The following is a 72089-nucleotide window of genomic DNA, read 5'->3' as shown; positions in this document are numbered from 1 at the left end:
CTAGAAAATGAAAGCCTTGTAAGAAACGTACCACTCACTCCAAGAAATGTAAGAAAACGTGGTGATGGATTCATAAACGACTATTGGAAGCCCAAGGCTACTATCAAGGAAATGATCAAATCTGGGTGCCAAAACGTAGATTGTGTTCTTACTTGTCACCTGACCCATGTGAGCCCAATCTCATAGCTCCAAAACAAAACGATCATAGAAAGAAAAAAATCATTGAATTCTACACAACCGCTCGAGAGCTAGTTTGGGTACCGAAAAAAGAACAATTTGTTCCATCTAGCTCAGGAAGGGGGGAGTCCCATGAAGCTTCTAGCTCCTCATGTAATGCATGCATAGAGGTAAAAGCTTCTCCATTGCCTCCACCTACAATAGTGGACCTCCATGAAGCCACAAAGGAATCCACACCTCCTAGTGTTCAAGAATCACCTGATGAACCACTTCAAGTTCGATCCTGGGAGAGTACCTTACCACCCTTGCAACTGGACGAGGCACCTAAGGTAATAGAAAACTACTGGCAAAAATCCCCACCTATTACCAACTGGAACAATTGGTTTCAAAGGGTGACAAGCTCATTTCAAACGGTATGATCTACCCAAGGAAGGGGGAAGTGTTTGCTGACATTCATCATTCACTCACTCCCCTCTCAACCTTCCTCCCTGACCTCTCAATATCCCAATCTTAGGGAAGGTACATATAAAGCCTTATACTCACAAAAAACAAAAATAATAAAGAGCAAGAGCAATTAGCAAACGAGTATGCACAATAAAAGTCAAAACATTGACCCAGACCTACACATTCACATCCGGTACACTGAAACAGAAACCTATGTCATCAAACACCTTTGATCCTTTGCACTCGAGTGATGGAGGGTAGGTAGGATTAATACGATAGGAGTGTTTCTGTTTTGGAGTTGAGTGATTATTAAAGTTCTTTTTTCCCACTGATGTGCCTCTTAGAGGTATTCTTGTGTTTCATAGTGTGTACAGGAACATGTTGCTGTTGTTAGGATTTGGACCTTCATGAAATCTTTCCCTCGTTCACACTTCAAATCAAGCGCGACCATCAACACAAACAGGTGTTTCTTGTCCATTAGCATTGCCCCTTATCTTTTTTGCATCTATGATTGTCTGCTTTGATTGTGATTGGTATAATATATTTAGTGCCTTTGTTTAGCACCAAACATTAAATTCAATGTAATTTTTTTTCATAATCACTTGTCTAGGCTTAAAAATTAAGCAGTCCGACTAAGCTAGTTTGACCAAGTTAGGTGTTAGAGATCTTCTCTTAATACCATGGGGAATGCCTTCCTAATAATCAATGGTTACTTAGGTTCTTAATCCGATTTAGGCAGCATTGTGTGAAATGTACTAGGGCTTTCTAGTGGGCTTGACCCTATTGACCTTTAGCTTAAGTATTATAAAGGGATTTTACTTGTGTGATGAGCCTGGGGAGGTGTATCAGTGTTATATGACCCCCCAAAGTTACAAAATTAAAATGCTGAAAATGAACAAACAAAAAATCAAAGTGCCACAATGTAAAATCTTAAACTGGAAGAGAAATCTCAGCTTGATTGGGTACTTCACTCACATGTATCGCCTATGGTACTAGACCCCTAGAGGTTCCCAGTGTGGGCGCTTTTCCTTGAAAAGCAAAAAACCCAAGGCATACAAAATAAGCACACACATCAAAATTGAATCATTGTGAAAAGACTTTGGGGGGTCAAAGAAAAGGTAATGAGTCAGGCGATGATTTCATGAGAAATTCATTTTATCGTAGCTTAACTACAAGGTCTTCTAGGTATAGCCTCTAGTCAGCCCTCGAACATGAAATACTTGGCTCTCGCGATTAAACAACTTAATTGACCAAGAAAATTAAGAAGCTTACCCATGGTATTAATAGTCGATCTCTAGTGCCTTCCGACCGTTAAATTAGCGACCCCAGACTTGTTTAATTTTACCTTTACATCTGTTTATGCATTTGATTATATTGCAATTTAATGTTTATTGCTGACAAATTGTTTAAAATTTTGTTACCAATCAATTTGTCTGCCTAAAACTGCATATGCTTTTTAATCGCTTATGAGAATGCAATTACTGTGCCAATGTTGTTTGATTTTGCAGTGACTGAAGAAGGCTAAGGACATTCATCTCAAATGCTATTCCACCTCGACGAACGAGCTTCAACTCAATAGCTTCCGAGGACGGAATCTACATCAAGAAGGGGGGCATGTTAACCCTCACGGCTCACGGACACCCTATCACCTATGACAGACGTTGTAACCTACAGTGGACATTGTATTATTTATTTGGTAGAGTCAGGTACCGGGCTTGTCGGTCCAATAGGAAAAGGGTAAGAGTGATCGCCGATGAAAGGCGCACTCTAACTGGAACATTCAAGGGATTAGTTGGCGAAGCATGGGCGCCCAAGTGTGAATGGGGCGAGCTCATATAAAAGTCAACTAAACCTAAAATTCACTCATTCTGTCATTTGTGCAATAGAAGAGTGCTCTTGCTCCATCTCCATCTTCTTCTTCTTCATCTCCTTGTGTGTGTGTGTGTATGCGTGAGAGAGAGGGAGAGAGAGAGAGAGTGTGCGATTGACCATTGCGACGACGGCACGGCGGCTCTTTCTTCTTCGCGGAAAGGAATCCTCCACGAAGCAAGTGTAGAGCGGTGAGTGACACACCATCGCCTTCTTTGAGCTTACTAGTTTAGGCTTGTTGTGTGCTTGGAGCCATTTGTGGCTCGCACACGGTGTATCAGCAAGTTCCTTGCATTGACACGTGCGACATATGCGCACAGGAGGAGAGGTCAGCTTGGCTTACGTGCCAACATAGGACAACCTTGCAGATCTTTTCACAAAGGAATTGTCTCATGAGAAGCTTGAAGCTTTCCGCAAAGCTTTGGGCTTGCTCCCATTTGTGGACTGATCATGTCCTCAAGGCATGACACTTGGGTGGATGCATGAATAGGTGGACCAAAAACCTTGTCCCAGACAGAGGTTTTATAACCGGTACATAAAACCATCTCTATTAGTTCAATTCGATATATTCTTTTGAACAGATTTTTAATTAAATATAGAATTTCCACAGCTTTTTGTTAAATATAGAAGACGGCTCTGTACCTCTTAACTATGCACGTCAGCCAGCTCTTTACACCATTACGTCTCTTTTTCAAATATAGAAGATGGCTCTGTAGCTCTTAACTATGCACTTCAGCCAACTCTTTGTCTTCCTGCTCTCTCGTTTTCCTGTCTCTCTCTAACTCTCTGTGTAGGAGCACAGATTGTTGTTTTACTTTGTAGGCCTATCACACATCTATTGCTGTCATATATTGCTCTTGATCTCTGTAGGCCTATCACCTCGCTCAATCTCTCCCTCTCTAGCATGGAGCAAGAATCTCACACTGTATGTGACTGTTCTCAGCCTCACTGTGAACTGTGTGCTAGGTATGCTGTTGATGTGATCAAGGAATATCATGCTAGGAGAAAGAGGGAGCAGTGTGCTAAGAACAAGCTTGAGCAGGTAGCACGTGAGGAAGATAATGATCAAAATGGTGCTGATGATGCAAAGCGTCAAACACTTTGCAATGACCTTGTTATGCTCTTCAATCGGCGTACAAAGGCCCTCGATGTTGCATCACGCTCAGATATTTTGTGCAAGGTTGTCAATCATCCTTCTCTTGGAGACCTTGAAATGCCCAGGGCACAAACAACCTTCGTTGAAGCCATACGCAACACAATAGATGCAATCAAATTACCCAAGAGCGGACAGGAGCTCTTTCTTAAAAGGTTCATCACCACAATGCTTATGAATGTTGAGTGTACATCTACCTCAAAAGTGAATGTTTCAGCTGCATCTAAGTTGCTAAATTTGCACAAGAGGAACTTCATAGCTGCAAAGAATCGGTTGAGGGCAGCAGGTGATGGCAATTTGCCAATATCTTTGTGTGCTCGACAGCCCATGGATCGTGGTTTCATAACACCTGATGAGAAAGAGTTGATCTTCTCTTTTTGGATGTCTAACACTCGTGTTTCACCCAATAAGAAGGATGTGTGCAGAAAGCGTATCGGAAGAAATTCATATGTCAAACATCCTGTGCATCTTCTTGAACAATCTCAGGTAATAACTTGCTTCACTATATCCATTTTTGTTTTCTAATATTTGCATTCATGACCTATATTCACTATAAATGGGTTGATAAGAGTAGATACGAAATCGGATATGAAGGAAGTTATATATGGAAATTAGGGGAATCTGTATTTGGTCCTAGACTAAGAGTAGATAAATATTGGATGTGAAGGAGAATACAAATGGAAACATACTTTTTATCATACGCGTATGTTTGTTGAAACATACGTTTGCAGACGCATACTTTCACACGCGTATGATATGTATAAACTGGCTAGGTAAAAAACTGGATAACATAACCAGTAAAAATCTTTTAACACCTATTTCTTACTGGTATACATAGTGGTTAAGTGTTCACATGTACTCGTCAAGTGTTCACATGTACTGTTTGTCATGTCAGATAGGTAAAAAACATATCTGTTTGAAAGGAAAATACTGGTTTACATATCCAGTAAATTTTTTTGTACACTTATTTCTCACTGGTATACATCGTGATTAAGTCCTCACATGTACTGGTTAGGTAAATAACATACCGGTTTTAAATGAAAAGACTGGTTTACATTAGCAGTCAGAACATTTGAACTGTTTGACACTTATATACCACTGGTACGTACCAAGGACATGTGTTCATTTTTTTTAACACATTTTTCTCACTGGTATACATCGTGGTTAAGTGCTTACATGTACTGGTTAGTAAATAACATAGTGGTTTTAAATGAAAAGACTGGTTTACATTAGCAATAAGAATATTTGAACAAGTTGACACTTATATACCACTGGTATGTACCAAGGACATGTGTTAATTTCTTTTAACACTAATTTCTCACTGGTATACATCGTGGTTAAGTGCTCACTTGTACTGGTTAGGTAAATAACATACCGGTTTTAAATAAAAAGACTAGTTTACATCAGCAGTAAGAACATTTGCACTGGCTGACACTTATATACCACTGGAACGTATGAAGGACATGTGTTCATTTTTTTAGCCCTTATTTTTCACTGGTACACATCATGGGTAAGTGCTCACATGTATTGGTTAGGTAAATAACATACTGGTTTTAAATGAAAAGACTAGGTTACATCAGCAGTAAGAACATTTGCATTGGTTGACACTTATATACCATTGGTACGTACCAATGACATGTGTTCATTTTCTTTAACACTTATTACTCACTGGTATACATCGTGGTTAAGTGCTCACTTGTACTGGTTAGGTAAATAACATACTGGTTTTAAATGAAAAGACTGGTTTACATCAGCAGTCAGAACATTTGAACTGGTTGACACTTATATACCACTGGTACGTACCAAGGACATGTGTTCATTTTTTAAAACCCTTATTTTTCACTGGTACACATCATGGGTAAGTTCTCACATGTACTGGTTAGGTAAATAACATACCGGTTTTAAATGAAAAAACTGGTTTACATCAGCAGTAAGAACATTTGAACTGGTTGACACTTATATACCATTGGTACGTACCAAGGGCATGTATTCATTCTTTTTAACACTTATTTATCACTGGTATACATCGTGGTTAAGTGCTCACTTGTACTGGTTAGGTAAATAACATAACGGTTATAAATGAAAAGACTGGTTTACATCAGCAGTAAGAACATTTGCACTGGTTGACACTTATATACCACTGGTACGTACCAAGGACATGTGTTCATATATATTGGTTTACCTAACCAATTAAGTGAAAAACATAGTGGTTTGAACTAAAAATATTGGTTTATAGTAATGTAACAGTTTTCCTCAAAACCTGCAGTTTTCTTCAATGTTCTTTAACCATATATGTCTTTCATTGTAGGTGGAGCTCTTTCTCAACTTCAAAGAACAATACCCTGAAATTGTAATAAGTCAGCGGGCGTTTGAGTACATGAAGCCATATTTTGTGCGGAAATTGAGAGACCGATATACTTGCTGCTGCATTTCGCATGTTTAAATGTCCTTCCTAAAGGATGCCATAAATCACATGCGAAGTTCTGTATTCGGTCTGCATGGAAAAGCTTGCCATTGTCAATGCAACATATGCAAAGACAATGGTGGATGCAAGGCACCAAAAAACCCTATCAAGAGTGTAACAGCCTTATTGGACTCTATACTGTGTCCTAAATCAGATACGTCCACCTTCCATGCCCTTGCCTGCTTGAGTGGTCAATGTAAAAGGTGTGGCCCGGATAAGTTAGACTTTTGTGCTACAGAGGCTGCATTTATTGCTAAAAAGATTGTGGTGAAGATTTTTGAGGACCTAGAAGTAGGAACTGCGCGTGACGGTCTGAAGAAGAAAAGGAAAGTCTTGTCGCATAAGGAAATATCATGCCAGGATCTCTTAGTCATGTTCAAAGACCATCTTAAGAAATACATAATGTATAATTTTGTGTATAGATGGCAAGCAGAACAATATAAGGAATGTATACAAAGCTTTCCAGAAGATGTTGTTGTGTAAGTTGTTGACTTTGCTGAAAATCATAATTTCAAAGAACAAAATGAGATTCAGTCCATGCAGTGGTATTCAAATCAAGTAACTATTTTTGTGCACATAACATATTTCCGAATTGCAGGTAACGACATTACCCTAGATCAGTATTATTTCTTTTGTATTAATTAAGCCTTCAATAATTTTTTATTTTTATATTATGCAGGTGACATCCACAAGACAATTCACTTCTTCATTTCAGATGACAAGCAACATGACACACATTTTGTTCAACACTGTTTTCTGAAACATGCGGAATGGCTAAAGCAATTTGGTCTAAACATAAAACGTCATTGGGTATGGTCTGATGGAGCAGCTTCACAATTCAAAGCAAGAAGACCATTCTATTTCCTTGCCAGGTATACCATGTTCTAACAAACATTATCTGAAGGTGGTTTTAATATAGAGACCTATAATAGTGGCATTAAAGTTGTAATAAAATTGCAGATACAGTGTTTTTACGGGATGGAAAATGTATTGGAACTTTTTTGGATCTGGACATGGTAAGGGAGAACACGACGGTGCGGGAGCAGTGATAAAAAGGTCTTTAACTCAATACCAATTGCAGCCAAACTGCCCAAAGATAGACTGTGCTACAGATGTTGTGGCATTATTGAGACGGACCTTGTCAGATGGTGCTACGGCCACCTATGCATCCCAGGCCCGTTATGTAAGCATGATTTTTTGGGTGATTGAATTGGGAGATGTCGAAAGGGGAAAAAATTGGGATGTGAAGGCTGTAAAAAATACCCGCTCAATGCACTCTGTTTCTGCATATTCAGAGCATAATACAACTGCTTTGAGAACACGTTCACTGTTTTGTTTCTGTAGTGCATGTAAACAGGAAAAGTGGAGGAGATGTGTGAGCAAGTCACATGTTCCTTTCTGGACATACCTTATTTTGGAGCCTATAGAAGAAGGGGAAGACGATGACGACGAAATAAATGAGGATGCAGCATATGAAGGACACTATGACACCCTCAATCAAGCTCTTATTGTTGGTGATAATTTTGCTCTTCCCGCACCAAATGACAATGAAGAAAAAGTGGATTTCTATATAGTGAAATGCATTGCATCTATTCAAGAGTTTCATTCAGATGCTGAAGATGATTGGGGCAATATCATTGGGTGAGGATCCTATGCTATCAAAGGATTTTACTATCGTATGATAAATGAGAAGACCTACGAGCTTTTGGACAAAAAGCCAGAGGTGTTCATATACTCACATCTTGTTCGGGCAATCAAAATCCCCATGATACCCCATCCCAGCAACTCAAAACTATATACAATATCACTTGATGTCAGTGAGTCTATCTACAATAGTATGCCTTTTGAGCTGTAACCATCTTAAGAAATGCATAATGCATAATATTGTGTATACCTACCTATTACTGTAAACTAAACTGTCTCCCTCTCCCTCTCTCTCTCTCTCTCTCTCTCTCTCTCTCTCTCTCTCTCTCTCTCTCTCTTTCTCTTTGTCACTTCTGAGTATCATTTCTGTATCATACCAGTCAATTCTCAGTATCATACCGATATCATACCAGTCAATTCCCAGTATCATACCGGTATGATACAGTATCATACCAGTCATTTCCCATTATCATACCCATGTCATACATTCCCTGTGTGTGTGTGTGTGTGTGTGTATGTGTGTGTGTGTGTGTCATTTCTCAGTATCATACCAGTCACTTCTCATTATAATAACGGTATCATACCAGTCAATTCCCAGTATCATACCGGTAAGATACAATATCATACCAGTCATTTCCCATTATCATACACATATCATACATTCCCTCTGTGTGTGTGTGTGTGTGTGTGTGTGTGTGTGTGATTTCTAAACATCATACCATTCATTTCTCAGTATCATACCGGTATGATACTGAGGAGTGACTGGTATGATACCGGTATTATACAAGTTCCTCTCTCTCTCTCTCTCTCTCTCTCTCTCTCTCTCTCTCTTCTCAGTATCATACCAGTCACTTCTCAGTATCGTACCGGTATCATACCAGTAACTCCTCAGTATCATACCGGCCTCATACCAGTCTGTGTGTGTGTGTGTGTGTGTGTGTGTGTGTGTGTGTGTGTGTGTGTGTGTGTGTGTGTGTGTGTGTAACGTCTTAGTATCATACCGGTCACTCCACAGTATCATACCGATATCATACCAATCCCTGTCCCTCTCTATGTCACTTCTAAGTATCATACCGGTCACTTCTCAGTATCATACCGGTATCATATTAGTCACTTCACAGTATCATACCGGTATCATACCAGTCACTTCTCAGTATAAGACTCTCTCTCTCTCTCTCTCTCTCTCTCTCTCTCTCTCTCTCTCTCTCTCTCTCTCGTGTCACTTCTCAATTTCATACCGGTCACTTCTCAGTATCATACCTGTATCATACCAGTCACTTGAAAGAATCATACCGGTATCATACATGTCACTTCTTTGTATCCGACTCTCTCTTTCTCTCTCTCTCTCTCACTCACTTCTCAGTATCATACCAGTCATGCCCAGTATAATACCGTTATCACACACACTCTCTCTCTCTCCTTTTATTTGCAATATACTTCAAATATAGAATACAACGTATTTCTGTGGAACTTGCTTGTAAATGTATTATACATGAATTCTGTTACATTGATTGAGCCTTTTGGCTGAGTAATTCTCCATTTACATCCATCGACAAAAAAATACATCGTGCCCACTTCACAGACTTTATGAAGCTTTCTTTTTATATAAAAAATCTGTTCCTTTCTTCTTGAAAAAGTCAATCCGCCATTTCCAATAAAAACGACGCACATAGGTGTCATCAAATTGTCCGTCTGCACAAATTATAGTCCTCTTTGTATACTCAATTCTATCCTTAGAGTACAACCAATGTGCCAGCCAGTTTATGACAGTGGTTGAAAGAAAACAGGCGCGCACTTCTTTAGACTGCTTTTCTAGCTTGGGAAAAACAAGAAATGACCCCAATGGATTAAACATTAGCTTATATCCAGAATCATCAAAGATAAGTGTGTCAGGTGGTAGGTCAGGAAAATTTTCGAGATTCTTGTGGAACATCGGTTTATCTGTCTCGCCCAATTTAAAAGGGGCCCTTGTGCACTGCGCTTGACTTACCACTCTATTGAATCTTTTGTGGTGGTCAGGGAACACTGTCGCTAGCGTGCGTTTGAGCTTCTCAAACTCGCAGCAGCTCCATATCCACACTTCGAACCATCTGAAACAAAAATTCAAAAACACTTATGCATCGGGCCTTACCCAAAACTGTGTATCCCCTTCAACAACATACCGCATTTCTGGCCAGTGGGGCAATTCTTCACCATATTTTCCATCAAATTTCTTGAGCAGTAATCCATTAAGGTCCAAAATGAGAACCCTACGCTGGACGCTCAACGGAGGTGGTGGCCTTGGCCATATCAGTGGGATTCTTTTAATTAGTCTATACCATAGAGGAAACACGAGCACTGCAGGAGACAACACGCAATTCCATATTGCACGAATGTCAGCCCTGCCATTCTGCTTGTCAGCCCTGGACCTATCTGCAAGGCGCCATTCTTCAACTGAAAACATATCTGCAGATGCAAAATTACACAAGACTCAAATTTAAATATGCAATTAGGACATATCTATAGATTGAAATCATACAATAAAAACACACAATGTTCAAAAATTAGGCACAAGATGAAAGAGACGTCAAATGGGAAAGAAAGTTATATTAATTTAAGAAGTGGTTACATAAAAAGAAACATGGGGGGGCAAGCTATAATCTTTTGCAGGCTCTGGGTTTAGGGTCAGAACTTGTGCCGGTATTCTGCATCTCCTTAGTGTCTTCTATGTCCATCTCCTCTTCTGGCTGCCCCTGGGTCTCTTCCTCTTCCTTGCTTTTTTGCTCCATTTTAGGCTTCTCATCTCCAATCTTCTTGATTTTTCTTCTTTTTGCCTTTCTTATATGCTGAGCAAGGGTCTCCTCGGGACTTCCCTCCAGCCTGACATCTACACGACCATCAGCTTTAGAAAGCTGTACAGCAAGAGATCACTTTTTAGAGCCATAATCAATGAAAAAACTTACTCTTGCCACGTTGGCCTCGTTTTCTCGGGGTCTTTGATCTTGTCACCCGCACGCCAATGTCTAGCAACACATCGTCTTCCTCATTCTGGGTTTTCTCTTCAGCACCAGTCGTACTGTGCTCCTTTACCTCAAAGTTTTGTTCTTCTTCTGTTGTTTCCGAAACAGGTTTCTCAGCATTACCAGGGACATTTTCATCAAGCAATACCTCCACAGGTGTCTTGTATGCAGGCGTCACTGCATCTTTCCCTGTGTCTTTATCGGCAGTAGTTCTGAAGCAGCTTGACTCTGAAAACACATCAGAGAAGACAAAAATCAACCACCTGATTACCCATTGAAACAATTTTCTCACCTGTTTTTGGGCATGGTTCAACTGGCTTCTTCTTTAGAAGGGATTGGTCTTCTGCAGAAATAACTCCGAGGCAATCCTTAAGCATGCACTTTCCTTTCTCAGCCAAGTGAGCATAGCAGAATGCATGGTATGCATGTGAACAAGGCAATAGAACAACATGGCTTGAGCGATTGTGATCATGAATTTTTACACCACAAGCATTGCACACATCAATGAGAACAACACTATGTCCAGGAGCTGAAACTTGTGTAGGCAAGACTATGGTTTCAGGTAGCATTGGTTGACTAATCATGCCTGTCACAAACGTGACATAGAGACCAAAGGTTTCCTTACGGTCCAAGCATTTGGATAATTCTTCCTGTAGGCAAGAGACCTCTGTTATCAGACAATGTCAGACAGGTATAAAATCGGAATGATTGCTTGAAAATCGATATAATGATGTTATCATACCGGTATCATTACATCCTGCTCGTATGATGTTATCCCACCGGTATAATGTTATTATACTGGATAGTATAACATCATACTGGTAGGATAACATCCGGTAACATCATACCGGTTGGATTTTATCATACCGGTCGGATCTAACCATACCGGTCGGATGTAACCATACCAGTAGGATGTTATCATACCGGTAGGATTATCTCCTAAATCCTACCGGTAAGATAACATCCTACCGGTAGGATGTAATCATACCGGTAGGATATAATCATACGAGTAGGATGTTATCATACCGGTAGGATTATCTCCTAAATATTACAGGTAAGATAACATCCTACCGGTAGGATGTAATCATACCGGTAGGATATAATCATACCGGTAGGGTGTAATCATACTGGTAGGGTATACTCCTACCAGTATACCAGTAGGATGTTATCATACCGGTAGGATTATCTCCTAAATCCTACCGGTAAGATAACATCCTACCGGTAGGATATAATCATACCGGTAGGATATAATCATACCGGTAGGGTGTAATCATACTGGTAGGGCATACTCCTACCGGTATGATAACATCCTACCGGTATTGTCATCTACCCTTACCGAATATGATATAATCCTACTGGTATGAAAAATCATACCATATGGTACTTTGCATGTATTAAACTACAATCAGATGGAGTTAAAAGCATACCTGTGCCTGTTGTAGTGTGGCTTTTGCTTGGTCAAATTTTTCTTGGAGGCTGTCAAGCAAGCCTGTTGGTACATTGGCATCATCTGGGAAGTGCATTCGGATGGTGTCAAGGGCACCCTCGCAACGGTGCACATCGGCAACAGATTTGACCACTGAATCCTTAGCCTTCTGACACTCGGCTGTTACATTGTCATGAGATTTTATAACCTCAACAAGAAGTTCTTGCAAGGAAGTGGATACTTCAACACTAAAGGCAGACTGAGTGGTCGCAAAAAGTCCACTTTCGATTGGTGTACTTCCGGATGGGGTATTTACTAAGAAGATGGCAGAATTACTTGGGGTACCTGTGGATACTTGGGAAGTCTCTAACTTCCATTGTTCTCTTTTCCTATCTAAGTGACCTTCATTGGTCACATTCTTCACCACCTCAGATGCAAACTCAGCCCACTTTACCGGACCTGTGCATACGAAATAAACATATCCGCGTGCAAACTTGACTCCCAGCAGATAGTTTGGTGGTTTGGATTGGTACACCTTCTTGTAGAGCTGGTAGAGTGCCTTGTAGTGATCCGGCCTTGCTGTTTTTATCGGCACTTTTTTCTCCTTCACTGGAAGACACGTGAAAACTTTCATCCAGTCGGATATGGGCACATCTGCATCTGTCAACTTCCTAATATCTTTCCCCTCAAGACTTAACCCATATTCCCTGTGAAAATCCTCCTTTGTCGTGCAGAATGCCTTTAATGGCACCTCCACACCCTTGGGGTGAACAAAGCGGCTGATTTTGGGAGGAGGTTGTAACTTCTATCTCTAAAAGGAATAAATCCATACTCATTACTCAATGTATCCACACCTCAGTACTCTACTACACACAGGTCCGCTGTACGCAACACAGAGAGACAGAGAGAGGTGACATACCTTCGTGGGAGAATGTCGGGTATTTGTGGGGGAGACCTGTCGGCCTGCATTCCTTGGGCTCTTTCTTAGGTTGCTATCCATAGCGAAGGATAAGCAGCGTGCACAGGGGGCTGTAGAGCGAGCTGAGAAAGGCGCAGAAGGAGAAAGGCACAAAGATACAGAGAAGCCACAGTCATGAAAACATTCGACTGAACATTCGTTCTGACGTGGGCTCCACACGTGTTTTTGAATCCTCCACATGATTTTTAAGATTTTGTATCCTCCACACGAATATTTAATTCAAACAATTCTTGCCCATAACACCAGTTTCATACCCCCTAAATTTAAGGCCTCCAAAAGAAACTTTCAACCGATTAAAACCGGGCCACCTATTCATGCATCCACCCACTTCCCTTTACTTGTGTGCCAGCTCTCGTTCACCGCATCAATCTAGGGGGAATGTGTTACCATATACATGTGGTAGTGATGTGTGTGAACACACTACAACCCCCGGGGCATTTTTTCCCTCTTTAGGAGGTTTTTTTCCCCCGTGCATTGTATATACGCCCATCACTCTAGGGCTATCTATCTTTTCATTGCACACTAAGTAACACACTCTCTATTGTGTGCCTTGAGCTTCCTTTGTCTTCTCCAAGCTGTGTGTGTTTTCCTACAATCCTAATTCCAACATTGGCCTCCATCTTTGTGTGTGTGTATGTGTGTGCACGCGCACGTGCGCACGCTTGCAAGAGCTCAAGCTCTCTCCTTCTCCATCTCTTGGCATGGTATCAGAGCCTCGTTTTGTGTGTGTGTGTGTGTGTGTGTGTGTGTGTGTTTGTGCGCTTGCAAGAGCTCAAGATCTCTCCTTATCCATCTCTTCACATAGTTGTGTCTAAGGAATTGGGATTACACTGATGGAGAGCGTGAGACAACACCACCATTGGCAGTGGAAAATGCGAGTCTTGCGCAAATAACGACATTTAAAGATTGGAACCAGGGAGCTTGAAAGGTCATGTATTGGTTTTTTATCAGTGTACAAGATACTAAGACTGGGCATATACAGGATGCTCAATCTCCTAAGGAGACTTGGAACACTTTTCTATCATTGGATGTGACCAACGCAAAGGCAAGGAAGAAGATGTTGAAGATTGAGTTGAATATTGTGCAAAAGGAAAACATGTTCATCAGTGACTATGCTGAAGATAAGGAACATATGTGAGTCACTTGCATCTATTGGTGTTACAATTGATGATGATGATAAAGTAGAATTCTGCCTACGAGGTTCGGGTCCTGAGTGAAAACAGTTTAAAATTGGCATCCATCTTCGAGAGAACATTCCCTCATTTACATATTTGGTGTCCTTATTGATTGTGGAAGAGAAGGAACTTGAGGAAGACTCCTCTACGCAGGGTAGAAACAATTTTGAACATGTCATTTTCAACAACGGAGGAAGAGGAAGAGGACGTGGTACAGGTCGTGGACCAGGATGAGGAAGAGGCAACAACTAAGCACAATAGAAAAACAACAATAAGGGTCAGAACACATGTGGTGGTCAATAAGTACAGTCTTTTGTCTCCATATTTTTGTGTGTGTGTGTGTGTCTGTGTGTGTGTGCGTGCATGGATGAATGTGCGCACGCACGCATGCTTGCTTGCAAGAGCTCAAGATCTCTCCTTCTCTATCACTTGACACCAAATCATGTAGCTTATTGAGAATCATGGGATTGCCCAATATTGAAAGAGATACTCAAGATCTAGCACGTGAAACTTAGCTATCAAATGTGCAAGATTTAAAAGGTACACAATTAAGTTTAACTTGGCTAACACCTTACTTGAATCACCATTATACCTTTCCTATGGATAAGGTCGTCACTGATGTGGTCCCAAACAATTGAAGCAAAGTTTCTGGCACTTTGCCCTGTGAAACTCTGTTTTAGATAACCTCTACCTTTTTGGATTTCCATCTAGGAAAACAATATTGTCTGTGATAATTGGCTTGTCACTGGGAACTACCCCTTGGATACAATCATTCACAAAGTCGAACACGAGATCCAACTCTTTCAGCTCTTCCTCCATCTGGAGAATAGGCGTCAGCATATATAAAATAAAGTTCATAGATTTCAATCATACATCAGGTGGCTAATTGATATGCATGTACAATAAAAAATTTGACAATCATGCATGTTTGAAAATTCATGCAAATTAATGGAGGTTTCCAAGTCGAATAAAATCCTTGTTGTAATGACCATCAAACCATGCCCTCCAAGCTCAAAGACACCCCTTGGTGGTAAGTAATGCTCAAGCTTGCATTCAGATTCACGATAAGGTTAATTCACAAACAAAAATGAAATGCAAATGATTGCATAATCAAAGTGAAATTGAAATTATAACTTGAAAGTGAGTACCTGATAGCTTGTTGGATGCACCAATACCTTCTATGTAGGGCAAAATAACTTCCTAAAATAACTTTAAGGGCCTTTGCCATCCTTGAGAGTTGCACCCATGGAATTTTAGCTCAAGGGACCTTGGCCTGGCTCGTATTGTTCCCTAATGCAATTCAAAACACAGTACCCATTGCAACCCTTGCTGGGAGAGTTCGCTTGCATTACATGACCTTATTCGCTTGAATGGCCTATAAAAGAGCTCAAACAATTCCTTTATAGGCCATTAGAAACATAAAACAAATAGAACTTACAACCCCCAAAAAATCTCATGAAAATTGGGCAGGGCTGGACACAAGCACTTGTGTCTTGCTTGAAGGGCATAAAACTTTTACGAATCATGACCGTACTTATTGAATTTTTGAATCCATGAACTGGGATTTTTATGGCCTTGCCAAAAATCATGCTGACCCAACCTTGCCGACACAGTTTTATCAAGTCCAAAGACCTACATTTGCCGAGTTTGGCGTTCTCTTTGTTGATTTTAAGTCATGCCGAGACAGCCTTGCCCAAGCTCTTGGCTTGCTATAAACCAAATGCTTTTTAGTATTTCTGCACTTTGCATGTGTTGGGTGGCTAAGTCAACAATGGCCAAATGGACCAGTCAAAGATGCTATTTACTATTTTTAGTAAATGCTAACGAGGCCAGATGATGCGGATGCAAAGTAAAGATGAAGATGAAGCAAATACAAGCAACAGATGCAGAGAAGGGTTGGAATTGATGACTATCTATGGAGTTACGGTCACTTTTGACGGTCACTTAAGTTTTAGGATTTTCCGTCAAATGACCGCAAATGCGGGTTGTAATTATGTTTTGGGCTCATCAAGAGTTCCAAGTTGTAAACATTGAGCTATATTTAGATCCTAGGCAGTGCAGATAATAGATTAAGTGAGTTTGGCCATTTGGGTGCCTGGCCGCTTCTAAAAAGCCTAGAGAGTATATAACTCAAAACAAACAATGTGAAAGGGGATTCTTACTCACTTGAGATAAGCTTTGTGAAGAAGGAGATGGCTATGGAGTTCTTGAGCTTTCTACGCGTGTGCATGGACGATTCGGCCTCATGCCAATAGCTAAACTCTAACCTCCTCTCTCTCATTTGCTCATGGTGTAATCAATGCTTGATTAATCAAAGATTAGTGGCTGATTTGTTGATTAATCTCTCTCTTTTTCATATTTCCCTCTTGTTCAAGCATGCTACTAAGTGTGTGTAGGCTTGTGTAGAGTGTTGGTGCCCGGTATGGTCATTCTATGCTATTCTATGCTCATTGTGTGCTTGATTAGAGTCGGATTAGTGATTGATTAGAGAGTAGTGCGTGATTAAGCTTGTGTGTGAGAGATAAGGCCGAAGGGTAGAGTTAGTAGTGTGCTCACTCCTTGTAACAACATCATACCCGCTCCGTAGCTTTCTTTGTGTGTAGGATTCACCTTCTAATCCTCCATTTGGCACGCACAAGCCACTTGTGTGTTTTCATGCCCTAGCCGGATCCTACTCCTCGGATTGACATTATGTTGATGTTCTCCCTATGCTAGGATGACGTCCCAACATTGGCACCGCTACCGGGGAGAGATTGCCTGAGCTAGAGGTGCCATTGGTGTGATTAGGAGACACTAATTTCCCTAATTTTTTGTTAATTTTGTTAGTTTTTAGATTAGGTGTGTTGATTAATTGAGTGGTTTTTAGTGTGATTAGTGCTTGGGTTAGCATTGATTATGCTTAGAACATCACAAAACAACCCACACACATCATTAGTTCTTGCTTTTGATCACTAATTTTGACCATCAAATTCACTAATTTTCCCTAACTTTGATGCTAATTTCCCGTTGATTGATAAGTGTTTTTTGTGCTACACACAAGTAGAAAGTGAGTTGGGTGTATAGACAACATGCCTATGTGATCCACACACTCATATCCTACTCCATTTGTGCGCAAATTATAGCCGAAATCACCTATTAATCACTAATTTTTACTAATTTCATTCACTAATTTTTCACTAATTATTTGGGCATTTTGTAAATGCTGATTTGGATTGATTATTTGATGCATGTCCATGATGATTATGTGTTTACATTCATGCTAAATGATGCTACACATTGATTTTTGTGTTGGTTGTGTGTAGGTGATTTTACGGGATCGACACACAAACACACACACACACACACACACACACACACACACACACACACACACACACACTAGTGTGTTGGGCACTAATCAAGTGCTTAATCTCTGAGTTTGTGGCTAATTAAGGAGTTGAAATTAATGCTAATTTTCTGATTTTATGTGTAAGTTTGGTTCATGAACCATGTGTATTCATCAAGTGCAAAATTGGGTGCGGTTTATGCCCGCTTGTGTGTAGGCGGAAGTGCCTAATTTGGGGTAATTTGGGGCTGTTTGGAGTCCAATTTGCTTATGAGAAGCATGTGATTGCTTATGGTTGTAAATGAGTTATGGTTATGTTTTTCCAATTCCGTTGTGACGCCGAAATGCTGCCGAGATTCGGTCAAATTTGGTTATGTATGCATATGTGCATGATTTGATGCAAAAAGCGTGTTAATGATTGATTAAATTTGAGATTTGGATGCTCGAATTGATGTTTAATTGATGCAAAATGCTGTTTTGAGTGCGATTAGTCATCGTGCAAGAGAGGCTGATTTTTGTGTTCATTTAAGTGCAATTTCGAAACGATTTGTGTGCTTAAAGAATGATGTTTTGTGCGATTTTGATTAAGTAAGCGATCAATTTCGGTGTTTTGATTCCTTGATTGTGAACGTTTAGGTCGATGGGCTGATCTAGAATTTTTGAGAATTTTTTGGTAAGCTTTGACTATTTTTTGCTAATTTTTACTCAAATGTGCTAATTATACTCAGAAAATTGATAAATCGCTTAATTCAGGTGAATTGTGGAGTGTCGGGGCAACTGTAATTTTTTTTTAGTGTTTTTGCGTGATAGTTTAAATTTTTTTTACATTTTTAGGTTTTTGTTTGATAAGATTTGATTTTTTATTTATATTTGTGTATATTACTATTTTTCTATTTTTGTCTGTGTTTTGTGATTGTTTTGTGTTTTTCTTTCTTTTAGAATTATTTTTGTGTTTTTTTGGTATTTTCTTTATTTATTATATTTTCATTGTGATTTTTAGTAATTTTGTGCATGTTTTGGCTTTTTTGTGTGTTTTTAGAATTATTTATGTTTTTTATTCTATTCATTGTGTTCATTTTTGTATTTTTGTATGTGTTTTTTTTATTATTTGAGTATTTTATTAATTTATTTTGTGAGCTTTTGAATTTTTTGTGAGCCTTTTTGAAATTTTGTATGATTTTTTGAAATTTTTAATGTATTTTTTGTATTTATTTTGTGAGTTTTTTGAATTTATGTGTGTGTTTTTTTAAAATTTAATTGTTTGATTTTATAAAAAAAAATATTAAAAAAAAGCTCACTTGTCTCCCTGTTTCGCCGCGTTGACTAAGGCTAGCCGCCCGATTGCAATCGCGCCGTGATTCACGCTGCCGAGTCCTCCTATGTGCGTGTGCTGCCCGTCGAGACGTCCCACGCATTCACTGCTGCCGGCGGGACATCCTACACCTTTGCTCCCAAGTTATCCTACGTGTTCTTGCATTGACCTCCTACGCGCTCCCTTTCGAGTCCTCCTACGCATTCACTCCCTGTCGAGACCTCCTACACGCGCTGCCTTCTGAGGGACACACAGCTGCCGACCCCACCTGCTTTGGCCTTGCTAGCTTGCCCGCCAGAATCCTCTCGAATACCCTCTGGCCTCAACCTCACACTCTCTCTATGCAGGCCCTGGAGTCCCGCTCCCTTCGGCCCACTTGCCTTGGCTTTAAACACACACACACGTTGCTGGCCCACCCCGCCTTGCTCGAGGTCCCTGGCCCGCCTTGGCTGCCCATGCCGGCTCCGTCCAAACTCACACACGCTTTCGAATAACTCGTAGACGGCTCTGAATTGCGCCCTCATTTTTTACGTGAACAATACCTGGCCCACCTGCACTTCACTTTGCTGCCTTTAACTGCACGTTGGCAGCTCCACAACACACACAATCATCGATGTTCTGCTGTTGCCGCCTGTGCACCTGCCTCGGTCGAGCGGACCTCAATCAACAGACACACACATTCTAGCAATCTTCTCGGCCTCTCGTCTCAGCAGCAATGCCTTGCAGTCAATAAGAGATATTTATTAAAAATAAAAAATAAAAAATCTAGCAAGCCATTGTTCCCACCCCTCATTTTGTCTTGAGCTCGCTAATTTCAAAATGTCAAATCAAGATGTCTTAGCTTTGCCTTGTATAGGTAAAATTTCAGTGGCTAGGGAAGAGTAAACATTGTTTTCTTTGTATTGAAATACTTGGCTAATAAGAGCTGACGTCAAGCCTTTAATAATCTCCAGCTAAAGTTGAGCATGAGTTTGGGTGATGAGGCATGGGATTGGATTACAAGTTTGGATTTGTTGACTCGTTATGCTTCCTTTTATTGATTATTTGGAATGCCAAATAGCACTAACAAATGAGTTTTCTAAAGGGGTGGTGGCCAAGGACAGGATTTAATATCTCGAGAGAGCTTGAAACTTCATTTCATCTTATGCTCTCTCTTTCTTCTTTGCTATGTATGTCATTTTTGCTATTTAAGAGCAAAAGTGGGGATTCCTATTGTGTGCTATGATTGTGTAATCATTTCCATGCATACATGAACTTGCATTGCACCAAATTTTTGGCTTGTGTTTTGATGCTCGAGTTCATTGGCATTTTCATTGCTTTGCATGAACAAATCTTTTTTGCAAAGCATACGAGCTTCATTTGAAAACTACATTGACACTAAATTGATTCTTGGGGAAGAGTGTTCATTAGAATTTGAACATGGCATTGCTCGATACTTTTTTAGTGCTTAATATGTATGCAAAAATCATGGCATAGCACTAAATTTTGGATTACTTGAATGGCCATGTGATAGCGTTGAACATGAAAATTTTAGTGCTTATATTGCATGCATAAATGCTTTGGCACTAACAATTGTGCATTTTTTTGAAGGGAAATTGGCCAATCATGATTCAATATCGGGTTGTGCCTAACCAATTGAGAGAGTTCAAAATTTGCTTCATCCTAAACTCTCTCTTCCTTTTAACATGTATGCCAAAAATGCTAAAGTGAGCATGATTTTCGGAAAATGGTCATTAAATAGCATCAAATTGAGGGTTGCTATTGACCATAATATGGTGCTATGAATTAAAATTTGGATTTGGCATTGCTTGATACATTTTAGTGCTACATACGGAAACTAGACCTACACCTAATGATGACGTGGTAATACATCTGGGCAAAAGCAGCTGCAGTGAATGGTAGTGACCTTAAGGAGGCTAGAAATTGAGCATTGCCAGGCAGAACTTTCCGTGCAAGTCATCAAAAGAGCAAATTGAAGCTGAAAAATTGAGTGTCCCAGGGATAAGAGTAGCAGTGAGGCCGGAAAAGAAAAAAATTGCGGACAAATACACTTCAGAAGTCGGATGACCTATGGTCACCTGCGTGGTGGTTGAATTTAAATTAAACGCCATATAAAGTGTGCTCTCAATAGGCAAATTGAGGTCATGTTAGTTCAGGTCAAAAATGCATTGCTAATCTACAATTTTGCAGATAAAGAGCAAATTTCATCGCTCAATCAACTAGAATCGAGGTATCACTAAGGCGAGTAGTCGTTGTAGTACAATGGTAATTATCTTGCCAACTAGTGCTACAGCTATGCAGGTAAATCAGATTGTCGAGATCACAGCTAAGCCTAGCAGAGAGCTTTGAATTAGGAAAACCACTGGTCACCCGTGGGAGAGGCTAGAAAAATGGAATACAAGTGCTCAGCAGGTCAGTAACAGAGTTGAAAGAAAAATGGAGCATCAGATGCAACAGTCACAATCTATGGCAACATCGGCAAATCAAAGCAGTTATGATGCAGCTTCAAGCTCATTAATAACAGTCAAATCAATTGGCATCAGGTTGGAGTTAGTAGGTCATTTCAAAGACTTTCCATGCTACATGGATGATGCAGACAATCGCTATCTAAAGTCCAAGCAAAATGCTCTGAAAAGCCCGACAATACAGGTTGTGGAAGTAGACGAAGCTACCAACATGGCTAATTCACAAAAGAACCTAATGGAAGATTGTTTAGGATCCGTGTACATGAAGCTCAAACCAGGTAGTGAGTTGGACATAATAAAATTGCACAGGAAAGATCTTACAGAGGTTAGCAGTTGTCGAGCCACTGTGCACTTGATAAAGTCAAATTACAAGGACAAAAACTGTAGCAGTCTCTATAGAGATATGGAAGGTAGAGGGTACAAAGCAGAAACACCTCAACAAGCGACGAAAGAGCCAGATCAATGCTTCATAGCTCATGAAGATGGTTCAAAGTTGGGTTACAAATACGTGTCGACAAGTGGTAATATTTACCGCTTGATAATGAGCTTACCTTTAGCTTCCAATGCAAATACAATGGTAGCTCAGAACAGATAAATCACTCAAGAGACGGGGCCTACTATAATCAACCTGCCAAAGAATGAAGACACAGTCAGCAGGAAGGAATTCCTTGAAGCCATGTGTAAACGATAGTTGCCTTCAACCACTTCAGAAGTCAACAAGCAACCTGAACCAATAGCCCTTCATTGGATCCACGAAATGAGATGGAAAGATCCAATTTATATGAAGATTCTGATGGACAAAGATGGGTTCAAGTCACGCGGGTAAGGACATTTAGCGAGTCAGTTCCTAGGACACTATGGGCAACGCACATTGGAGACAAGAGCTATGATATAGATGGAAGATGCTATGAATTAGATCTTATTACAGATAAATTCTCGGAAAGAGCTGCAGCTTTCATCCTATCACCTTCAACTCCACAAGAACAAATTGAGCAACAGACACATGACGAAATGATATCTAACCAGGTACATATTGGTCACACTGCCACTATTGCACAAAGTCAATCACTAGAAGATAGGGAAGTGCACTTTATAAGCTCTAGGGTTCCACTGACACATGATCAAACTTTGAATTTGTATGAGCACAATTCAACTCCTTTCATTACACAGATGAGTGCCACAACACAACAGTCACAGGTACAGAACACTACATATGCACCACAAAATGTACCAGCACAAACACACGTACAATCAATGGAAGAATCAGCTATTGAGTTAGCACGACTTCACAAAGACCTAGCTCAATCAGCTGAGCTAGATGACAAAGCTAGAATATCCACATCTGGCATAGGAAAGATACCTCTTACAGATAGGGAACACTCTTGGATGGGGGGAGTCCAATCTCCACCTCACTTATTGCAATCAGGACAACCCTATCAACTGCAAACAGCAAAGGAGAGTCACAATACTCTCTTACAACTCAGCAGACAACAGAAGCCAAATACAGGATCGAATCGACAACATAGTCCTAAGACTATACAGAAGCCACAGATAAAGGATCACATGTTCATAACAGACATAGAATTAAAGTTGGTCACTGAAGCAGGGGCTGAAACGACCATCTACCAGGGTTATAATGGAAGCTATTACAAGCTTCTTGAGAATGCCATAGTCAAAAAAGATAAGGGCAATCAGTCAAAGCCAGCGTCAATGTTGGTTTTTAAGTATCTACATGTCATGCTGATGACATATTTGATCCAAGATACCATGGGCAATGAATACCAACAATATTATGGACAGATATCTCGACCAGGTATAGAACAAATAGGAATAGATGTGCATTGCTACGAATGTGGCATTAATCATCTAATACCCAATTGCCCAGTAAAGATGCACTTAGATATGATGAAGCAGCAAAACCAAGACAGTATCAGACTGCAAGCAGCAGAAACATTAAAGCAAACATCTCCAATTCGAAGGTCACCAGAAAGAAGACATATCTTGTCAAAGGATACCAGAGACAAACTGATGACTAAAATATTGGAGGTCAAAGGCGTCAATGATATTTCGATTGAAAATCAAGCTGCCAAAAAAGATCAGCTACAAAAGATGGTCTCAAATAGCTTGGAATTTTTCAGGCCTGACATCGAAAGATCCAACAAAGATGCAACGGACGAGCCAATGTCAGAGGAAGTGGATGAAGAAATTATATGTGATACAGAACCAGAGCGGGTACGGGGAGTCAAGGACTTGCCACTGGATATTTCAACAAACAGAAATGTGGAATCAAAGACTCTACATTTTAATTCTAATAGCACAGATAGTTCAACGCTAGTGAATGTAACTCAGAACTCAACAAAGCCAGAGATCAAGTCTCAAAGCCAAGAAACAGACGTCTCAATGTGTTCAAAGGCAGACTTGAGTCAAAAGGTAGAGGCGGTCATAAAGTCAGATCCTAATATTGTCTCGCCAATGGAAGATGCCACAGAACCAAAGGTGACACAAATCACAATTAACTTGAGCAATCAGAAGCAAATGGTGCATCAAGCACATGAAGCCTATCAAAAGACCTACAAACAGATCAATAAAGAGCAATGTGAACCAAAGGCCACGGTAAGCATTGCATCTGGAGAAAAGAGTCACCATACTTCTGTCCAGCTGACAGAGGAAATTAAGACTCAAACAGATTGTCAAAAAAGATTCACAAAGGACTTTTCAAGTCAATTTAGATGTAGAAATCACCAAAGCATGTCATCCACAAGCAACGAAGTCCAACAAGGAAGTCACAAATGCAGCTAAACAATCAATGCGAATAGCTATGGATTCAACACCCCAAGGAAAGATAGACCAACAATCTAGACTACAATATACAAAGGTCTTTTAGCCAAAATACCCAACCCAGAGTAAACAAATACACAAGCAGCACATCAAAACCTATGTTGCGGCCAATGACATCAATGTCAAAGATCCAGTTTGGGTAAATGATCCTAGTCCAAACAATTCAGGTAAACAAATGGGATGGATTGCCTCCCAATACATCTTAGAAGAGTAAGGCTATTACAGTGGTCAACCAAATGTTTGGTTACCGAAACCAAAGATATCAGGCTATACAGTAGCAAGTGGCTTCAAACCAAAACAACAAACAGGTAAATCAAGATCAATTTCAACTCAAAATAGGAGATCGAACAACAGGGCTACAAACAGGTTCAAAAACGATTCTCAATCTAGAAGGCTTACATATCTTCAAGGGAATTTGCCAATCGTGATTCCGAAAAATGGCACGGAACAGATACAATTGAATCCAAAATTACAAACAAAAATATTTGTGCCATCAAATATACTTCAAGCGCAGGGATATTACAAAGGACAAAAACAAATCTGGCTACCCAAGGCACCAAGACCAGATTTTACACAACTTGACAATACTTATAGCTACAAACACCGACAAATCAAGGATACAGGTCCAAAACGTCAATATGTCGTCTGTAAAAATAAGCCAACAACAAATAGCAGATACGTATGGGTGCCAAAGCAGACAAACGAGCAGAAGAAGATTGAAGTCATCTCCAACTTCCAACAAAAAGAAACTGGCCAATCTTCTCAGATAATGGACCAAAAGTTAAAACAAGGAATTTTGACAGCCAAGGTCACCCAGGTATGGCAGCAAAAACCTACTTTGCCAATATGGTCCTTTAATAACCCTCTTTTTGAGGATCTGAGCTCTAAATGTCTAGATATATACTTTGTTGAGAGCTCAAGACAGTAGTCAAGTAAAAAAAAAAAGAGTCAAGAGTCGGGCAGCTGAGTTGATAAATGAGCAAAGTGTTAGACCTAAGCTTCAAGTCCTAATATTTTTTATGTGGTCTATGAGTCTAGCTAATTGGGCTACAGCTCAAGCTAGAAGAGTTGAGCGTAATTATATCAAGTCGCTCATTCTGGATAGGTGAGCATAGTCAATGTATTATTTTAATCATGGTGGAGAGGCAAAGTGTTCAAAACAAAACACACGCGCACTTGTGCACATTAGGAGAGCATCAAACGCCCTTCTCAAGAGTAGTGGAAGCTAGTAAAGTGAATTTAATTTACTTTTTTAGCTGCATTAACTCTGAGGAGCACCCATCAATACTCTTCTCTCGCACAACATAATCCATGCATAAATCTGTGCAAGCATATCGAACGTCCCATAATTGGACATTTGCATTACGCACTCTTTATTGTTACACCCATGCACTCACCTTGCAGGTACATTCAGCAACAAAGCAACTCCAGACTCAAGGCAGATCATCGACCCTTTTCAAGGGACAGAAGGCTTAAACAATTCACTTACATGTTATTTATATAAGCCCACTAAATTCAGTCCCTAAACACCCATCATTGTATATTCCCATAATAAGATCACATACCTTTGGGCACTTTTTCCAATGAGGTTTTACCCCATTGGTAATCCAGGGTTTCCAGACCCTAATGCACTATACCTAGATTTTTATTTTGCTTTATTCCCATAATAACTCAAGCCAATTGCTTTTACTTGAACCCAAATGCCAAATCTCATATTACACCACAAGTCAACCCATTAGCTTACAGCTCTTCAGAACAACATTCACCACCAATTTCAAATCTCTCCAGTGCCAGCCAACCAGGCAGCGCACGAGGACGTGCACTGAAATCGGATGGGGGGAGTGTTGGGCAGCTAAGTCAACAATGGCCAAACGGACCAGTCAAAGATGTTATTTACTATTTTTAGTAAATGCTAACGAGGCCAGATGATGCGGATGCAAAGTAAGATGAAGTTGAAGCAAATACAAGCAACAGATGCAGAGAAGAGTTGGAATTGATGACTATCTATGGAATTACGGTCACAATTGACGGTCACTTAAGTTTTAGGATTTTTCGTCAAATGACCGTAAATGCGGGTTGTAATTATGTTTTGGGCTCATCAAGAGTTCCAAGTTGTAAACATTGAGCTATATTTAGATCCTAGGCAGTGCAGATAATAGATTAAGTGAGTTTGGCCATTTGGGTGCCTGGCCACTTCTAAAAAGCATAGAGAGTATATAACTCAAAACACACAATGTGAAAGGGGATTCTTACTCACTTGAGATAAGCTTTGTGAAGAAGGAGATGGCTATGGAGTTCTTGAGCTTTCTACGCGCGTGAATGGACGATTCGGCCTCACGCCAATAGCTAAACTCTAACCTCTTCTCTCTCATTTGCTCATGGTGTAATCAATGCTTGATTAATCAAAGATTAGTGGCTGATTTGTTGATTAATCTCTCTCTTTTTCATATTTCCCTCTTGTTCAAGCATGCTACTAAGTGTGTGTAGGCTTGTGTAGAGTGTTGGTGCCCGGTATGGTCATTCTATGCTATTCTATGCTCATTGTGTGCTTGATTAGAGTCAGATTAGTGATTGATTAGAGAGTAGTGCGTGATTAAGCTTGTGTGTGAGAGATAAGGCCGAATGGTAGAGTAAGTAGTGTGCTCACTCCTTGTAACAACATCATACCCGCTCCGTAGCTTTCTTTGTGTGTAGGATTCACCTTCTAATCCTCCATTTGGCACGCACAAGCCACTTGTGTGTTTTCATGCCCTAGCCGGATCCTACTCCTCGGATTGACATTATGTTGATGTCCTCCCTATGCTAGGATGACGTCCCAATAGCATGTCTTATGATGCTTTTGCCTCAGCCCTTGCTTGCGGTCCATGGCCTAGTATACCCTTAATGGCCGTTGTATACCATGCATGGCCTTTGATCGATGTCAAAAAAACTAATATTGACCAACCCAAATAATTTTCTTATATTAAACTAATCATTTACTGTGGTAGAATAAACAGGAACAAGGGTTAAGATATAGAGATGTGCTTATAGATCTATCTCAACACGGGGCCAATGGTAAAGGGGCCCAAATGAGAGATGGTCTATCAAAGAGCAAGGATAACGAATGGAGCATAGGATCTTAGGGTTAGCTTCATTGAAGACCTCCAACAATGTGTGCAAAAGTCCTTTGACCTTAGGTAAGCTACGACTGAGCTTGAGGTGGGAACCTGGCCCAAGCTTAAGGTAAGCTTAAGGTGCTTGAGGTGATTGTCGTGCTTGATGACTAAGGTGCTTGAGGTTCTTGATTATTGAGATGCTTGAGGTGCTTGATGATTGGGATGCTTGAGGTGCTTGTCATGCTTGAGATGCTAGGATTGTACTTGAGGTGGGAACCTGCCGGCCCAAGCTTGAGGGGCTTAATAAGGGCCAAGATTGTGGTGGAAACCAAGCCCAAGTTGAGTGGATTGAGGTGTACAAAAAGTCAATGTCAATCCCTACAAGGAGGGGGCGAGCCCTACATGAGGGGGATGAGAGAGAACACACACACACACACACACACACACACACACACACACACACACACACACACACACACACACACACACACACATAAGGCATGCCTTGTACAAAGAAAGAAAAGGGGACACTTGTCAAGTTCCTCCTCATGTTGCCCTCATGGTGTGCCTCAAGCCTATTGGTTGGCCACCCAAGGGGTCCAATGATAATTTAGTATATTTAATTAATTGTCTTTGCATTTATCAAGTCGTATCTCTCAAAGGGGAAAGGGGTCACTACGCCCAAGGCTACCCTTGTTGCTTGTAATGCCTCCTGCATGTGATTGGCTAGGCCTGGAGGGGTCCAATGAGCTTCAAGCATGAGCTACAAGGGGGGGTCGACCAAAGCAAGCTAGGGGGTTGCTTAGGGGGTATACTCTCCCACACACTCTCGTTGTGCATAGTGCAAAGTGTGCAAGATCTCCCTCTCCTTCTCCAAGCAAGTAGAGGTTGAGAGCCTACACCAACACTCTTGGCTATGGAGTGCAAATCCAACCAAGAGCCCTGCTTCAAAGCTTAAGCTTGCCATCTTCTCCATCTTCATTACTATGCCATTATGTATGCTAGCAAGAGGAGTGATGATAAGTGAGGAACTAATTCTTTCTTCTATGAAATGTTTCTTCTTCCTCTTCCCTACCCTCATTCCTTGCTAGCGCTCTCCACCTTCGAAGGTGTTTGAGGTCTTGAGACTAAGGCTTGGGATAGTTAAAATCTTTCTTCAAAGTTTATGTTATGCTTGTGATGCATGAAGCTTTCAATCTTCATTGTATCACCTAGGTCACAAGGAACACAAAGATTGTATTGTAACAAGTCTCTCTTAATGGGAGAAATCATAATACAAATGCCTATTGGAGGGGGGACCGGCTCCACATAAATCCAGTCCTCAACTGTTGTCATGTTCTCTAAGTTCTCTCTCTTGCAAAAGTATTTTTCATGCCAAGTTAACTAATTTCTATGTCTATGTTGGTATCTTCAATTATGTTCATCCATTATTCTCACAAAGTAATTTCTCAAAAGTAATCTCATTAATTTACACTACTCTCAAGTTAATAGGCCAATTCCATTTTATTGGTATCAGAGCATTTGGTTTCTCTTTTCTTGCTTAAGAAGAGAGTTCCATAAGTAGCCTATAAATGGTTGATGTTGTTAATTATACTAGGGTAAGTGGAATTGGGATCTATTATCAGTTTTGTTGAGCCCACTATGTGGGGTATGGTGCACACCTTGGGAGCTTTGGACTTAATAATGGAGTCTTTTTAGACTTGTCTACAGCTTTACCATTATTGATCCATAAGAAGTTTGAAAGGAGCTAGCGCCCGGCAACTCTGCTATGTTAGACTTACTCCACTACTCTATATAATTAACCAGTTCGAGCCGTGGGTGTAGATACTTAAGAGCCAATTTTCAAAGGCTAAGAGGAGTGGCAACTAAGGTTTTGAATTGCCAAAGCATACACTAAGTACATACATAAAATTTTGTTAACATGGCTGACAATAACCAAGAGAGTAGAATGAACATTGATAGCTTTGATTTTTCACATGAAGGTGCTAATGATGATGCTCCCATGTTTGTTAATTATCTCGTTACTAGGTTGCAGCAAGCTATGGGCAACCCTGCCTTCTTGCAAGCCAAAGCTACACAAAAACTTCGTGCTTATGGGATTTCCCTTCCTCTCCAAGAGGAGAGAGCGCTTAGTAGTCCTCTTGAAGAGACCCCCAAAAGAAGACTCTCTCCCATACAAGAGGAGGAATCCAAAGATGTTTGCGGGTCGCCGCAACGAAAGTCCATAGCATAGCTGTCTGAATGGATTTTTCGATAAGGTGTGTTGGTATGCTACGTACCTTGCCTTGAGGTCCTTCACCATGGGATGAAAAATCCTTGAATCCATTTCGAAGAATCTTGTGACAAAGGCCTCTTCAAATGTCTGCAAGTAGTGTGAGGGCAGGTACATTATCCTGGAGTACATGGCCATCAAGATGTGCCGTGGTGCTGAATCCTGTAGATTCCAGCAGATGCCTTTGTGTCCTTCCAAGAACAGATTCCACGGATGATCATCGCCTTCAGTGTCTTTAAACACCTGGATGCAGGTGATGATCATCCGTGCTATCTTTACTAACATTTGGCATGCCAAATCGGGGACATCCCGTAGCAATGTGACTGTTGAATTCAGTGTGCTGACCATGTAGGCCACCGTAGGGGGTTGCTGCGCTGTCAGAACCGGGTAATTTAACTTGTGCGGCCTTGACCCCTTCCATGTGGTGAAATCTTTCCAAGTGCGTCTTCAAGGGATTGGGCAGAATGTAGGATCTATTTGTATATGTTGAGGAGCGTTGTGGTAATTTGTTAGATCCTGTGGCCTTTTGTCCAACCACTTCTGCCTCCACTTGGGGTGGTCATCGACAAGCATCTAAGCTTCTTCCATTGTGAGTGCAATGCCTTCGTAACCCCCTTCTTTGTTTTGTGGCAAGGCTGGCCGCATCTTTTCTTTCCACAAAATTTCTTCATGGCATAGCAAAGGAAACGGGAGGTACTCATAGCCAAATCCTTCCACCTGCTCTTCTGGTTGTAAGTATGCCAGGGCTGCTGACTCCAGTATCTTCTTTTCATAGAGCATGTACTCCTTGGCTAGCCCCTCTCGTATGTCTTGAATGCTCTCATTGAGTTCATCTCTTATATCCAGATGGGGCCCTTCAAATTCCTGCTCCTGTTGCCCTTGGTGTGATGTTCCAGGCAAATCTGGTGCTTGTTGTCCGGGCAGCAGTTGTGGTTTGATTTGCTGTTGAAAAAGCAGATCTTCTTTTTCCTTTAGCAGCGTGTCACCGATCTGCTTCTGAATCTGTAGTTCGGTGCTTGCTTGAGCTAGTTGCTGCTCCATTTCTTTTAACTTTAGCTCATTTGTCGCCGTCTGGGTCACCATTCCTGATACGAGCAGCTGCCTTTGAAGCTTTTCTTGCTCTAGCTCTGCTTTTAGTGCTGCTATAGTGTTCACTGCTGTGGCATCGTCAGATGTGGAGACCAATGCCACAGCAGGTTCTTGATTCACCATTAAAGTCGTCAGAGTGCCTTTGACAATACTATAGGAACTGCTAAGTCTTTCGAATCTTGCACTCTCGTAGGCAAGCTGCTCCATTGCTTTTTGGACTCTTGCCGTCAACTCTTGGCACTCCTTCTCTTTGGCGGTCAAGTCTGTCCTGACGTCCACCAAGTCTTTGATCAGAGACTGAGCCTGTTTTCGCTCAAGGTCTCTTTCCTCCGTTGTGCATTTGTTGCATCCTCAGGCTCTCTAACTGTTCTTGCCCAGATGATTGCTTTTGTTGGGCTTCCTGTACCTGCCTTTCCTTTTCACTCAGCACCACATGCTGACACTGGAATTGCCGTTCTAATTCTCATAGAGTTTGCTTGTAATCAAAACCAGCCACTGCCTGGCAGGCTTCGTGGTATCCGATGGATTTTGTAGGTGGTATAAATTCCTTTTGCGAGGTTGAACGGGGAGGAGTTGGCTGTTTTTTGTTCGATGGAGAAGGGAGAGGAGGAGGAGATTTTGGTGATGGAGGAGGCGATTTTCTAGGCGAGGGAGGAGGTGGACTTGATTCTTCTCGTACATGTCTCTTCTTGGAAGTCTCTTCCCCTTGTTGTAAAGCAGATGCTTCCGCTTTTCTTTTCTTTTAAATCCTGATTATTCTTTGGTGGGTGAGATCCGCCGCCCGTCGCGCTTCTAGGTTCCTCTCTCTTTGGATCTTCTTAAGCTGTTTCGCCTGATTTGTCTCATCAGCCGCGTCTTTCTCCTTCGTTCCTTCAGTGGACTGCGAAGAAATGTCCACTTCCGCAGCCTTCTGTTCTGCTTCTAACCTTTGTTTCTCAGCTCGTAGGCGAGTTGCATTTTCTATCCTTTCTTGCCTTTCTCTTTCAAATCTTCTTTTTGTGCCTGTTGTGTTGCAGCCGCTCGAGCCTGTCTGTCAGCCCGTAATTTGGTTCATCTTTCCTCGAATCTTTTTTGAGCTTCCGCATATGCTTTTTGCAGGTCCGACTGCGGTACTGCACTTCTCTCCCTTCTTTTTCTCTCTAGCGGCTTTGTGGAGTCTTCCTCCTCGCTTTCCTCAAACTCTGCAGGCCCTTTGTCTTTAGAATCTTGAGATTTTCCTTCATCATCTGTCTCCGTTTTTTTTTTCATCACTCGAACTTTTATTGGTGGCCTTTGCTGAGCACGATGATGTCGCGCCGGGGGTCGTCCTTACAAAGTGAGCAACCAGCTTGGCTTTCTGGATCAGGGCCATTTGAGAGCTGGCAGCTGGAAAATCTTCGATCATTCCCAAAGCCTTGTATGCTATTCTGGTTAGCATCGGCCCTGCATTCATGTAGCTTTTGTTTTTTGCCGAGCTTTTCAAATTTGCTTCAATCAGATTGTCCAGAATGTAAGAACCGTAGTCGCAACGAATGGTTCTATTTTCTACCGTCGCTAGAGTTATGACTATGGCAATGTGCAGGATTGGCTCGGTGTAGCGAGGAGGCTTTTGTACTCTAAAATGCTGGGAGATCAATCGCATCGACAATTCCAGCTCTCCGTATATCATGTCACTGTATTTGTATTTGTATTTGTTTCCCTTTGCTTTGACGAATGCCTTCTCATTGTCCAGTGACTTTGTCTTCGCCAGCAAATCGTGTTTCCGTGGGAGGAAATGTAAAGCTTCCTTGATGATTTCCTTCGTGATCTTTACTTTCACCTTCGACCCATCCTTGTCTGTGAGCATTGCCTGCCCATCATATTGTATCGAGCTCATGAGCTCGTGGGCCCTCATGTAATCTATTCCCCATGCATGTAACCTGAAAAATTGCTCCAAGTGCACAACTCACACTACCTCTACTACCTCCGGCCTCTGGTGGAGATTCCATATCTCTCGTGGCATGATAGTTGTTTTTACCAAGTCACCATCCGCATCCTTAAACTTTGAGATGAATATGTGGGTAGGGATTTGAGCAAGTATTTCATCCGAGATGTGAGCCTTTTCATTTGCGGCGAGCTCCTCCACTTCATATGGTGCTGCTGTCCACTGCCTTTCTTTCTTTTTGGCGAGGCATTCTGTGTCAGGAGAATCACAAGCTGTCAGGATTTTCCCTTCGCAATCAATCGCATTTAGACTTTTAGTAAAAAACAGTTCAAAAGTTAAAACTTATCATAACTTGAACAAATTTCATCCATTTTTGTCCATATTTCACCAGTGGGACTAGGAAGACTAGAGCTATGACTCATTAAAATCTGAGCCAATTCTGGAGCTGAGGTACACCGATCGCGATCGTAGTTCTGAGGCCAAAATTATATTTGATCACATGAGTGGGTTGTTGATAGTTGGAGGGTCATTTTGGTCCACTCTGTGTGTCATTTGAACCACTTTTGAGTTTACAGGTCCCATTTCTGGGTTACAAGGGATTTTTGGACTAGACTCTGGCTTTTCATGAGTTTTGGATGTCCAAATGGCTTGAAGCTTGGTTGGTGACTTGAACAAGATGTATACAAGGGATCTGATAGGTTTTTGCCAAAATTTGAAGCTGAGGTACACCGATCGCGATCGGTGTTCTGGGCCTTTTTTTGGTGAAAACTAGATGGTCATGAACCCTATGCCTGCCTAGCCCACTGATGATTTATTTCCAAGTTTGGACTTGAAATGAACAAATTAGAGCAATTTTTCACTGTTGACCATATTTTACTAAGTCTAACCATATTGGGTTTTCCTGATGAAATTTGGTTGGATCCTAGAGTTAGTTGAAATTAGTTTTAGAGCTCCCACTGCTTCCATGAGGTTTTGCTAACATCAGCCTACTCCCTTGTCTGATTTTGACCTTATCAGGCACTTTATACCCTGTCTTAGGAGTTTTTCCAGATTTGTGCATTTTTCAGGCATTCCTTGGATATCCATGTGATAATTGAGCATCCCTAAGTAACCTTTTGGTCTTTGGCATTGGCTCGGCTCCAATTCTATCTTTGTGTGATCATTCGAGACTGAAACGACAATATCTGCACTTGTAGGAGATTCTGAGATCCATTCGAGGGTTTCTACAACTGTTCTGACTCTTAGTCGGACAAGTGTACCTTTCAAACCATCCATCATTATTTTTAACAGGATTTTGGTAGTTGTAGGTCAAATTTTCCCTTTTTGGTTGTGTTTGACAAATTGGGCCCATTCCATGAGCAAAATTTGTGCATTTTCCTTGAAAATTCAAGAGAGTGTACTTTTAACTGAGTTCCAAGCCTGGGAAAAATCAAAAGTTGCAAAATTTGCATCTGGGGCACTGATCGTGATCGTACCATGGAGGCCAAAATTGATTTTGACACCAGCAGATTGTAGGCGAGGCTGAGGGGAGGTGTTTTGCAAGATCTGTCCCAATTTTTGTCAGTGAGGTACACCGATCGCGATTGGTGTACCACCACCAAATTGTGATTTGACCACATGGCTTTGTTCCTGACCTTGTGGGAAGCACATTGATGTGTTCTGTGGCTGAAAAATGTTTTGTTTGGATGCCTCTAAGGGCCCTTGACCTCTTTGACCCGATCCGACTTTGATTTGATCCCTTCGCCCGTTTGTGCAATGATTCGCGCTTGCATGCATAATAGACGGAACATACCTGTGAAATCTGGTGTGAGATGCTGGCTCGAACCGTCCGTACGGGGTAGAAATGTGGCAACTTGCTCTAGGTCAAAAAGCTATCTCCTTCTCTCTCAAAAGGTGAAAATGAACAATGAGCTAGAATGGCTCGGACCGTCCGTACGGGGTAGAAATGTGGCAACTTGCTCTAGGTCAAAAAGCTATCTCCTTCTCTCTCAAAAGGTGAAAATGAACAATGAGCTAGAATTTGGCCTACCTGACCTATATCTTCCCGAGATTTTCGTGACACAGGGCTGATTTTCCTCACCTTTGATCCCAATATAATCTGCATACCACTTGTGGGTTGAACCGTTTGTCAGTCCGGCGTCGTATGACCATTTGATGCGATTTTGGCAAAATGTAGTCATTATCATTAAGGCCGAAATTTGACATCTTCAGATTAGCTTCATATCTTCCATGCTTGATAACCTTGTCATGATACTTCGGCGTTTGCTTCTAGAACTTGATTCCGACACTTGTGAGCGAGATTTTTTAATTTTTGATGTTTATTAACGAAAATCAAACAAAATAAATTGAAAATACTTATTTACTGGCAAAAATTAGCCAAAATTATTATACTCACCCCTAAGCATATATTTTCTCTAGAAGCATCCCAATGCTCCGGATTTTGTCATTACAGCTCATTATTATGCTAGTCGGATGATACAAAAAACGCTACTTTAGAGTAACTTCTGAAGGTTTTGGAGATGATGCTGCTTCCGTATGGAGTTTGTCCTTAGGTAGCCATATCTTGCTCGGTTTATTGGTCAGCAATGTTTTCTTTATCCAGACCTTGTGAATAACCTTTGGTGGTGTTTTTGGCTGATTAGCCGGTTGCTTAATGTAGATGGGGATACTCGGCCACGAGTGATCTGTTTTGGCGAATGGAGTCATGTACACGTTAGAGTCGTGTGTGTACCTTAACGCATGTTCTGGCCATTCAGTGACTGCCTTGTACGTTCTCATCCATGGAACTCCCAAGCATATTGATTCTCTGATTTCTCCGTCTTTCATTACAAAAAATTGATGAGGACAACTATTTCCATCAAGATTGATTGGTAAGTTTACTATCCCCAATGTTGGCATTGTTGCACCGTTTGCTACTTGTAGATCACGTGTGGATTGCGCAAGGGGTTCATCTGTAAGCATCCTGTAAGTGGAGAAGTTGACCGCATTGACTCTTGCTCCCGTGTCAATCAATGCTCGCTGATATCTGCCATGGGGGAGTCTGACATTGATGCTAACATTGATTCTTGTTTCCCATCGCTCATCAGTTTGAATTATAGACAGAGAAATTTGAGCCGTGTCTGCTGGTGGAGGAAGTCTTTGTTGTTGTAAGGTTTGTTTTCTTTTTAAAATCCTGACTTTGGCCTCCTCCTGCGCTTAAGCTTTTGTTTCCTTTGCTTTGTTCTTGCGCTCCGTTGCAGCGTGTATTTTGGCAAGCATCTCTGTGGTTAGTGGTATGTTGTATTTCTTTAGTCTGCAACCACTAATCCAGTTAGGCATTTCCTCTCCCTCTAATGTCGCAAGTTTGATGGCACCGCTAGATGATATGTCATGAATCACATAGGGTCCATTTCCTCGCTTTTTGAGTTTCCGGGAATGTTGTTTCAGGGTATACATTAAGACGTAATCCCCAGTAGCAAATTCCTTTCTGATAACATGTTGATCAAAGAATGATTTCATGTTTCATTTTTGCACGTAGATTGACGCAATGGCTCTCAATCGAGTTTCATCCAGTTTTTCCAGGACATCTACCTGATTGGATAATTCATGGCCCGTCCATTCTAATTGTTTAGCGACTCGAAGCGTGGGGATAAGAAATTCAAGTGGCAAAATCGCTTGAATTCCATAAACCATGTTAACGGAGTCGTTCCGATTGACGTTTTGTAAGCTACTCTATATGTCCATAAGGTTGAATGCAGCTTTTGATCCCAGTCAGCTCTCGATTCGCCGACAATTTTGGTGAGAATTGTCACCAAAATTTTATTCGTACTTTAGGCTTGGTCGTTCACTTGTGGGTGATAGGGGGGGATTTCCTGTGAATTACCATGAATTCATCCAATAAGAATTCGATCACCTCATTGATGAAGTGAGTTCCTCTATCGCTCACTAGCTCAATTGGTAAGCCATATCTGGTGAAAATGTTCTCATACAAAAATTGTGCTGTCATTTTTGCATCATTTCTGGTTGTCACTTTGGCTTCCACCCATTTTGTTAGATAATCTGTTGCCACAATAATGTATTGAGCGTGTGTTTTATATCCCGGAGGTGCTATCGGTCCTACAAAATCTATTCCCCGTTTCGCAAACGCTCTTGCTCCCATCATTGGCCTTAAGGGCATATCATCTCGCGCTCTAGGAATTTTTGTTTTCTGGCAATCTTCACATCGTTTCACAAACTTGTCAGCGTCCATGAATAGTGTAGGCCACCATATGCCTGCAATAAGAATTTCTTTGGCCGTTTTGTCAGCTGAGAAATGTTCACCAGCTTGTCCGCCGTGTGCTTGCTCTAAGATAGGAATGTATTCCTCTTCAGTCGCACACATTCTCAATTGATTGTCTTTTCCCCTCTTGTAAAGAGTGTCCTCAATCAGTACATAGTTTTCTGCCTCTTTCGTGATAGTTTTAATTCGTGATCTACTCATCCCTTCAGGCAGTATCCCGGTGGTGAGGTATTCAACAATGTAGTTATTCCATCGGGGTGCTACAGATAATCTGAATAGATTCGCGTGCTCTATTGGATTTTGAAGCGTGCATTTAACGCAAGATTTGACATGCATATGAACACTATGTCGCATGTTTGGCCAATACACACCCATTCTCATCAATCTTTGATACATCTGTGCATGCCCATTGTGAATCCCCATTGTTTGTACATGAGCTTGGTTTATGTACAGTTCCCATTCACTCGATTCAACACAAAGCCTAAGGATTTGATCCGATCCTTGTTTGTATAGCCTGTCTGCAAACATTACCAATGATTTGGATGCTGCAATGGTAGATGGTTGTCTTATCACATTCATTGACCCGATAGTCAGCAAAGGAATTACATCCTCGCTCCATCTTGGTACCATTTCTATGTTGAAAAGATATGCATTTGGCAAATCATCATCAACTCCTACAGGGTTTTCTCCATGCATCATTCTAGATAAATGATCCGCTCTTTGGTGCGTAGTTCCTTTCTTGACTACTACCGTGAAGTCAAACTGAAGCAGTATGATGAACCATCGAACAATTCTCCCCGTACTGCAAGGTTTGTTTACTAAGTACAGCAGTGCTTGGTGATCAACGAAGAATACAAATTTATTGGAAAGTAAGTAGTGTCTAAACTTTTTTACTGCGTAGATCATACCCAATCCCTCCCTCCCAGTTGTTGTGTAATTCTTCTCTGCATTGTTTAGTTGTCTACTGGAGTAACTTATTGGAAAATCCATGTTATTCTCTCCAGGTTGTGCAAGTATGAATCCTATTGCATATGCTGATGCATCTACGTGGATGTGAAATATCATTTCCCAATCCGGAGCCTTCAAAATTGGAGCGGAAATTAATCTATGCTTCAACATTTGAAAATCTTCCTCGCACTCCTCTGTCCACTCAAATTTAGTTATCAGCACGTAAAGTGGCTTTGCAATTATAGCGTATGAGTAGATAAATCTGCGATAATATCCACAATGGCCCATAAATGCCTGTACCTCCTTTACCTTTACTGGTCGTGGTAGATCAACAATGATGTTGATCTTCTCCATGTCTGTCGAAATACCGTTTTTGGACACTATATGTCCCAATATTTTGCCATGTCTTACCATGAAGACACATTTCTCCGGATTCCGACAAATCCGATATAGTCTGCATTTTTCGCACACCTTGGTCAAGTACTCTATGTGCTTCAGTCTTACAAGGGAGTGAACGCACAAGTCGTCCATGTAAATTTCTACGAACTGTCTTAGATATTCTTTAAAAGCATGACCCATCAGCCTTTGAAATGTGGCTGGTGCATTTGTTAGGCCAAAAGCCATTACCCGAAATGCAAAAATACCCCATTCGGTTGCGAAAGCCATTTTATGTTGATCCTCTGGCTTTATTGCGAGTTGGTTGTAACTCGAAAAGCCATCTAAGAAACTATATGCCTCTTTTCCTGCCACCCTTTCTATTACATGATCAGTAATGGGTAGGGGATAGTTGTCCGAATTGTAGCAGCGTTTACTTTCTTGAGATTGACACACACTCTTAACTTTCCATTTTTCTTCAGGACCACCACAATCAGTGAAACCCATTCGCTGTGCTCAATCTCATAAATAAACTCTGCCTCCTTAAGTTTATCTATCTCCTCCTTGATCTTTTTGGAAAACGTTTCATTGTAAGTACATGGACGTTGTCTGCTGGGTTTGGCATCATTCTTAAGGGGTATTGTGTGTTGACAGAAACTATGATCCACCCCCTTAAGATCTTTGTATGACCATGAAAACACATCTTTATACTGTTTAAGAGTAGCTAACAAAAGCTTTTCCTCTTCTTCAGTAAGATCCGTGGCAATATATGTAGGTTTTGGATCTTCTCCTGGCTCCGCTAGATCTATTCGTTTGGCTTTTTCAGGACCATCGTACGATGTACCCGGTTCCTTCAATTCCCTCATAGGTTGTTGCACTATGATTTTCCTATCTTGTATGGTATACTTCTTATAATGGGACGGTGCATCCATCTTGTCAGAACTCGTGTCCTCATTCGTTTCAAAGTCAGTCGTCCATATGTCTCTGAGGGTTCGCTTGAGCTTATTGTACTCTGTTTTCCTCTCTGTTTTGGTCATTCCAGACTTTGTTTTCCCCCCTTTCTGCGACTTAGTCGTTTGCTTCTTGTGTCTGTTCTTCTTGTTGCTTTTCTACTGTTTAGTTTTGATAAACCGGCCAGTGACCTCATCTTTGACACAATCCTCAGCTTTGACAAGCTTTAGATATCCCGTTTTGTCATTGACAAGAGGCATCGGATTATGCTTATTCGCCCTTGATTTTCTAGTTCTCTTGGATTTATACCGCTCCTGTCGACTAGGTTTTTGGTTGTGAAACTCGTAAAACCTGTCATGTCTCGACCTATATTTCCTATTCGTCTTTGATGCGCTTGATTTTTCATCATCAGCCTCTATCAATTGGATTTCATCGTCCAGTGATGGAAGGTCATAGCATAGTGAATCCGTGAATTCCTCCTCTGTTTGATTTCTATCATTCACTACAGATATATCATCAATTATTATTTTACACTCGGTCTCCCGTGGAGGTTCTTCTTGTTCCTCGCTCTCCGATCCTGACTCAAGGATGACGCTAGCCATTTGCAACGTTACTAGGTCGTATCCTTCTTCGTCACAAAATTTTGTAGGTGTACATTCGTTAACACATATGTCCAAGGTTGACAATATTTGAATCCACCCGAATGGCTCAAATAAATGTTCAGGAAAAGGTTCTGGGAAATAAGCCTCGTCTTCTACGGATCTTTCCAAAACGCATTCCTCTTTGATTATCTCTCCACAATCAGATGCTTCACACATCCAAACATGCGCTTTTGTTTGCATCCATGCAGGTATTTCTTTTTCATTTACAGTGGTTGAATTAAATTCTTGCACTGGTGTTTTTGCAACATCTCTATAGCTGTGATCCTTCATGTTGATTTTTGTTATTAGCTCTTCGTGCCTTAGGTAGATTTGGTCGTAACCCCAATCTTGTATCATTTTGAGTTGACGCATAAATGGTCGTCCCAAAATAATGTCAAAGTTGTTCATTTTTCCAAAATCCACCACAGCAAAGGTGTGCTCATAGTTAATTCCACACGAAGTTACAACTATTTGGTCCAGGATTCCCAATGGTCTCTCTACATACCCATCTGCGAGTTGCAGTTTCATTCTCGTTTTCCTGAGAGCTGGACGGCCCCACTTCTCCTAGATTTGCTTGGTAGCAATCGCCACTCCCTCTCCACTGTCTAGGATGGCTATCGTTTTTATATCCTGATATTCAACAGGTAGGGTTGTATTCCCCTCCTCGCCTTCAGAGTAATCTCCGACCTTGTTTATGGGCACTGGTTGGGCTTTTGGTTGACCTTCCCGTTTGTTTTCTTCTCCCGTAGGGTTTGTCGGAAGAGGAATCTTTACTTCTTTGTGCTTCAAATGTTTCCCCATGTCTTCCCATAAGTGTGGTCTGACTCTCAAGAGTTCGGATAGCGTGATTGTGCATGTTATAGGTGTTGACAGCATATCTTGAAGGCTTTTTGAGTCAACCATATGTGGAATAGTTCTCATCTGGGATGGAACTAACCTTATCTCCGATTGTGCCTCATGTTCACCTATAAATGAAAGCAGGGTTTCCAAGGATTGGGCTTTGCTTTCCACCGAAATCTCCATTCCGGCATCCCCATATAGCGATTGTATATCGACTGGATAAAATCCGTTATCCTGGTTAATCTCAGGAATTGGAGCAGACTGTAACATCGCGCTTCCGTTCTTTCTGTTTCTAATCGTTTCCCATAAGTGTTGTGGACATTGTTCTTCAACTTCTGGAATTGGCATCATCGTCATTGACTTAGCGTCATCAATCGTGTTTGGCACCACTCGATGATCCAGTGACATATTGTTTCAGGCCTGGGTTCGTTTACTTGTTTTGGTTCATCGATTTTTAATTTTTCTCGCTCTTTGTGAATCAACACTTCTTGTTCTGGGGTTCTAGCTATCTTAGGTTCAATCAACGCCTGGGCTGTCTCAATGAGGTGTTTACACATTTCCAAACGCTTCGTTTTCACTTCTGGTTGAGGATAAGTTAACCATCTTTGCCCTAAAGTTTGGTTTGGTTTTAGCCTTGCTTCGTACGCTTGTAATAGAGCATCTAACGGCTCTAGCACTTTGTCAACCAAGACTGATCCTCCTGAGGATGCTTTCCTCGGCTTGTTGTTAACCTCAGCAGTTTTACTCTCTCTCTCTCTCTTGTTTGAGTTGCTCTTCGTTTCATGCAATTCGTTTTGCATAGCAATTCGGCTGTTCAACCTTCTCGTTTTCATCCTGTCTCGTTTCGCCTTCCAGGATTTTCACTGGGTTCTCACGGATAAGCTCTCATTTTCTGTGGGTATAGGCAACTCTACCCTTTCCTCCACGGACTCATTTTTCCTTAAGTCCTTGGCTTGGGCTCTGGTTATCGCATTGATTTGGATCATGGGATCGGTTTTTGATCTGCTGCTTGCACTTGGTATCACCCTCACAATAATCATAGTCTCTTTTCCCTTGTTGTCCGGATTTTTTGGGCAATCTGGCAATATGTGATTCACACCACATCCGTCACAAAACCCAAAAAATTTCACTCTTTCACCTTTGAAAGGACAGTTATGCTCCCAATGATCCGTACTTCCACAGCTATAGCACTGTCCAATTGGTGTTTGATTTTGAGGAGGTGGTCCCATAGGTTGTCCTGCTCTATTAGGATATCCTCTTGGTTTGTAATTCTGGTTCGCAATCAACATTAAATATTGATCTCTTGAAGGTTGTGCTACATACGTTGGTAGTGCCATACACTCGCTATTTCCCCATGGTTGATAGGCTTTGTCTGCGTATATTTGTGATTCGGGTTCTGCTGCGTAAGGCTCATTCGGTTCCTCGTAATAAGAGACTTGAAGTGTACTATTTGTTCCTGGTGATGCTTCACAAGGTTGAGCATACCTAATCATGGCCCTATTTTCCTGTGGTAATGGAGGTTGTTGACCCAATATAGGTTGAGGTCTGTCTGCTCCTGCTACCGGATTCATATTTGGTCCAACTTGATACCTTGGAGGAGGTGGCTACGATGGTCCTGCTGGAGGTCCATACGGTCTTTCCCTCACATAGTTTTTGTTATAAAAACACTCTTCCGTGATAGGATTTGTCCATTTTTGTTCTATGGCACACCATTTTAGTACTCGTCCATTCGCAGCTTGTGCTTTCGGCTGTTGTGTGCACCACAGCGTCGGATGATCCCCCCCACATATGTCACACTTACTCGTCTGAGACTGTCTCATAACCGGATTTGATCTCATATGTTGCTGCATTCTCTTAGTTACTTCCTCTATCAATTGATCAGTTGTCGGCACCAAGGACGCCTGAGCATCTTTCTTGGTAGAGGATTCGCTTTTAATCGATGAAGAGCCACTGGTTACTGAATCAGTATCCTCTAACACTTCTCCATATGCTTTGCAGTTGTCGACAAGATATAACACTTCCCTTGTAACTTGTTGAAATGTGCTACAGGCCTTCAAATGAAGGTCCTTTTTCAAAGTTTCATTCCTAAGTCCTTCAACGAAGAGCACAGAAAAATCTCTCGTCCTGCGGTAATTCCCTCCTCGGGCATCTCTCAATGTATTGCTTGAATCTCAAGGTTTCTTCCTTCACTTTTTCATTCTCCCTTTGCTTAAAAGGGTTTATTTGCGATATAGTATTATGCTTTATACCCCGTTTTGAGAATTCTTCCGCGTACTCGCGCAATACATGTTCAATATTTGGACAAGTTTCAGGGTTTAAAGGTTGAAACCATGTTAAGGCCGTCCCTTCCAAGGTCAACCCAAATCCCTCGTATTGAGTATAGAAATCAGTGATATGTTCTGCTCTTAAGACTTGCTTGAAGAGCGATACATGGGCATATGGATCCCCCGATCCGCTATACTTCTTCGGCATGAACTTCGCTACTTGGGATGGTCTGATCCATCTATGGTCTGCGGTCAATCTCATTGCTCCCATGTCTCGACTTAATCGTTCTCGTGCATCAGGGAGGTCGTAGGTTGCTCTCGTTGGCTCCCCCGCCCCAAATCTACTACTAGGAGGCAAATGTGATGGGGTGGCTGTAAATGTCGGACCTACAGTCGTATGTGTAAAGATAGGAACCGCACTACCTCGATTCATAGCCATTGATTCTCTGGAATGTAACGTTCCCATGGGGCTTGGCATCAAATAATGGGGTCGGCTGAAAGAATCAGCTACATGAGTCCTCCTTCCACCTGTGGTCAACGGTTCTGGCACGACAGTTGTAGGGGCTGGTCTTAGAGGGCTTGGAGTGACATAGTACTGGTGAAGTGGTTCCCCAAAGTACGTATATCCTTCCAATTCTTTTTTATCGATTGCTGCATATCGTCTTCCATACTTGTCGTATGCTGCAATTTTGTTTCCGCTCCCTCTGTGTAGGTGAAGACATAAAGTCTTTTCCGCTCAATCATCTCTCCGGTGTATAGTTCCTCGCATCTATAATAGAGATCTTGCTCTCCGTTATTATAGTTGTATAACACCAAGTAGACATTATCCGTATTGACTCTCGATGTTTCGTTTTCTCGCCTTAATCTCGCAATAGGTAAGCTCATTGTTGGAGCCTTTTCCTCATGTTCCTCGTCTATTTTGGCTTTTGTGCCCATCAATCCCCACTTGTCTACAATGTTAGGATTCAGGACTACCAAATACATGATACCCTCGTCATCTAGGTACCTGTCTCCACTATAGCTCACAGGCACTAAGTCCCTGAACTCACTTGGTCTATCTTCTATTTTCACACAGTAGCGGTCCATACCATCTTTGTATATCTTGGCACCTTGCTTGTTGTCATATTGTTACTTGAGGAACAATAGCTTTAGTGTGGCTGAGGGGTCTGATGGTCCTGCTTCCATGTTTTCTCTTCCATTTAGTTTTAATTGTCCCAAGTGTTCTGTGAAATACTCGAAAGATCTCTCTGAAGAAGTATCGGAGACGCCTTCTTCAAGGATCGGCTCTAACGGTCGTACTATCCCTTGGTTTACACTCTCCTCCGTTGATGCAACACTCGTTTGGTCCGCTAAATTTAGGTGTCTGGGGTTGATTTGTTTTTCGGATCTCAAAAACATGAAGAAAGTGGGATTTACTGACTGAATCCAAACCTCTTACCTGGAGATGGAAAGATCTTCCAATTCCTGCGACTGCATGGGTTGTTACTTGATCGATCTCTGCAAATGAATACACTGGATGGCTATGAGATCACTGTATCATTCCAACTGTCAGCAAATTCAACACTTCAAATTGATCTCAACACAATTTTGCTTGCAAATTATTGACAGTATGTCCAATTTGAGTTTTGAAAACTCCTGGTATCTTGTATAACCTAGGTCTATGAGCAGGTCAAAAACGAGTTGGATCTGGGCCAGAGGTACACCGATCGCGATCGTAGTTCTGAGCCCAAATCAGATGAAACTTCACCAGCTTGTTCACTAGGCTATTTTAAGACTACCTGCCAGACACTTTTGTATTTGGACTCAAAAAAGTCAAGTTTTTACCATTTCTTGGTTGGAAGTGCCTGTTTTCCTAAATTTATCAGTTTGACTTGATTTTGATGTTTGATTTGGGATTTGAGAGATACCTGGGGTTGTCCTGTGTACATGCTATCCCTTTGTATGGTTCCTTCCCAGTTTTGATGTGTTTTGGTCTACTGAAAGTCAATTTCTAAGCCAGTTTAGCAATTTTTGACTTGGATCTGTATTCAGTGGTTTTGGTATTTTGAGATTTCTGGCTCTAGGTCCTTTAGGCTTTTATGTTTGTATAGACCTAAGGATCCCACAGATGAAATCTGGCCAAAATCTGGCATAGAGGTCCACCGATCGCGATCGTAGTTCTGAGCCCAAATTAGACCAAATTTGGCATGCTTGTAGACACTGATGTTTTAAGGCTATCCCCAAAGTCTTTTTGCATTTGGATCACCAAAAGTCAAGATTTTGCAGTTTATGGGTCTGTCAGGCTAGTTTTACCCAAGTGGCCTGATTTCCTTGGTTTTTGATGTTTCTGGGTGTGGTTGCTTTGGACAAACTTGTTTAGAATCTTATCAGGAAGGTACAAGTCAAATCTTGTCCAAATCTGACACTGAGGTACACCGATCGCGATCGTAGTACCTGGGCCAAATCTGATGAAATTTTGTCTCCTCCCTCTGACAAGTGTTTCCTAGTGTTTTGTGCTACCGCTTTGTGATTTGAATCAATATCAATCCTGTTTGGTCAGATTTTATGAATTTCAAAGTCTTATGCCTTTTTTTGGCCAAAGTTATGATTTTCTGGTTTTTCGACTCTAACTTTTGTCCCAAATCTGATTGGAATGTGATTTGCTTATCCTACTCCTAAGTACAGAACTGAAAAAACATAAGAAAATGAATCAAACAAAACAAACACGACGGATGTCGGGTGAGATTTCAGTACTCAATCGAATTAGAGAAATTGAAGAGCAAAAATTCTTTAACACATTCACTCACAGCTCCCTTAATCTCCTAAGAGAGGATCTAGCCGGTCCACTGGCTCTAGACTCCACTAAGCTCTAAACCATTGTCTAGCAGCCTAACTGAGGTGTAAAATGGATTTGTGGATTGATCTTTTTTAAGGAGTCTAACTGCGCACTCGGTCACTCATCACCTAAGGTGCATTCCCCGGCAGCAGTGCTAATGTTTGCGGGTCGCCGCGACGGACGTCCATAGCATAGCTCTCAAGCATCAACATATTTATCAATACAGGGGAAGCAACTCGGATGAGGCATGGGAACTCACTAGGGTGTCAATCCTAATGAAGTGAACTCGAAGAGATGCAACTTACTAACTCTACAAGTAAATCAAATGCATTACTGCCAAGTAATCTGCCTATGTCCTCCTACACCGTTCTTCAGTCATCACGCCCGTTTACCATGCAAATCATATCGAAATTGCACGAAACTTGAAGGGAAGCTACAGGGGATTATCAGGAACATATCCTATCACTGTCACAACATTCTGGAGAGGTACAACGATCGCGATTGTTCGTTCAAAAGTCACCAAAAACAACGAGCAGGTGATCGTAAAAGGTCGTTTTAGGGTCCCTAAAGCCCATCCTAGGGTCAAAACAACATAAAACCCGCATATAGACACTCAAAACAACGATTTAAGGCCCCAAACTCGTAATTGAAAACCTACACCGAATCTTGAATGATTACACTTGAATGAAAGAGCAAGAGGAGAGGAACACAATGCAATAATCAAATCTAAAATTACCGTAGCCGCAATGGCGAAGATTACAAGTTTGAACAAGAAGGAGCTCTCAACGTACGTTGTCTTCTCAGTTCTCCATTAAAAAGATTATCTTCAAACTTACAAAAAATGACCTTTATAGATTAGGTCTTTACAAAATGGCTTGTCCGGCCATAAGCTGATAATCTTAAAACTGGCTCTCTAATATACAATTGCTCCCATAAGAATAATCATACATCCTTTGACAAATCCTCGGCTTAGAAATGCTTCCTTACAAAAGAATTTTACAATGGTTTCTCAAAAAAATATGATCCTTCTGGCAACGGCCACTTGTTGCTTCGTCTGCCAAACAAAAGAGCAACAAAGCAATGAAAGTTTAAGTTCCTCTGAAGATGTGGCTCCACAAAGACGACAGTCTAAACGATCGCCCACTCCTTCCAAGAGGAAAAGATCAACAGACAGTCCTTCTCCTCGTCATTCCAAAAAGGAAGAGAGGAAAGAAAGGAAGACAAAGTCTAGGAAGAGGTCACCCTCTTCTCTTTCTTCTTCACCTTCCTCCTCTTCCGATGAAAGCTATGGCTATTCTCATAAAGAATACAAGAGGGGAGGACATCACAAATCATACCCTGCATGGCCAAGGTCACAAAAGCTAAAGAAGTTCAAGGAGCGAGGAAAGATTCTCTTTTCTCACCTATGATGGCACCTTTGGTGCTACCGACAAAGTGTTGGCCTTCATCCAGCAATTTGACGTGGCCTTTGGAGACGAGGGCTTCACAGAGTCCTCCAAGCTACACCATGTAGCTATGCACTTTCAAAAATTAGCTTCTCAATGGTGGGCTAGCCTTCATGGCAGCCCCAAAGACATGGAAAACTCTACGAGTTTCCATCATGAAGCAATTCCTTGCAAGCAAAGCAAAGGACAAAGTGCTTACCAAATGGCGCAGCTTGAATCTTCTCTCTCATGAGTCTATCCACAAGTATGTAGACAGGTTTTGAGATTTACATCTCAAGGATACTGTCTTTCAAAAGATAGACTTTGTTGAGCAAAGGCAACAATTATGTGTGGGATTACTTGAAGAGATGGCCAAGTACATCAACTCTCAATGGCCTGGTTCTATTAGCAAAGTAATCCATTAGACCATGGTTGCTTCACACATCAATTTCCATCAAGGGGCTAGATGGAATGTCAAGCCCATGGAAAACAAAGATAAAAATGATGCAAAGGGGAAAACCAATGCTCAAAATTCTTCCCAAGGTACTTCCAACAACAACAACAACAACAATCGATCCAAGGAGAAGGGAGTTTACAAAGGCAAAAAAGAACTCTCTCCTGAAGAGCTTGAAGCTTTTCGCAAGGACCATAAGTGTTTCAAGTGTGGGAAGCAAGGACATGGCTATCGTTCTTACCCCAAAAAGAATGCTCGCAATGAGAATCCTAGGGCTTCCACCATCAAAGCTCCAAAAGAGGATGTTCATTGCAAAGGATCATCACTTTCCTATGCTTGGGAAAAGGTAAGAGAACATGATGCCTTCATCTTGTTTGACCATGGCTCTACTCACAACTTCATATCAATGGAGCTGACCACCAAGTTAGGCATTCAAGCTTTTGAGATGGGAGATATGGTAATGGCTGACACAGATTTCAAGGGACATCAAGCCTCCATTACTCCCTTGATTGGGAAGCTAAGGCTTCATGTCCAAAGCTATGTTGACAAAGAAGACTTTTTCATCTCTCCTCTCCAACATGAGGATGCTATCCTAGGGGTGCCATGGTTTGATCGCATGGTTGTCAATATGAAGTTCCCTGAAAGGAGAATCTACTTCACCTACAGGGGAAAGAATATGTATATAGATGCTAGTGAGCGTGGCTGCACCATTCCACTAGTAAATTCTCGTGCTTTTGATACGTCAATGAAGAGCTCAGTTTTTGTGTACATGAGTTTTGTCAAAGAGTCTCTAAAAGATCCTAATGTTTCATCAAATGTAAATGGTTGTAGGGAGGCATTGTAGCACGAACTAATCGCAACCCACAAAATGTGGATCGGCAACCCGGCTAGGTCATGGAACCACGAGCATAGGATGTATAGACATAGAGGATTCAAGGGATCCTTCTACTCATCATAGAGAGAAGCCGTGGAAAGGGATTCCTCTAATCAACCACACATTCCTACTTACTAATCACTTGCACACAATCATGTGATTGAAATTAACCTCTCACATCAATTACTCTAATCACAACTCTTAACCACACAACTACACAAGCATGCAAGTAACATACCTACTCCACATTAGTGCGTCCATTCCGGTACATCCCCTCAATGCGACTATGTATGCACACACACTAACTGCACACCTTGTAGAGAGAGAGGAAAAGAAGGAAGGCATAGCCCTCACACACGATGGACAATGGTGTGGATAGAAGAGATTAACTCAAAAAAGGGATTAGATATCTACCATCACACTAATACAATCTCACTCCACATAATCAAACAAAGAAGACTAATAAGAAAGAAAGTGTAATTGATTATTAGAAATCAAGAGCTACATGGGCATGGAAATCCCATGAACCTCATGACCATCCACTCTACAAAGAGAAGAATTCACCCAAGAATGACTTCTCATTAACCATAGGGATCTTTTATAGCTTTGGGCCTCAAACCCTTCAACTATGGGATAAAGTTGAGCTCTTTAGCTTAGACTTATACAAATTTGGAACTCTTAAATGAGCCCAAGACCCTATACAATGAAAAGGAAATACTGTGCACTATAGCACATCCACACCTTGGTACATTATTGGTGTAGCCTATGTTAGCCGCTGCTAACATTCCCCCCTTCCTAATTTGGCGCACGTCCTCATGTGCCGGTGAAGCAAGACACAGTGACATGGTAGAAAGCAAGTCCATGGAAGAAATATTGAGCTGCAAAACATAAGAACAAATAATGAGCATCAAAGGTCAACAAGGATACAAAACATGAAGTACAATGAACAATCATGCAAAGTGAATTTTTTGCTTCCAAAAGATGGGTGAATCATAATCAAAAACTAGAAAACATAAAGCAAAAAAACAAACTATCATGAAGATTAAATCACTTGAAATTTCAGTTTTATGCATGAAAGACAAGCAATCAATTATGACCCTAGGCGAATGCAAGTTCATAAACCTACTAGCCTAAAAACTATGTAAACAAGCTTAATAAATCATCCAAGTCTATCATGTCTACGGGCTATAAAAAATCTCCTAATCTATCAGTACATTGTCAAAGCTTTTTGAAGCTCATGGAAGTTTTGTTTTTGTCATTCATTGAAAAAAGTAAAGCACAATCACAAGGCTACCACCCCAAGGCAAGTCTAGGTGCGACTCTCGGCTCCTTGAACCCTCAAGAAGGTGTTCCAAACGCCTACTAGCCTACCAAGACGACGGCTAACCCCTATCAGCCCAGGGCATCAATTTAGGGCCTTGACCAAGCGAACCAAGGTGATTCCCCTCGTCTGCCAAGTGCCAATAAGGTGCTAGGCCTCACATAGACACAACATAACATAGATTTTTTTTTTCATCTGTCTAGTAGCATTTTTGCTACTTTTTCTCGACACTTTTTTGCTTCATTGATTCCTTTTTTTTAGCACTTTTTTATTGCTTCCTTTATGAGATGCTTATGGCAATTGGACTAAAGGATTAAAGCCTAATCACAGCCCTAGGTCATGTTAAAAAAAAATGGAGTATTAAAGCTATCACTAAGAGTCTAGGACTAGCAAGAAATGATCCTATATTAACCTAAGGTCAATGCCAATTACCTATGATTAGCACACATAAAACTTAATTTTTTGATGAGTTAATTTTCACAAAGCAAAGTGTTGAAACTTTAAGATGCCTTGCCTTTGAACATCAAAGAACCATAGCTTAGAAGCAAACTCACTTAAGCCAAGCAAGAGAATGAAGAGATGAGAAGAGAGCAAAATCATGGAAGGATTACACCTATTCATGCTCTTTGTGCATCCTTGAGCAATCATCCCCTTTGTAGAGAAGTCTCTTGATCTTTTTATTTGCAAAAGAAGCTGATTTGAAGCTAAGTGTAAACACAAGCTTCAAAGGCCTTTTATTGAAATCAAAAAGCACACAAAAACATTAATGAAAACATAAAGCTAAGGTCTTGCATACCCGAATTTGTCAAAGGGAAAAAACCCAAGGGAAAAAAGTACCTTTGGTTACGTACATGATGCTCTTTGTAGAAAATTTATGCACGCATATCAGAAATGAGAGATAAAATGCTTCTAAATAAACACATTTTATAATCTCTCATGCATGTTTCAAAAGTCGATCAATTTCTAGTTCAAGTGAAATGTGAAATTCAAACAAGCCAGGAGCTGAAAATTAATGCAAATTTTGAATGAAATGAAGTGGCTCTCGATAGCCAAATTTACAATTTAAAGTTTTTCGAAATGTTGGCTAATAACTAGCTCATGTGAATTTTACATTTTTTAGAGCAATCTATGAGCTAGAGATGACTGCAACTTGATGAAATGAAAGTGAATGGCTCTTAATAGCCAAATTTTGTACTTGAAAGCTCAAAAAAGCTGGCTAAACACTAGCTCAAAATGAAAAAAATTAACTTTTGACCAAGCTATGAGCTAGCATGTATACAACTTTTAATCCAAAAAATTTGGAATGGCTCTAATTAGCCAAATTTTGCAATATATTGCAATGATGACCCCTTCTTGGATCAATGAAATCACACACCTACCACATCCCTTCAAAATTAAGCTCAATTGTTAGTGCTTTTAAACATTTTGTCATTCAAAGTAGGCACTAAAAAATATACAATCAACCACAACCCCAAAAAAATTAATGCTCACTCTTGCCCATCAAACAAGCTTCATTTTAGTGCTTTTCAATGATTTTTTATGTTCAAGCACCAAATTGTACAAGTAATGTTAAGTTTTAGCACAAAGTCCGACCAAGCGATCACAACTCATCATTTAGTGCAACTCCCACATGAAGCTCACATGCATGTCAAATAGAGCTTGCCATTTTAGTGCAAATGAGAATTTCAATCAAGCCAAGCACTAGAAGAATGCTTATAAAAGATTGTGCATTGAAGATCATTTATGCATGGAATTTCATATACAATCATCACATAGAGTCAATGTCCACGCTTTTGCTCTCAATTAACAAGTTTTTTTCATACAAATTAAAAAAAACGAGAATATTTTATTGTCCAATGAATGTATGCAAGGTGGGTAGCTCATTCTTCCAAGTCTATGCAAACGATTTTCAATCTCACCCTCATTCAAGTAAAAATCTCGTTGAAGTATCAATGATTTGCAATCAACAACCATAACTTCTCTTGAGTCCCTCTAAGTGAATTGAAGCATTCCTTATGCTTACTCTCAAAATCCAATCGAGAACCGGAAGTTTCCAATTTGCTCAAAGTTAATCACCATTATTTTCCATGCCTTTGTTTTTTCACAAGAGTATATGTGTTTCAGATGGGAGGAAGGTGATCCAGTTTGAAAATTGATTTTCTTTTTTAGGATGCCAAGTAAGCATCACGATTTTTTTTCACATTAAATTTTTGCTGCCTATCGGCAGGTGCAAAAAATCAAGGGTTGTGTGTATGTGTTTGGCGCTATGCAGGCGGGGAACTGCATGCATGGGTCACGATCGCTTCTGCGAACAGATCCAAGTCGCCACATGGCACAGCAAGCGAGCACAAGCTTCATGCCCAGCAACTCGATCAGCCCTTTTAGCCCCATCACTACACACTCCATGGCTCCCTTCCACCCTGGCGAGCAAGGCGGCCATGAACACAGTGGGACATAGGAAATATATGCTTACATGATGCCCGCAATCACAGTGTGTGTGAGGTTGAGAGTCAAGGCACGACCAGGGCTCCAAGAGCTGTGTAAACAGTGTATCGTGGGTATGTGTGGGTAGCACCAAAGCCAGGCACGAATATTGCACGCGTGTGTGTGTGTGTGTGTGTGTGTGTGTGTGTGTGTGTGTGTGTGTGTGTGTGTGTGTGTGTGTGTGTGTGTGTGTGTGTGTGTGTGTGTGTGTGTGTGTGTGAGTTGTGCTACAAGCCAATCAAATCCAGCACGGCGTCGTGGGTGTGTGTGTGTGTGAGGGAGAAAAACGCCAAACTTGGCGAGCCAGCAGGAAGCCAGAATCAGGTATTTGTGTGTGTGTATGTTTTCTCTCCTTTTTTTAAAAAAAAAATCACCTTAAGATGTGTTTCCACACAAAGTATTGTGTGTGTGTTTGTGTGGCCGGAATCAGTTCAAATTTTGCTTCATTTTTAGATTTGATAGGAAACACACATACAAGTGAAATTCTAGTATAATCAAGTGCTTCATTTTCAAATTGAAATCAATGATGTTCCAACTTGATTGAGATTTTCACAGAGTTGTAGGAGCAATTCCTTGTGTGTTAAAACAAAAAATGTTATCCCTTATGCTCACCTATTGCTTCCAACTTTTGGAATTCATGCATTTGAATTGAAAGAATCCATGAACATGGATTCAATTTCCATCATTTGGGAATGCACACACAAAATGAGCAAATCCTCATTGTCCATTTCAAACTCGATTAACAATCATCACAAAGTCAATTTCTCAACATCCAAATTATCCAAATTATCCAAATTATCCAAACCTAATCGGCTTGTAATTTTTGGTTAGCTTAGCTTCACGCTCAACTCATAGGAACACCGTATCCAATTAATATAGCACATATGGTAGTGGAATAGCACCTCAATCATCCCCAATCATGCACAAATTGAGTCATTCAATTCAAATCTAAATTGAGCTATGATGCACACACTAATCTTTAGGTCTAATAATCATCATAAAATGGTAATTGCTCCCAATTATTCATCCAAAAATTGAATACCGAATGCCATTGAGTAGGCACACACACACCCAAATTTAGGCCAAAATTTTATGCAAAAATTACATCAATTTCTCATTTAAATTCTCAAATTGCAAACTCAATCAAGCATAAGTGAATGCATGCATGCTTAATTTCTAAAAAAATAGCACTATTTTTACTAAATCAAGCAATGCACACACTCAAAAATTAAGCACAAAAATTCAAATTTGGCTCAATTGGCAATGAATTTAGGCTTAACCTAATGATTGCACATACTTTTCATGATCATTTCACAATAAAAAACCATTAGGCTTATCCAATGATTGAATTAGCCTAACATACACATCATTTACATGATTGCATACTCATGTATCATCAATTTCATCAATTTTTATGTATGCACACATTCAAGATTAGGTGCACACACACTTGAAATTTTTGACAGTTTTTTCCCTCTTTGGTGCATGCACACACACAATGATTTTTATGCATGCACATGAATCCTTGATGAGAATTAAGCATTATTTGGATACACACAAAGTTCATTAGTCACAATTTGACTATCAATTTCATACTAAGTGTATCAAATTAGGTGCAAACTGTAGGTCAATTTGTGTTACACACTTAATTTTAGCAAATGATTAACAACATTAAACCACATTAATCAATCAAGAATTGACATAACAAGTGAGTGCAGTTACATCGTAATTACACTTCAAGCTATTCCTTTGCTCCATGCGAAGTCGCATCATTGCACACACAAGTGTGTGCACCATCAAATCGGCTCCAAAATTGACAATTTGTAGGTCAAAATCAAACACTCAAATCATCAATTCAGGCATAAATTAGCACAATTAACTTGATTGGAGTGATGATTCCACCTCTTGCAAGGGGATTTCACATACTTTACACTTCAAATGTTAGTGGTTAGGTTAGCAAGGTTAGTCAAAATTAGTAAAAATTAGCATGAAATTAGTAAAATTAGCATGGAAAGAAGCGAAATTAGTAAGGGTTAGCATGAAATTAGTGAAATTGGGGGTGGAATTGGGGGTTTGGGATATTCATAACTCAACATTAGCATCAATTTCTTGCAAGTCATCATCAAATCAAACCAAAAATTGAGTTACACACACTAAAAAAACCAACAAAATTAGTAGTGAAATTGCTCTATTCTACACATCCTAAACTCACTAGCTTAAGTTATCGATCCCCAGCAACGGTGCCAAATGTAGGGAGGCATTGTAGCACAACCTAATCGCAATCCACAAAATTGTCAAATCGTGGATCGGCAACCTGGCTAGGGCATGGAAGCACGAGCATAGGATGTATAGACATAGAGGATTCAAGGGATCCTTCTACTCATCATAGAGAGAATCAGTGGAAAGGGCTTCCTCTAATCAACCACACATTCCTACTTACTAATCACTTGCACACAATCATGTGATTGAAATTAATCTCTCACATCATTCACTCTAATCACAACTCTTAACCACACAATTACACAAGCATGCAATTAGCATACCTACTCTGTATTAGCGTGTCCATTCCGGTACATCCCCTCAATGCAACTACGTATGCACACACACTAACCACACACCTTGTAGAGAGAGGAAAAGAAGGAAGGCATAGCCCTCACACACCATGGCCAATGGTGTGGATAGTAGAGATTAACTCAAAAAAGGGATTAGAGATCTACCATCACATTAATACAATCTCACTCCACATAATCAAATAAAGAAGACTAATAAGAAAGAAAGTGTAATTGATTATTAAAAATCAAGAGCTACATGGGTATGGAAAGCCCATGAGCCTCTGACCATCCACTCTACAAAGAGAAGAACTCACCTAAGAATGACTTCTCATTAAGCATAGGGCTCTTTTATAGCTTTGGACCTCAAACCCTTCAACTATGGGATAAAGTTGAGCTCTTTAGCCTAAACTTATACAACTTTGGAACTCTTAAATGAGCCCAAGGCCCTATACAATGAAAAGGAAATATTGTGTACTATAGCACATCCACAGCTTGGTGCATAATTGGTGTAGCCTGTGTTAAACGCTGCTAACATTAGACTTGTCTAATTTTCTAAAAGGATTCCAAGATGCGTTCATTGATGATATCCCTATGGACTTACCTCCAAAACGGGGGGATGATGACCATCGTATTGAGCTCCTTCTAGGAAGCTCACCGGCTAACAAGCCTCCTTATCAAGTCTCTCAAGCTCAACAAGAGGAGATCATGAGGCAAGTATAGGAATTGGTAGACAAAAGGATGGTGAGGCCTAGTTCCTCTCCCTTTTGTTCTCCAATCCTTTCAGTGCAAAAGAAAGATGGTACATACCGTATGTGTGTGGACTATAGAGCACTAAACCATATCACTATCAAAAACAGATTTCTTGTGCCTCGGGTAGAAGATCTGTTTAATAAGCTACAAGGCTCTACTTACTTCAGTAGGATTGACCTTAAAAGTGGCTTCATAGAAAAATTCTCTCAAGTAGCAGGACCACTACACGAATTAACTAAGAAGAACGTTAAGTATGTATGGACTGCTAAGGAGCAAAATGTTTTTGACAAGCTCAAGGAGAACCTTACCTCTCAATCAGTCCTCATGCTTCTCGATCTCTCAAGACCATTTGAGGTCCAATGTGATGCTTGTGGTGATTGCCTTGGAGTAGTTTTGCTTCAAGAAGGGCATGCCATAGCATATGAGAGCCGAAGGCTCAATACAGATGAACGAGTCTTGGGCATATAGGAAAAAGAGCTGTTAGCTATTCTACATGCCCTAGACACATGGAAGAACTATCTGTTGGGGACTCCATTAATTTTGCAAACTGACCACCAAAGTCTCAAGTACTTCATGACGCAAACCAAGATTTTCGGCAAACAAATGAGGTGGGCAAATTTTCTTTCGCAATTTGATTTTCATATTGCTCACATTGCTTGTAATCACAATCAAGTGGCTGATGTACTTTCATGACGACCAAAATTTAATGTGGTGTCTATAGCAACTCACAATGATCTATCTTCTATAATAGATGGGTATCCTACTGACCCTGATTTTAAAGACATAATGTCAGCCCTTGCTTTGGGGAAGAAAGAAGAACCATTCACCTTGCAGGATGGTTATCTTCTCCATGGAAATAGGCTATGTGTTACCCACTCCCTTCGTGAGAAATTCATGTATGAATCCCATGCTCCTCCCTATGCGGGGCATAGAGGCATTCAACCTACTCTTTGAGGAGTAGAGACATACTTCTATTGGCCTACCATGCAAGTGGACATACAAGAGTATGTTTCAAAATGTGTGGTATGCCAAAAGACTATGTACGATAGAGGGAAGCAATCCGCATTATTCCAGCCATTGCCAATCCCTAATTCACCATGGGAGAGTATATCCATGGAATTTATATTTAGATTATCCAAGTCTATCCATAGGAATATGGGAATATGGACAATAGTTGACATGTTTAGCAAGCAAGCACACTTTATTCCTGTCAAAAAGACTATTAAGGCACACCAAATGGCAACTCTCTTCATATCTCAAATTTTCAAACACCATGGATTGCCAACATCCATCATGTCAGATAGAGATCCTAGAATGACCAGTAATTTTTGGAAAGGTCTCTTTGAAAATCTAGGCACAAGATTAAATTTCACTTCGGCCTATCACCCACAAACGGATGGCCAAAGTGAGATAGCCAATCTTACGATACTCAATCTACTAAAGACTTATGTTACAGAAGTAGATCAGAACTCACAATGGAAAAAGTACATACCCCTTGTAGAGTATGCATGTAATAATAATGTCCATACTTCTACGAGAAAAGCACCATTTGAAATCATAGAGGGAAGACTTAAAAGTCCCTTGCTACTTAAAGTACATGGGAAGATCTTTGTTGCCGATGAGTATAGTCGTGACCTACAAGAATCTTTCCAAAAGATTAAGGAAGCTATATCCATCTATCAACAAAGGCAAAAAGTTATTGCTGACAAGCACAGAAGGGTCTTAACGTTTAAAGTAAATGATTGGGTCTTACTTAATTTTCCCAAGGCTCGATTGAGGCAAATGACAGGCAAAAATCCTACAGGCCATCAAAAGTATTATGCTAAACTAGCAAAAAGATACTATGGTCCTTTTCAAATCTTGAAGCCAATCAATGAGATGGCTTATCAACTCAAGCTGCCCAACTGATGGCTTATACACAATGCTTTTGATGTCAGCCTACTTAAGCCCTACAAAGGAGAGCCACCAAGTGAAGCAATTATTGAAGACCCTCCCAAAATCGAAAACCAAGAAGAGGTGCTATAACCCGAAGCTATCCTTCGGCATGAAGACAAGGTACTACGAGATGGTAAGATTATCCGATGGTATCTTATTAAGTTCAAAAATTATCCTTTTGAAGATGCTAGATGGATACAAGCAATACAGCTTAAGGATCGTATGAACCGTGTCAATGCTTACAATGCTACATTAGAGTAAGCAAATGTACAAATTTATTTTAAATACCAATGTTTTTGTCTTAAAAGACTAATTATCTTTTTACTATGCACAAATTTAAATAGTATGCATGCTTTTTATCATGTTTGTGATGATGACATCTCTCCAACACCAAGTAGAATTTGTCACTCTACTTTAGGAGAATGAAATAGACTAAAGAACAGACATGCTTGTGGTAGGTCATCCATCTTGGAATGATATCATAGGGTAAGAAGGGATCCTTAGCCCGCTAAGAAACATTGACTAATGACTAAGGCTTGATCTCTTCTACCTCATAGTCGAGGACAACTATGATTACAAGAGAGAGGTAATGTCATAAAATCTAATATCTAACTAGCCCAAATGATTTTCTCATATCAAACTAATCATTTAATGTGGGAGAATAGATGGGAACAAGTATAGAATATAGACATGTGCTTACGGGTTTATCTCAACACGGGGCCAATGGTAAAGGGTTCCAAATGAGAGATGATATGTCAAAGAGCAAGGTTAGCTAATGGAGCTTAAAAGACCTTAGGGTTAGCTTCATTCAAGACCTCCAATAGTTAGTGTGAAAAGCCTTGGACCTTAGGTAAGCTAGGGTTGTACTGGAGATGGGAACCCGGCCCAAGCTTGAGGTGCTTGTCGTCCTTGATGATTGAGATGCTTGAGGTGCTTGTTGTGCTTGAGATGCTAGGGTTGTACTTGGGGACTTGAGGTGTCATAAAAGTTAACAAAGACCCCTACAAGGAGGGGGCAAGCCCTACAAGAAGGGGTATGAGAGAGAACACACACACCCTCACACAAGGCAAGCCTAGACCAAGGAGGTAACAAGGACACATGTCAAGCTCCCCTTCATGTTGCCCTCATATTGTGCCTAAAACATATTGGTTGGCCTCCCAAGGGGTCCAATGATAATTCAATTCATTTAACTAATCGTTTATGCATTTATCAAGTCCTCTCTCTCAAAGGGAAAAGGGGGACACTTGTCCCAAGGCTACTCTTATTGCTTGATATGCACCAAGATTGTGATTCGCTAGACTTGGGAAGGCCAATGAGCTTTCATCTTGAGCTAGAAGAGGGTCGACCCAAGCAAGGAGGGGGGACCTGCTTGCAGGATATACTCTCCCTCCCCCACTCTCTCTCTCTCTCTCTCTCTCATTGTGTGAAGTGCAAAGTGCACGAGCTCCATCTCCTTCTCCAAGCTAGTAGAGAAGTTGAGAGCCTACACCAACACTCTTGGCTATGTAATGCAAATCCAACCAAGACCATGCTCCAATGCTTAAGCTTGCCATCTTCTCCATCTTCATTATTACGCTATTATGTATGCTAAGCAAGAAGAGTGAGATAAGTGAGGAAGTATTTTTTTCTCCTATGAATGTTTCTTCTTCCTCTTCCCTGCCCTCATTCCCCGCTAGCTCTCTCCACCTTTGAGTGTTTGAGGCCTTGGGATTGAGGCTAGGGATGGTTAATGCTTTTTACAAAGTCTATGTTATGCTCGTGATGCATGAAGCTTTTCATCTTCATTGCATCACCTAGGTCACAAGGAACACAAAGATCGTATTGTACCAAGTCTCTCTTGATGGGAGAATCTATAATACAAAAGCCTATTGGAGGGGGGACCGGATCCACATAAATCCAGTCATCAACTATTGTCAAGTTCTCTAAACTCTCTCTCTTGCAAAAGTATTGTCCATGCCAAGTTAATTAAGTATTACGATTAAGTTGCTACCACTAAATAAGTTTACCGTCTATGTTCTCAAAGTAATCGCACAAAAATGCTCTCTTTAATTCTCCTAATTCCGATATTCTCAAAGTTCATAGGCCATTTCCATTACATGCTTGTATGACTAGTGTTCAATTATGATTCATACTGTATGTCTGCACGATTTCAAAAAAAGCATAAATTATAAGAAGCTCTGAAGATACAAGCACTCTCAGGAGGGTAAAGGGGCCGTGTGGCGTCAGGCAAGGGGCGTAGGCAGGAGGCGCCAGGTAAGGGCGAGCGTAGAAGTGGGGTGACGTTCAGGGGCAAAGCATGAAGGGCTCCGAGTGGGAGGGTAGGACAGGTGCATGTACTTTTTAAATATCTGTAAGGATTCAATGTTGCAACACCGAGCAGCTTTAGTTGAGATGATCAGCACTACTTATTGGGGACTCAATTCATTCTACAAACAGATCACCAAAGTCTCAAGTATTTCATGACGCAAACCAAGCTCTTTGACAAACAAATGAGGTGGGCAAATTTTCTTTTGCAATTTAATTTTCATATTGCTCACATTGTTGGTAAGCACAATCAAGTGGCCAATGCACTTTCGCGACGACCAAAAGTTAGTGCGGTGTCTATAGCTACTCACAATGATATATCTTCTAGGACAATTGAGTATGCTACTGACCCTGACTTTAGAGACATAATGCCAGCCCTTGCTTTGGGGAAGAAATAGGAACCATTCACCTTGCAGTATGGTTATCTTCTCCATGGTAATAGGCTATGTGTTACCCATTCCCTTCGTGAGAAAGTTATGTATGAATCCCATGCTCCCTCCTATGCAGGGCATCAAGGTATTGAACCTACTCTAGGAGTAAAGACATATTTCTATTGGCCCACCATGAAAGTGGACATACAAGAGTATGTTTCAAAATGTGTAGTATGCCAAAAGACCAAATATGATAGAGGAAAGAAACCTGGATTACTCCAGCCATTGCCTATCTCAAATTCACCATGGGAGAGTATATCCATGGATTTCATCTTTGGATTATCCAAGTCTATCCATGGGAATACAGGAATATGGACAATAGTCGACAGGTTTAGCAAGCAAGCACACTTTATTCCTGTCAAAAAGACTATTAAGGCACAGAAAATGGCAACTCTTTTCATATCTCATATTTTCAAACACCATGGATTACCAACATTCATCGTGTCAGATAGAGATCCTAAAATGACCAGTAATTTTTGGAAAGGTCTCTTTGAAAATCTAGGAACAAGATTGAATTTCTCTTCGGCCTATCATCCACAAACGGATGGCCAAAGTGAGATAGCCAACCTTACGATACTTGATCTACTCAAGACTTATGTTAGCAAAGTATATCAACTCTCACAATGCGAAAAGTACTTACCCCTTGTAGAGTATGCCTACAATAATAATGTACATACTTCTATGTAAAAAGCAACATTTGAGGTCATTGAGGGAAGACCTAAAAGTCCCTTGCTACTCAAAGTACATGGGAAGTTCTTTGTTGCCGATGAGTATAGTCGTGACCTACAAGAATATTTTCAAAAGATTAAGGAGGCTATATCCATATCTCAACAAAGGCAAAAAGCTATTTCTGACAAGCATAGAAGGGCCTTAACGTTCAAAGAAAGTGATTGGGTCTTACTTAAGTTTCCTAAGGCTCGATTAAGGCAAATGACGGGCAAAATTTCTACGGGCCATCAAAAGTATTATGCTAAGCTAGCAGAATGATACTATGGTCCTTTCCAAATCTTGAAGCCCATCAATGAGATGGCTTACCAACTCAAGTTTCCCATCCATTGGCTCATACACAATAATTTTCATGTGAGCCTACTTAAGCCCTACAAAGGAGAGCCTCCAAGTAGACCAATTATTGAAGAGCCTCCCGAAGTTGAAGACCAAGAAGAGTTGCTACAACCCGAAGCTATCCTTTGGCATGAAGACAAGGTACTACGACATGGTAAGATTATCCGAGGGTATCTTATCAAGTTCAAGAATTATTCTTTTGAAGATGCTAGATGGATGCAAGGAATACAGCTTAAGGAGAGTATGAACCTTGTCAATGCTTACAATGCTACATTAGAGTAAGCAAATGTAGAAATTTCTTTTAAATGACCCATGTTTTTGTCTTATAAGACTAGTTCTCTTTTTAGTTGTGCACAAATTTAAACAGTATGCACACTTAGAATCATTTTTGTGATGACAACGTCTCTCAAACACCAAGTAGAATTTGTCACTCTACTTTGGGAGAATGAAATGGACTAAAGAGCAGACATGCTTGCGGCAGTTATGTCCCCCAAGCACCAAATGGATTAGTCATCCATATTGGAAAGATGTCGTAGGGTAAAATGGGATCCTCTACCCGCTAAGTAAGATTGACTAATGACTAAGGCTTTATCTCTTCTACCTCAAAGTCGAGGATGACTATAATTTCTAATGTCATAAAAACTAATATCTTACCAACCCAAATGATTTTCTCATATTAAACTGATCACTTAATGTGGGAGAATAAACGGGAACAAGGGTTAAGATATAGAGATGTGCTTATAGATCTATCTCAACACGGGGCCAATGGTAAAGGGGCCCAAATGAGAGATGGTCTATCAAAGAGCAAGGCTAACCAATGGAGCATAGGACCTTAGGGTTAGCTTCATTGAGACCTCCAACAATGTGTGTAAAAGTCCTTTGACCTTAGGTAAGCTAGGACTGAGCTTGAGGTGGGAACTCGGCCCAAGCTTAAGGTGCTTGAGGTGCTTGTCGTGCTTGATGACTAAGGTGCTTGAGATGCTTCAGGTGCTTTATGATTGAGATGCTTGAGGTGCTTGATGATTGGGATGCTTGAGGTGCTTGTCATGCTTGAAATTCTAGGGTTGTACTTGAGGTGGGAACCCGGCCCAAGCTTGAGGGGCTTAAGGGCCAAGCTTGTGGTGGGAACCAAGCCCAAGTTGAGTGGATTGAGGTGTACAAAAAGTCAATGTCAATCCCTACGAGGGGATGAGCCCTACATGAGGGGGGATGAGAGAAAACACACACACACACACACAAGGCATGCCTTGTACAAAGAAAGCAAAGGGGACACTTGTCAAGCTCCTCCTCATGTTGCCCTCATGGTGTGTCTAAAGCCTATTGGTTGGCCACCCAAGGGGTCCAATGATAATTTAGTATATTTAATTAATTGTCTTTGCATTTATCAAGTCCTCTCTCTCAAAGGGGAAAGGGGACACTTCTCCCAAGGCTACCCTTGTTGCTTGTAATGCCTCTACTTGTAATTGGCTAGACCTGGAGGGGTCCAATGAGCTTCAAGCATGAGCTACAAGGGGGGGTCGACCAAAGCAAGCTAGGGGGTATACTCTCCCACACACTCTCGTTGTGCATAGTGCAACGTGTGCAAGAGCTCCCTCTCCTTCTCCAAGCAAGTAGAGGTTGAGAGCCTACACCAACACTCTTGGCTATGGAGTGCAAATCCAACCAAGAGCCATGCTTCAATACTTAAGCTTTCCATCTTCTCCATCTTCATTACTATGCTATTATGTATGCTAGCAAGAGGAGTGATGATAAGTGAGGAACTAATTCTTTCTCCTATGAAATGTTTCTTCTTCCTCTTCCCTACCCTCATTCCGTGCTAGCTCTCTCCACCTTCGAAGGTGTTTGAGGCCTTGGGACTGAGGCTTGGGATAGTTAAAGCTTTCTTCAAAGTTATGTTATGCTTGTGATGCATGAAGCTTTCCAACTTCATTTCATCACCCAGGTCACAAGGAACACAAAGATTGTATTGTAACAAGTCTCTCTTAATGGTAGAAATCATAATACAAATGCCTATTGGAGGGGGGATCAGCTCCACATAAATCCGGTCCTCAACTGTTGTCATGTTCTCTAAGTTCTCTCTCTTGCAAAAGTATTGTTGATGCCAAGTTAACTAATTGCTATGTCTATGTTGATATCTTCGATTATGTTCACCCGCTATGCTCACAAAGTAATTTCTCAAAAGTACTCTCATTAATTTCCGCTACTCTCAAGTTAGTAGGCCAATTCCATTACAATCGCTATAGGAAAAACCCCTAGGGTGACCTTAGGCCACCCTTAGGGTGCGCATTTAATTCAAAAAATAAACACAATGTGAACCTGCAGTGGCAATGGTGGCCAGCCTTGAGCAAAGCAGCACGATGCCAAGACATCTTCGAGTGGTGCTCCACCGACGAGCGTGGTGCAGAAATGTAAAGTTCCCCTCAACCCAATGCACATAGAACAATCCCATGCTTGGTCAATTTTGTGCAGGTCAAGTCGAAGATGTGTTGTGTGTTAGAGGTCCTGCACACGGACAACCTTGAGCCTTTCACGTCCTTGCAAGCTGCCATTCCCACAGCCAACATTGTCGGCCTTTTCCACGACTGTCACCTCTTCGCATGCTCCATGCATGCTTCACATGATCACAAGCATGGTGCCTTTGCAGCATGCAGTGTGCCTTCCATGATCCTCTCCCCTTGGATGAGAGAGAGAGAGAGAGAGAGAGAGAGAGAGAGAGAGAGAGAGAGAGAGAGAGAGAAAGAGAGTGAAAAAGAAATCAAGAGTCCTTCCCCTCCTCCATGGCTACTCTCCCCTGAGCTCTGATACCAATGTGAGACCTAGGGGTGGACACGCATTCTGATCTCCTCCCTACCTTCCTACTTATAACCCTTGGCTCTTGCAAGTAGGACCCCTTAACCATATGCCCTTGCCCTCAGCTCCTAGCCGTATCGGCCGTTCAGACCCTTTGGCCCTTTGCCTGACAATTACCATTCAGATAAACATAAGTTGAGACAAAGAGATGTTGTTTTGTGATTAGTCAAAATCCATTCTATAGAGTCCTTCCCCTCCTCCATGGCTGCTCTCCCCTGAGCTGTGATACCAATGTGAGACCTGGGGGTGGACACACATTCTGATCTCCTCCCTACTTATAGCCCTTGGATCTTGCAAGTAGGACCCCTTAACCATATGCCCTTGCCCTCAGCTCCTAGCCGTATCGAGCCGTTCAGACCGTTTGGCCCTTTGCCTGACAATTACCATTCAGGTCAATATAAGTTGAGCCAAAGAGATGTTGCTTTGTGATTATTCAAAATCCATGCTATTTTGACAAAGCTTCATCTCCCTCCATGTGGGGACAGTCAAAAAGTTGAGCCTATAAAGATTGCAATACAAATATATCAGCATTACAGGCCTAAAGTTGGATTAGAAGGATTGAAGAAACAGCTCAACAGCTCATGGAAACAATAATGGAGCTTCAAGCAATGGACTTATAGGTTTCAATGCATTTGGGCCTACCCCATAGCAAACAAATAGAGTACCCTCCTCTGGCTAATCATGCATTAGCGTGTTTAGTGTGGTCTCAAAGCTCTCAAGATTAGATTCAATGATGGAAAATGTTGTTGGTGTAGACTATACATTGAGGATACCCCACATGTCTTTTTTAGCCCTCAGGATAGCAGGAAAGTCTTGGCCACAGTGCAAATGTGTGAAACACTATGTAGGCTATTGAATCTAAGGATCTTTTATTGAGATACTATAAAGGCATAGACATCCCGCTTTGGAACACTTGGAGAGGGATCATTCTATGGTTTATCCGGCTAAATAGAAATTCTATTGTTCACAATTTCCCCCATCAACACCCATATGCTCTCCACCTTGAGCTGAGGAAAGCATCTAATATGCTATATAAAGAAACAACATAAGCTATGGACTCTTAACGTTTGTAGCAGACCTTCAAAATTCTTTGAGATGGTAATAATGGAGAGCTAAGTTTCCCAAGTATTGCTTTGATATTAGTTTCAGGATGAAAGACACTTTCATATGATGTAAATTTGACTTTTTGGCTATCATCCCCCACCTGAGGGTTCTTTGTACAATTCTTTATTTGAGTGATTTAATTCTTCTACTTCACTAAAAAAAAGTCAACCAAGCAAACAAAGAACCAAGTTGCAAAGTATTAACATATTGGATGAGTTTTATAACCTGCTCTAAAAATTTATATTACTTCAACAAGAAAATTGTTAATCATTAGAGATATGGCTAGGCCAACAAAGCAAGGATAAACACTCTAATCAAAACTTTGGAAGCAAAATAGGAAACTGGTCAACATGCTAATTGAATGTGCAACGATTTAAAAGAATAATATCTAAGTTGTAGAAGCAAATTCTTTATTATTTTTTGAAAGTGTGACTAGTTTGGGCACCCCCTTCATACTGCTAGTTCTGTTCAGCATTAAGGAAACATCTATGCCCTTAAAGCACGTACATGTTGTATGCAATTAAAGCAAAGACAATTGGATTCCAACAAAGTAAGCAATGTAAATGCTCCATACCATCTCATTCTTGACCCTTTAGTGAACCAAAACATAGTTGAGGGTAAACTTGGGCATTACGCATACCTAGACAACAACCAATATAAACCCAAACAAAATTTGGAAAAGTTGCTAAAGGTTTAAGGATGGATGGATCCTTACTTTGTCCTTGTAATCCAAGAGAGACCTTTTACCACAATCGGGTAGAATCAACCAACATGAACCTGATTAGGCCTATAGGAGATGGTAGTGGGCTATTACAATGTCAATGTTGGGCTATTGAATTGCCTTTACAAAATGACATTAATTAGCTAGAATCAACCAACATGAACCTAATTAATAGGAGATATAAGAGATATAAGAGACAATAGGAGATATAAGAGAAAATAACTATGTTAATAACATGGGAGATAGATAAACCCGGGCAAAACGGCAAGAGGAAGATAGTTTCTGCTCATTTTGCAAAGTTATAATGCGATGAGCTAATGCCAATACTCCATGCATGATTTCCCGTCGCAAAATTTCAAAAAAAAAATATTCATTTCATCATTTGGGACACATACCATGGACTCAACGAGGCATTGATAAGCATTGGACCCATCAAGCAACAAGGCTTATTGGCCTATCAATGCTCTAAGCATCTCGGGAAACTAGCCATGCAATCTAGGCAACAATGCATGGCAAGCGTGGCATGTATAACACCCTCATCTACCAGGAGAGTCTTTGTGAAAAAATGATGACAATAAACCCGCTTTTTGTGTAGCAAACCATACTCACTTACAACCCCCTTTGAAGCTTACATTGCAAGACACCTAATTGTATGGTAGGTTGCATGGGTATTGTGGTTTTGACATCGGCCCTTTGTGGCCTAGGTTGGCCATGCCCAAGCCGAGTAATAACACATGTGCCTATACTTGTGCTACCCTTCCCTTCTTTGGAAAATAGATCTATATGGATTCTCTCTCATTAGAGAGGTTAACATATGTAATGACAAGATCTATGACTCACTGTATTATGGGATACCCTCTTCAACGTTGTAATGTTTTAACTTGTTAATGCATTGGGTCAAAACTTGAGTTGAAGGTGGCCCATGCATGCATGTCCGCATCTAGTCTGGACTCTAGATCAATGATAGTGATGTCAAACCATTCAAGGTCATGCTCCACGACTAGCTCTTGGGGTGTGTCAATGATGGGTAGAATATGACGAAGATGAGAAAAGAAGTCTCTTAAAATGAGTCGTATTTTCTACACCAATTTGGGCAATCACAATACCCTAGCTATATACTAACACGGTACCATATCTCGGGGTATGACATGCTTAGGATTTTAAACAAGGGTGCAGCTTGGTGGATCAATGAATCATTGAAGGGTCGTTTTCATGTTGACGAAGAATTTCTTTACCCCACACAAGTCGTATGGTCTACATCTTGTCATTTTCATAAATGTTGTTTAGTCAACTACACAAGACATGCAATGATGAGTTTAAGGTGTAACCCACACAAAGACAGGTAAACCCAGGCGCTCACCAATAAAGCCAAGCATATGGCATTGATTAAAACTAAAAAAAAACGGATAGACCTTTTTCTCCTACTTAATGATCTCAATAGCAATGCCATCCATTTGTGTTGCGGTGGTCAAGTCACCAATGAGCACATGCAATAGATCCAAGGCTGATTGATTGATTTGTGCATCTAGAAGCGTGTATTTCACATACCACCATAATCTTTCTACGAGATCGGTAGTGTCCACATGTCCATGTGAGAATAGTCAACCATATTTTGGCCACTTTTGGCACCAAATGCATGTCTTTGTATCCCAACCATATTGACGTACCTGACAATATTATGGTGGCCTTCATAATCCATCAACAATTGGCCATACCCAGCCTTGAACTCATCCTCCATACCACATTGCATAAGATTTTCCATTGATATATACATAGAATTACGCATATCCTTAGGAACCTAAAAGTAGAAGTGGGCAAAACATATTAGCTAACATGCATGGAACATAGCCTAATTTACTCATACAAACCCAGGAAGACACAGATAAACCAAGACATACACAAATAAACCCAAGCACACATAGATAGTTTATAGTACAAACTTGTGGAAGTAGTTGCTTCACCCATGCCTTCTTGGTATGGAACCAACATAGCAAGACAATACATGCAACTTTTTGAGTTGTCCCATCTTCACCCACTCCCCAACAAGATCGATCAGTCTCAAAAACTTTATTGACATCTAGTAGAAAAATCATATACTTGTCAGAAATCACCAATGTTCGAGGGTGAGCATTGTTCATTCACTTGAATACAAGCCTCAATGTCACTTAAGCAATGATTTCTTGAGTTGTTCCTAAATCGTGTGTGCACAACATAAACCACGAAGGCAAAACAATCCCATTTTGATTCGGCAACACTGCTAATAAAATGGAATCCCAAAAAGATTTGTCTTGAATATAGAGTCAAATGCCCATACATTGTTTCTTGAGAAACACAAGCACGTGCAAAGCATCCAATCATCTTGAATATGAGGATGAATGGTGTATCCATCGCCTCTGAAGCATCCCGGTTGTAGGGTTGACAAAACAACACTTTGTTTCCCTCTTTTGATTTCAGTGATCCCTTGTACATTAAAGACCAATCATCGCTTCCTACCCTTCGTAAACAAAATCAATGAATATTCAAGCAAAATCTTAGAATTGAAAACCAAAAACAAGTGAAATTACTCATACTCATATGTAACTAGACAGAGAGTTTATAACTGTGGATAATCAAACACCAAATACAAGTGGAAGCAATCATGGTCACATGTAAACCTAGGCATCACTATGTATGGAAATGCATGTGAATCCACCAGTTCACAGATGTGGATACAAGTGAAGTTACCTGACAGCTAAACCCCGACAAAACTATGATTATCCCAAGAAGGATAATGTGTGAGAAATTTCAAGAGATTACCTTTGATTCGAAGGTGATACGACATCATTTGAATTTCCTTTGGTATTATGAAGAATCTATGTGACACTTGCTCTATCGGTGATGCCATATTGATATGAAATAGATCCTTGGAGACACTCATCTTGGTGACATGGCGACATGTTCCAATGTCAAATGAATCGTCCATGCATTGTGTCCTCACACTAGGATGCACTTAAAGGTGAAGATCCTCACCTTATCCCGGTACATGATCTTTGTCCCCAACATGAAATCTTATTCACCTTGCCCACTCTTCATGCCTCGCTTCGTCGATGACACACAAGTTGAATGAAGCCGCTCAAGAACGGCTACCACTTTACCAATTTGGCCTTGTGCTTGATAGCAATAATGTTTATCACATTCTGAACATCATCCATCGGCACACTGTGTTCCTCAACACCACCTTCATCCTTGCAAGGGCTCTTTTATCTATCTTGTAAACCCAGGTAGAGGAGCATTCATAGCCCCGAAATTCCCCCAACCCAGTCATTGATGTACAAACACACAAGTCCAAAAATTCTTTCACATAGGCAAGTGAGATTCCATACTGCCTAATATTTGTGCACCACGTAGATGCAAAGGCTACCATGGTTGCTTGTAAGTTTACATGCTCGTTTGAGTGGCATGCTGAAATAATGCTCTCCCAACCTTCTATGCATGCAAGCAGCTTTACATTCCCAATAGCAAAAGACATGTAGGCGCCTTGATCAACCACTACTTGCAGTGAATCTTTGATTTTTGCCCATTTATTTCAAGTCTAGTAAGCTTCGCTTGTCTTGTGTTTTGAGAGCACCTATGGTAATTGCTTGGCCTCTCACAAGAAGTTTTGGACAAATTCTCACAATAATTCCCACATTGTGACTTACCTTAACATCAGGAGCTTCTGTGAGGGAGGCACCGTATACCTAGCTAGGTATGTGGTGCCTCTCGAACAGAAGCTCTTGATGTTATGCATTGTATGAAAAACACTGAAAAAGACTCCGTTTTCCTACATGAGAATTTCGAAATCTTCTTGTGTCTTTGTGTCTTTGTATGGAAGCTTTCATTAAGTTGTATGTCTGTCTATCACAAGTGACGTACTTTGTCTATGTAAAAGTGAATGCATAGAATGCACATTTAATGCTCTGCAAAGAAATTTGCCATCTCATGGTTGTCACGTGAGTCTCCATCATACAAATCCCACCCCCAAGCGCCTCCAATGTGAAATGCCTATGTTCACCTTGTTGTATAGGAGCAAACGTGTATACGATCAATAGGGGGAATACAATAGAATACAGAAGAATGGAATGAATAGAGTGGGGCATGTCAAAGAGAGGAGCCCATTTGAGCGCTTTCCTCCAACCCAAAACGAGAAGATGGAGACACAGTCAACAAACCAATCCCACAATCCTCCCCTCCCCATAAGCAACCTATCCATTTCGGAAGATCACCGAACTTTATGCTCAGTTGATGCTCCTTCCCGAGGAATCTCCTCTCAAAATCTTTTAATGGCATGCCTTTTTCTCGAGATAGTCTCCCAAGCTCACAGGTTTTCCTGTTTCAATGGACCTTTGCGCCGCCATTCCTACTGCAACAGAGAGCAGGCCGTCATACAGACTTGCAATGGGCGGCCGCTCTCCTTTACTTGTAACTGCAGATAAGAATTCCAAATGCTCCAAGAAGCTTGATCCATGATGCAATCCTTCATACCTGAGGCAGACAAATGAGTCATAATCCTCTCTCTCTCTCTCTCTCTCTCTCTCTCTCTCTCTCTCTCTCTCTCTCTCACACACACACAGCTGAATGCCCTCCACACCAAATGCAATCAACCTCTCGCATGGACAATGGTGATAAGAAAGGAAAGTGGCCGTTTTAAGCATGGATTGCTGAACTGACAGACTATGTTATTCCAAACACTCACTTGATTCTGTCATCATGAACTTCCAACTTCTGAACTCCTCTCCTTCCGCCAACCCGGGTTCCAAAGCGAACAATACTCTCTGGCACAAATGCCTCGACCTAGCACCAAGAATACCCACAATCCTAATACAACATACACAGCAAACGAGAACAAAGCCAGATTCCAACTCTCACACCTTTCCAATGTCACCAACGACACATATTTCCTGCTCATTGTTCCCGCCTTCGGCAAACATACAAAGGTCGAGCATGCCTCGGACACCATCATCATATTCCACAATGACATAAGCATTGTCGATAATGTCAGGCACCTGAGAAAGACGGTAACAATCCATCAACACTATCACTGAAAGAGCAATTGGTAACCAAGACAAATTGACATAAAGCTTTGGAGACTGCACTAGGCAAGCAACTTGCCAACATAAGAGAATTAAAAACACACATACATAGAAGTCAAATCACCTTGCCATTGTAGTTTTCGTCGAGATGATTCACATCTTGCGATCCCGACGCCATGACACGTATAGGTGTAGCACTCGTAATGAGATTCATCAAATCAAAGAAGTGGCAGCATTTCTCCACCAAAGTACCCCCTGTGTTTGAATTGAACCGATTCCAATTTTGCACCTTTGCAAAACAAAACAGGAAGGTCAATTCTCAAGCAAAGTAAGCAGATCAAGATAAGGAGAGGCATGCCTTGTGTATGTGCTTCAATGCAAACATGCACATGCATATATCTATACATGCTTGCCTTTTTACTCTATAACAAAATGCATACATGGCACATTCTCTTACCTTTACAAGAAAAGGGAACCTGTGCTCCCTTATTGCCACCATCTTTACTCTCCCCAGTTCTCTAGATTTCACTATATCAATTAGCTTTGCAACAGGAGGCATGTATCTGTATTCCAATCCTACTTGCACAAAAACTTCTGGGCGGGCTTTTGCAGCCTCGAGAACCTGCATAGAATGCCTCCATTTTAAACACAAAATTCTAATTTCCTGAGTGAGAAACAGGAGAGAACCAGGCGATTACCTTGTAGCAGTCGCCGATGTTAGTGCACAATGGCTTTTCGACAAGCACATGATGCGGCTTTGTGTGGCGAAGTATGTCGAGCACTATTTCTGCGTGAGTATTGTTGGGTGTAGAAACGACTAGCACGTCGCAGGTGCCACTATCTAGCAAAGCTCTGTGATCAGAGAAAACCTGAAACAAAGCAAGGTAATGAGAGGCAAAGTAAAGTACATGCACATCCGCAAGATAATGCAATGCAGTGTTTATAAGCACGCATACGTGCAAATGTGCGAATGTGCGAATGTGCACACCCAACACACAGAGGAACAATCGCAAGAATGCAACAACACCTTATCATGTCAGAAAACTGGCAC

The 72089-nt window shown here is 40.9% G+C and overlaps 1 protein-coding gene and 1 pseudogene across 1 annotated transcript in view; one reads left to right on the top strand and one right to left on the bottom strand.

Moving 5' to 3' along the window:
• The first annotated feature begins 21433 nt into the window (after nucleotides 1-21433).
• LOC147418920 (uncharacterized) lies at nucleotides 21434-22123 on the top strand (annotated as a pseudogene).
• A 47793-nt stretch (nucleotides 22124-69916) lies between these two features.
• Nucleotides 69917-72089, bottom strand: part of LOC147418919 (uncharacterized) — a 2423-nt gene continuing 250 nt past the window's right edge. The window contains exons 2-7 of the mRNA XM_086505459.1: nucleotides 71737-71907; nucleotides 71496-71660; nucleotides 71163-71327; nucleotides 70877-71011; nucleotides 70702-70799; nucleotides 69917-70490 (exon numbers count right to left, since the gene is read on the bottom strand). Coding sequence (XP_086361585.1) covers nucleotides 70286-70490; nucleotides 70702-70799; nucleotides 70877-71011; nucleotides 71163-71327; nucleotides 71496-71660; nucleotides 71737-71907 — 939 coding nt within the window. The 3' untranslated portion in view covers nucleotides 69917-70285. The remainder of the gene's footprint in view (nucleotides 70491-70701; nucleotides 70800-70876; nucleotides 71012-71162; nucleotides 71328-71495; nucleotides 71661-71736; nucleotides 71908-72089) is intronic.

This window comes from Adiantum capillus-veneris, chromosome 29, assembly GCF_014529385.1.
Source record: "Adiantum capillus-veneris isolate H3 chromosome 29, ASM1452938v2, whole genome shotgun sequence".
Classification (NCBI taxonomy): domain Eukaryota; kingdom Viridiplantae; phylum Streptophyta; class Polypodiopsida; order Polypodiales; family Pteridaceae; genus Adiantum; species Adiantum capillus-veneris.
This window is presented reverse-complemented; position numbering and strand designations above follow the sequence as displayed.